A 72,089-nucleotide genomic window follows, 5' to 3' on the forward strand; every position below is an offset into this window, starting at 1 on the left:
ACAAGAGGATTGTCAGATTCAAGACCAATGATGTGATCAAGCGTGTTCCCAGACCTGTGTGATGGTTTATCAACGTACTGATGTAGACCGTAGGTTGACAGTAGTTCCATATATTTCACCGTTTCAGGATCATTTGGAAGGTTGACTTTCACACTGATGTCTCCTATAATAGTCAGAGGCACAGGATCAGTGATGTATGTATCAAGGAGATCCGAGAAGTCACGTCAGAATCCATCGAAAGTAAACTTGTTCGTCCGACGGGGGTGGCCGATAGACTAGTAGGACCTTCATTTTTCCCGAATCCATGGTGACTTCTCTCCATTCGAAAGTCTCCTATTTCACTGACTGTGCAGCCTTAGTGTCAATTGAACTCTTATGGACCACTGCGATACCTCCACCGAATGTTGTAGAAGACCGAGGGAAGTGAAGCAGATCGTAGTTTGGTGGCGTTAGGTCAACAAGTAGCGGATCATCACGTCCATCGCAATGAAACCACGTCTCCGTTATGAAGAGAAAGTCTAGGTGGTGCTCAACAATGAATTCATGAAGCTGAATTGTCTTGTTCCGAGCAGATTGGGCATTTACCATAATGCAATTTGCCACTTTGTCATCTGCTCCATAATTACCACCATCACCCTTATCAAGTGAGATGGTTGTCAAATTTTCCAAGTTCAGATGTGACCCGAAATGTCCAAGTTCTGAAAGGGTTAATGGGTTATTATGAATTAAAATGTCAAAAAATATGGCGGCAGCTCTGATTTTGCTCTGCAAAAATCCGTCTTTTTCTGCCGAATGATAGATGGTAGTATGCTGAGAAACATCGGATACGAATAAGTAATAGCAGTAGACTCGAGTGGTGCATCGTAGTATCGGAGGTTTTATTCCTTCGTCGAGTTATCGAGAAACTTTCTCTGAATAAGAGCTGTTGACTCGTATGTGCATTGTACATGTACAAGTTCGTCAGGGACATACATACATGTACACGCAGCTCTGTTTCGTCACGCATGATCGCATGCCAAAGGTGTGACAATGAGTCAACAAACGTTGGACAACTGCGGTTCACCGGCGTTTAGTGGAGTGACGATTAAAAGAACATTCGATAATCTAACGCCAGATGGCAAGACGAGCCCAGATCATAAGATTTCGAAGGTTGACGGAGATGTTGATGAGGAGGAAAAGGACGTACAGGGCGATGAACTCAATGAGTGCAGTACGGGTGAATACAGTGAATCCGACAGGCAGACGGTGTGTGATCCGCTACTGGCGTATGTTGCATTCGCGATCAACTCGGGGACTTATGACGCGGTAAAAAAGGCGGTATCAACGTTCTTCTCTGGAAATATCATCCTACACGCAAAAAACAAGCTGTGGGAGATTGGTGACTCAAATACATTAGGCAAAAAGGAGAACAGGAAAGCCTCTGTTAATAGAACAGAAGAGGCAGCAAATGCGGCTGATATTGTGATGGCTATTCGTAAGCTAGACGCCGCTGACAAATTACCTAACTTCGTGATTGCAGCGAGCGATCTAGGAAAGATACCCAGAGCTCATCCAGAGGAGCTAAATAACATCTCGTTGGTCAACAGACTGGCCAAGCTTGAGCATAGAATAACTGAAGTTCAGTGTGTTGTGAAGAAGAACTCTCTCGAGATATTGAACTTGGCGACTCGTGGCGAAGATGAAAACAAGGAGACTGTAGAGGAGGAAGCAATGGATACGCTGACGGCAGACAGAGGGGATTCCTCGCAGAGTGTGGTCACGGGATCGAGTGGGCCTCCAACTTCATTCCAGTCAATATACGCATCGACATCGCGCAATACTTCCCCTGTAACGAGGGGGCATAACGGTCGGAGGGGAGGTGCCCGTGGAATGTCCAGGAGTACCACGTCCAACAGATCGGAGGGAACGCTAGATAAAGATATACCTTCGTACGCGGAAGTTACTGAGCAGCCCGCGAAATACAACTCTTTCCTTTCTAAGGAACATCACTCATCAAGAGGAAGGAGGCCACCGGGCCCCCTAATGTCTATTCATAGAAGTGTGTCACGCCTTAAGGGTGCTGATAGCATGCAGTCGCTAGCATCGGACTATGTGGGTTGTGACAGTGACGGTTTCGAACCAGGCATACATGAATTACTGAAAAGAAAGAAACGCGAGGCCAAAAGGCGCAAGGCCATTACTGGCAGCGGAAAATCGCACGACAAATTAAAGGCTGGTCCGGAACCAGCAAGGGACGCTTTCGTCTATAGGATAAACAAGGGAACTCTCGAAGCGGACATAGAGGATTACGTGTCGGAGCAGAATATCAAAGTGCGCGCGGTTAAAATGCTCTCGCACTGTGACGCAGCTTTTTGCTCGTTTAAGCCTGCACCACACGGTGAAAATTTGCGTGATGCAAGTGACACGCGTGCATGTTGCGACAGGCAAATTCTCACTGTGTGGGGTCGTTTTTTGCTGCGTATCTTCCCTCGCGAGTCGAGACGCAGCCGATCTAGCATGTTTGATATTTTCTCGACACGCGAGGAAGTTAATCACCGTGTGGGGGCTACCTGCAGCAATGTTGCGCGAGTTCGACGAATCACAACAAGCAGATCGGTCACATGATTTATAGGTCAGTCACATGATACCAAAATGGCAGCTCTGTGGAACTGGCGATACTTCATGGGGTCCTCCTCCCGCAATTCAGCAATTAGATTTGCATAGGCCCCCTTATCCTCTCTTCTCTGAATCCATGGCCTTGTCCAAAGACTACGGTCCACGCGGCGCCGCCTCCGACGGAGTAACAGCAGGAGAATAAGGGCAATTTGGTCTTCTTGGTCCATAATACTTCTCATAGGATTTGACAGTTCCCGGGCGCTGCCATTTTGGTATCATGTGACTGACCTATAAATCATGTGACCGATCTGCTTGTTGTGATTCGTCGAACTCGCGCAACATTGCTGCAGGTAGCCCCCACACGGTGATTAACTTCCTCGCGTGTCGAGAAAATATCAAACATGCTAGATCGGCTGCGTCTCGACACGCGAGGAAGATACGCAGCAAAAAACGACCCCACACAGTGAGAATTTGCCTGTCGCAACGTGCACGCGTGTCACTTGCATCACGCAAATTTCACCGTGTGGTGCGGGCTTTAGAGTGACGGTGGGGAAGTCGGACTTTCCAAAGCTAATGAGTGAGGACACGTGGCCTGAAGGAGTAATGGTAAGAAAATATATCGTCCCGTCTCGGGATCGCGCCACAAAAGAATCCGTTATATGAACAAGAGCCCTCTAACGTATTACTTCATTCTTACTTGTATCCTATTCCCATCATGGCACAGTCGTTCGGCAATAGACTTCCACTTTCCATCACCAGTTACAACGCTCAGGGACTTGGTACTGGGAGAGTTGAATACCTGACAATCCTTTCTGACAAATACGATTTTATATTTGTGCAAGAACACTGGCTTCACGAGTGCGAACTTTTTGATGTGTTGACCAGTAGATTTCCCGAATGCAATGCCCACGCGGTATCTGGGATGGAGCCTGGCGTTATAACGAGGGGCAGGCCTTATGGTGGCACTGCCATCCTCTGGAAGACTAGTATCAGGCATGTAATCTCGCCAGTTACTTTCAAAACGAACCGGTTTTGCGCCATTGTTGTAGAATTAACTGACTCGGTAAAAATACTTATGTGCAATTAGATATGCCAGGCGTCGATAACCCCACCGAGTACGAAGACACTTTACAAGAATTGAATGCTCTGTTTGCTCAACAAGATATTGACCGAATAATTCTTGGAGGAGATTTTAATGTAGATTGGGTCAGAACGCATCTGAACACGACTCAACAACTTGAGATATTCCTGCAGTCAGAGTCACTGAAGACTATCAGCGATTTTGGTGAGATTGATTTTACATTCGAGAGTAAGATAAACAACAGCAGGTCAGTGTTAGACCATTTCTATATCACAGAGAATCTTCTGGGGGACATATCTGACCATAGAGTGACTCACGATGTCGATAACTTTTCAGATCACTCGCCACTTTCTGTCGAGTTTAACATGCAGATTGAACATGTTTATAATGAAGGGCAGTCAGCCGGTGCCCGAGGAAATGTGCCTAAATGGGACTCACTCGCCCCAGAAGACATTGTGCAATATAAGTTTAATCTAGACAGGGAGGTGAACGCCATTGAAAGAACGGCACGCGACTATTGTAATATATTCAAATGTAATGACCACAAGGAAGGGATCGAGGCTTTACACAATGATATCATTAGTGCATGTTTAACTGCAGGGGAAGAATGTTTTCCTTGTCAGGTCAATGCTCAGGCAAAAGGTCGGAAACCTTTTCCAGGGTGGAACGAAAACATTAGAGAGCTTAGAGAAAGGGTGCTGCTTTGGCACAACATCTGGAAGGCCGGGGGGTCGCAAAGGCAAGGGGTCGTATTCGAGATCCGTAAAACGACTAGGGCGAGATACCAACATGCTGTCAAACTCTCCAAAAAGGAGAATAAGGTAGCTGAGAGTAATAGAATAGCAATGGCATACCTGGAAAAGAATGACAGCGACTTCTGGAAGTTGATCAATAGGGGAAAAAAGAAGAAACAGACCTACGCGGTGAGAATTGATGATGCTATGGATGACAGATCCATCGCAGATAGGTTTGCTGTTAAATATGAGGCTTTATATTCATCGGTTGGTTACGACGAGGATCAGATGAGTGATATAATTAAAGACTTGGACAACGACATAGACTTTAGATGTGAAACTAACAGATGTGGGTGCATTAGCCACACTATCTCAGCAGTTGAAGTTCGATCTGCTATTTTCAAACTGAACAAAGGAAAACATGATGGTGGGAAGACTCTATTTAGTGACCATTTGATACATGGTACAGAGGTACTCGACAAGAAGCTAGCGGAGCTTTTCACGCTCATGTTGTCCCATTCTTACATACCAGAGGCGTTCAAAAGGTCGATTATAATTCCTATCCCCAAGAACAAGAGAAAGTCTATTAACGATTCTGATAACTATAGAGGAATCGCATTAAGTAGTGTCTTATGTAAGGTGTTAGACCACATCATTATGGAAAAATGCCCTCAGGTTTTTTGCACATCTGATCTGCAATTTGGGTTTAAGAAAAAGAGTTCTACCACCCAGTGTACATTTGTGCTCAAAGAAGTTATTGATTATTATCTCTCGCATGGAAGTAATGTTTACGTGACGTTATTAGATGCCAGTCGTGCATTCGACAGGATTGAATACACCAGGCTGTTCAACTTGTTAGTAAAAAAGAAATGTTGTCCACTGATTGTGAAATTTCTGGCAACGCTGTACACGTGTCAATATGTCCAAGTAAAATGGAAGGACACTCTAAGTAGGGTAATTAATGTAAAAAATGGTATAAAGCAGGGTGGAGTAATGTCCCCTATTTTATTCTGCATTTACTCGGATGAAATGCTACTGGACTTGAAACAGTCGAGTTACGGATGTTATATTGGCCAACAATTTGTAGGGGCATTGGCGTACGCCGATGATGTAGTTCTATTGTGCCCCACTAGACATGGCATGCAGGAAATGCTTAAGATTTGTGATAGATATTCCGAGGAGTATAGATTATTGTTCAATGTCATTAAAACACACTTCCTATTGTTTGGAAAAGAAGCAGCCGATACTTTTTTAAGGTGGCAAAACAACAGACTTGAGGTAGAAGATATAGCAAATCACCTGGGCCATATCATAGGCCCCCACGCCGAGCAGACACTTATTGATCAAGCTATTGGAAACATGATTGCCCGAACTAATGCACTTGTCTCTGCATTTAGTCATTGCGACATTGATGTAAAATATCGCCTGTTCAAAACATATGTCATGTGTTTATACGGCAGCGTACTGTGGGATTTTTCTTCTAGGCACATGGATAGACTGCTTACGACCTGGAGGAAATGTGTAAGGAAACTATTCAAATTACCGTATCGGACACACTCAAATTTGTTGCCTACTATATGCCGGGATATCAATCCGGAATTTCAGATGCACAGCAGGTTTTTAAAAATTTTTAAGACTGCTCTGAGAAGTAATAATGAACTGGTTGAACTGTCTGCGAAATTAGTCATTTACGGAAGTAGTTCCTCCGTCGGGGGAAACATCAATGTACTATGTGAGAAGATAGGGACCGATAGGGACAACCTTATTAGAAGGGGTAACAAAGTTGGTGATATCGAAACGAATGACATAGGCAGTGTGATCAGGGATCTTATACTGATGAGAGACAGGGGTGACTATCACCTCTTTGATAGAGATGAGCTGTCAGATACTATTACGCATCTAGCATGCGAATGATAAGTTGACCTTTGCCCCCCCCCCCGCGGCAGAGGATCCATGAGAATTTTTCTTTCATAAATAGACTTTGATACATGTATTTTGTTTTTACGTTCTTGTCTTGTTCAATGCACCTTTTCTTGTAAGCGCACAATGCACAATACTGTAAAATGTACAAGAGTACGATAAATAAACTATATATAACCCTGGAATCAGCTGGGGAATTTCGATCAGTGATCCATGGCTTGATTGTCCTCAATGTTTTTACACCAGCCTTTGAACCACGATGTGTCACTCTTGGCAATGTTGGCAAGTAACATGGGGCAGATCGATTTCCAAAATCAAGAATCCTTAGATTCCTTTCAGTATTAATCCATGATTGACAATGGGCAGGTCGATTTCTCGAGGAAAGTGAGTATAATGCCACCTTGCCAAGCTGTAGGAGCTTGGATCTGCTGTGCACTGGCATTTTATAGACGAAAAGAAGACAACTTTACAAGAGCTTGTTTGGCTCCCTTTCAGCGCACACAACAGTATATCAAGCTACACGTATGAAGTTTGGCAGTGATCATGGGTCGGGGTCCTTTCAGCGCACACAACAGTATATCAAGCTACACGTATGAAGTTTGGCAGTGATCATGGGTCGGGGTCCTATTATTCACAGCCGCGAGTCACAATCTGGTAACTTTTTGTCTCACATATAAAGTTTGGCAGTGGTCATGGGTCGGGGTCCCATTATTCCCAGCCGTAAGTCACATTCTGGTAACTTTTTGTCTCACATATAAAGTTTGGCAGCGATCAGGGGTCGGGGTCCTATCATTCCCAGCCACGAGTCACAATCTGGTAACTTTTTGTCTCAAGTATGAAGTTTGGCAGTGATCATGGGTCGGGGTCCTATCATGCACAGCCACAAGTCACAATCTGGTAACTTTTTGTCTCACGTATAAAGTTTGGCAGTGATCATGGGTCGGGGTCCTATCATTCCCAGCCACGAGTCACAATCTGGTAACTTTTTGTCTCACGTATGAAGTTTGGCAGTGATCATGGGTCGGGGTCCTATCATGCACAGCCACGAGTCACAATCTGGTAACTTTTTGTCTCACATATAAAGTTTGGCAGTGGTCATGGGTCGGGGTCCCATCATTCCCAGCCGTAGGTCACATTCAGGTAACTTTTTGTCTCACATATAAAGTTTGGCAGTGATCAGGGGTCGGGGTCCTATCATTCACAGCCACGAGTCACAATCTGGTAACTTTTTGTCTCACGTATGGGCCCACTCATTGTTGGTTCAAGAAGCGGATAATAGACGGTGAAAGCATCTGGTTTATGTCCCTCCTGCCTCCGTTTCATCAGCTGTTGAAGACGAATCCCACTTTTTATTTGACTGTCCTCTATATGCTGACCTCAGAGTTAACCTTTTATCATCTATACCCACCCAATTATCAGACCAATCAGTTGCGAAAACTAATTTATATTTCTATCTTGTAAACTCCGAGGGTAAACCAATTATTGTTTTAAGTACATTTTTCAAAAGAAAGGTCGATTCTCTGACAATCATAATTTTAATATGTGCATTAGATAATCTGTTTTTAAGGCCAGGCTAGTCAGATGGTGACTTTGCTGAAATATAGCACACCCGGATTTACCAAGTGTCCAGTGTCCAGCTTTTTTAACGTTTAGAATTTTTTTCGATACACTCATTCTTACTCAATTCAGGATACAAACAATTGCATCAGAGTTAATGATCATCAACTTTGATACATGTAAAAGACCTGATGACCCTTTGATATGAAGACTTTAGAACAATGAGGATGTTTAAACCTGGGTACGAGCGGGCTTTGTTTAAAGTCAATGGACCGTGTATTGAACAAGGCTTGAATTACTGCGAGGTAAGACTAGGCAAAATAACGTATTGCACTTAACCGTATACTAACGAAGCAAACCGCAGATATTTTTCAGCGAAATATATCTAAACCATTAAGTGTTCTCATTTTACGAAAAACCTTCACGATGTACATATAACACACTTGTTCAATCTTCACTTAAAAAAATAGAGGAGGTAGCGCTTTGAGCAGGGTGACCTGGAAAGGCGCTTTACAAATTCTACATTTATTTATTTATTTATATTTGTATTGGCGAAAAAGTCGTTAAAGAGGGTTATTAAGACAAAAACTTCGATCACTGCTTGAATGATAATCGCAATTCAAAACTATCAAACGTTGGCAAAAAATACCAAAATCAAGAGACAACGACATTTTGGTATTTTGATAAATAAATAAATAAATATAGAATTTGTAAAGCGCCTTTCCAGGTCACCCTGCTCAAAGCGCTACCTCCTCTGTTTTTTTAAGTGAAGATTGAACAAGTGTGTTTTAAGAAGGGATTTGAATTGGGTGAGGGTCTCAGCAGATGTAATTGCTTTGGGGAGTCGATTCCAGAGATAAGGGGCAGCCACGGAGAAACTGCGATCCCCGTACTTTGATTTTGAGCGAGGTACAAGGAGACACTTTGAACAGGATGACCTGGTAAGGCGCCCACCTTCGTTACGCTGCTGTCAACAGGCCTAACCGGCATGGGCAAATAAACCACTCAATCTCTTGGGTCATTTTGTCTCCGGAACATGGAAGATACAACTTTACATGAAGACGGTACGCATCATTATCATGTAGTTCTCAAACTTGTCAAAGCAGTGTTACTTGCAGAACCCTGCCTCGGTTGCCTTTTCAATTTCTTCTGTAAGAGACTGTGAGCCTTCTTTCTGCAGACAAATGCTGCAAATATAAAAGCGCCTTGTAAGCCATTTACAACAATGAATGCATATTCCATGACAATGTTCCCAGTTGCTATCCAAATGTATGCAAAAATCCAAGTTATGCCCATAATGATGGAGAGTTTGACATAGAGAAGAAAGTTGCACTTGTTTTCCCTCCTGACCATTTTCGCCTCCCTTGAAGCTTTAATAATGTGGTAAATTGTAACGGTGTACATGATGATGCACGACACCAGGAGTAACCCAACTGGGCCAAGGAAGAGAAGGACTAATCCTCTTAGGTTGGTTATCCAACAAAACCCTCGGGCATAACCTGGATTGTATGGGTGTACATCATCTTTGAAAGAGTCCAATAGCAGAGATATGGTCACAATGATTAAGCAAGGGGCAACCCCAACCGTAAACACAGAATTTCAAAAACCGTTTCATCTTTGAGCGCTCGTCTCCGAAGCTTGCTTGGGTTGTACTGAATGTCAAAGTCAGATCGAAGGCTAATGCACTCATCCAAAAGAAGGTAGCAAGAAAACAAAAATGTATTAGCGCTGCAAAGAATATACAGACAGGTAAGGCTTCCGTCCGGTTACTTCGAACCAGGAATAAGGCCGCAACTAGACTCATTATTGTGAGACCTGGAGTGTTCCGCATCTCAGGGAGTATGATGTAAACGATAAACTGGATTGCCAGGCATATGAGAGAAATAATGTTGCATATCAGCGATACAACTGCAGGCCCTTCCACAGATTCCAAACTGATGTGTTGTTCAGACTTCTGCATAATTCTCTTTAGATATTCATCACATATCAGAATGGATGAATTCTCAGGTCGCAGCCACCAAGGGAGGTCTACAACTTCCTTTGAAGAATTCACAAAGACAGTTCCATTTTTTAAAGTTACATACTCATCCTCATTGAACCTTTTCCAAAGGCATCCCTCCGTTTTATCCGATGTGTTCATTTGGACACCACTAAAAACGAATTCTTCAGTAAAAGAAAGTTCAACATCAAAAAGGGCTATATTTTGTTCCACAATCTCCACACAGCTCCCTTCCTGTAGTTGCTTCCCCTTAGGACAAAAGACATCCCTGCAGGTGTAACTAAACACGTCAACGATCTGTTGTTTGCCACACTGGGGTAGCGGGACATCCACGGTTGAACCATCCAAACTGTTCTTTTTCACCATCGCACCAACCCTTGGATCAAAAATCAAAGATAGGGCTGGCGGGATGGCTCCTGCAGAAATACATCAACAATCTGTATATATAAAGTATAAATGCTAACCCGGTGTAAAAGTAAAAAGTGTCCCCCCTGGAAAAGTGTCCGGCCCTATTTTATTCTGCAATATGGTTCTATAGAGACCCTGACAGTCAATAGCTCAGAGATTGAAGCGCATAATAGAATCCTTTGTTCCCGGACATTTTATCCTAGGACATTTTAAACTTCTACACCGGACTGTAAACACCAACATACTAAACATATACCGTACTGTTAGATCAACCGGTAGTCTAAGATCATCCGGTACACAAAAACGTTATCAATATGTTAATCTCCTCTATTGTCAATATCTGACCCCCTGTCTCACTCATTTCAATCAACTCCCTACTTGGGTGGCAACCAGATTTTGCTCAAATCCCCTAACTCCCCGATTTATTTCCCTTAGTATGACACATTCACCTGGTAGTTCATCCCTCTTCCAGTTATACCTTTGTACTAACTCAGTAATACTTTTCCCTAACCGATGATGTGCTCCCGGCAAAGAGTAACCCAACAGTAATCTTCACTAATGAATTTCCTGACTTCCTCAAACCATTGATGAATTTTACTAACCTCCTCTCCAACTGAGTTTGAATACTGCATTCTTTAATTATGTTCGGTAATAAATCGTTATGAGTGCGATAAGGCAAACACAAAACCTGACGAATACATTTGCGCCACGCAATATATAACTCTTGCATGTATGGCTTCGAGACATCTAATAGCTGATAATCGTACAAAGACATGCAAAAACTTTTGAACAACCTATATCTTATTTCAAAGTCGGCGAACCTAAACTGAGCCATTAACATGTTAGTCCGTTTGTAAAGATCATTTACTAAAACATGAACCCTTCTTCGACGAAGATCAGGGCCAATAAGAATGCCCAAATGAATTTCTTCAGTAGAAATTTTAACCCTTGTACCCTCAAAGACAATCTCTCCTGGTGGGTCATCTGACCCGAAAACTAGATATCTGCTCTTTGATGCGTTATCAGATAACCTGAATTCAATAGAAAAATTATGATCTGTATTTAGCATCCTCTTTAACCCATAGCACGATGGTCTAACAGAATCACATCATCAGCATACACAAATATACCACAAAATATGTTGTCAACATGGCAGCCGATTCCGTCAGTTTTTAGACTGTTGATAAGCTCATCAAGATAAATTCTGAATAGAACGGGAGAAAGCACCCCGCCCTGCTTGACGCCATTTGAAACAGTAAACTCACCAGAAATGTTCTTCCCATCACTGAACCTGTACACGTTGTTGGGTATAAATATTGGCTAAGAGCCTAGCTGCTAACGGACACAGCCCTTTCCTAAGATGGAGACGAAATTACTTGACGAAATGAATACGTACAATCAAATGCTTTGCTTGCGTCAAGCATTACGCAATAAACTGCAGTTTTACAACTGTTGTATTAATTGATCACTTCATTTATAGCCGTACTGTACGTCGCTGTGGACAGACCAGACTTGAAGCCGAACTGGGCATCGGATGTCCGTAACTCATTCTCATACTTTTTTTAGGAATACACCCAACCCTGTATTCTTTTTTGCACAATCATTTGTAATTGTAACTGTACGTTTCAATTTGAAAGTACGAATAAACATATACAATAGGGCCGGACACTTTTTCCAGGGGGGCATTTGTTACTGTTACACCGGTCCGATGAACAGGTTAAGATTTCCCTGGTCTCTGTCCCGATAATCCTCTTTTTTCTAAAACTGTCAAGGAATTTCTGAGAATGCACTTACAGGACTAGTATGAATACTTTTTTCTGAGACACCCGGCCTGTTCAGTAGCTCGGACACTGTCACCATGCATCTATCGGGTGGACTCGAATGAATTATCGACTTACTCATTTAAAGAGAAAAAAAACTGACACCATCACAATTATATGTAGTTTACTGATCATGTTGTCATCAAATGGAGATGGTTATAATACAAGTCCATGATAATTACACCTGGCATCGTATTCCATTGTGTAGACGACCATGGCGACAAAGACAATCGAGTGCAGGTGCATCATCTTACACGGAAATACTTCACGCATATAATTTTTTGTTAGTAAGTTGTTGGAAATCAGTCATGATGCATCCGTACATATGTTTTTTACGATATAATACGAAGCCATGTTACGGGATGAAGATTGTCGGCGCCCAAACGCGGGCAGTGGGTAGAAACCCAAATTTAAGCCTGGTGCCCAGCTTCGACGTACGCGGCATATTCTACGTCAAAGCCAGGTGTTTTCAACCATTTTATTGCAGCGTGCTTCTATTAGCATCATAACTACTCCTTGGATACATTGTGTTATGTCATAGCAAGTGACGATTCGTAAGCTCGTTGTTTCTCGTCTCGAAATCCCAAGATCTTTCGAAAAGCATTGCTAATCAACTGAACGGATGCTTCTATGGCAAACATGTCACAAGAGTTTTGAAAACAAGAAAAAATATATAGAATGTTTTTTTGCTTTGTCATATCTTTCTCAGCCGCGTGCATTGTGACAGGTAGTTCGGCAGATGCAGTCGGTACTCCGACTGACTCCTTTTCCGAGACGTCGTCTGCCTCACAAGGAGCCATAACCGAGCCGTCAATACAAAAAAATGGGACAACGGATACCTTGAACTGCGTCAAGGATGTTCGCAATAATGCTGTGTGTAATATTAAGTTGTGGCAGCCAAACTACTGGTCTCAGGTCATTGAGAGCAAGATACAGCTTTACACGGAGAACTGGGGTAAGATGTTACGTATTTTCTTTCTGCCGCTCTGTATCTCCCTCGGATTCACGGGAAACATTTTGTCATTTTCTATCATGGTGTCAGCAAAAATGAAGAAATCATCATACAGCTCATTTCTTGCTACTTTAGCCGTGTATGATAATTTTGCCCTTATAGTCCGCCTTCTCGGTTACGTCAATTTCATGGCAATATTTTACAACGTTGATATTTTCGTTGCATTAACTACTGATATTTCATGTGTTCTTTGCGAGCTTCTTGTGACGCATGTACACATTATATGCGGTTGGCTCATCGTGCTCGTTGCACTGGAAAGATTCGTCATCATCACTTCACCAATCACAGGGAGGAACATCTGTACGAAAAAGGCGGCGAATCTTCAGATCTGTGTCATCCATATTTGTGCAATCTTCTCACAGTGTTACCATGTGTGGCAAACTGAGTATGTTAAAGGCATTGGATGTGCTATGGAGAAACATAATCAATCATCGCACTTTGTTGTGGCGGGAGTATTTGTTGTCACCCCTGTCGGTTTAACTTTACTCCTCAGTATAGCCACGATAGCCTCTATAAACTGTCGCCCAAGGATAGAAAGAAATTCAGGAAAAGACGTGAAGGTCAAGAAGGTCACCAATATGCTCCTATCATTATCTTGCAGTTTTCTCTTTTTATCAGTTCCTAATGCACTTCTAGCTGAAATTATTCAGTTTTTCCCACAGTATTACGTTACTTCTGTTCCCTATATGAACATTTTCGACTTGCTTTGGACCGTTAATTTTTCCATAAACTTTTTTGTTTACATTCTCAGCGGGTCTGATGTCCGGAAGGAATTCGTCCGTCTGGTCTTTTGCCGTTGACGACAGTAGCAATGTCACAGTGCTTAGCGTTACAGGTATTAGGTATTAGGTAAGTTTATTTGGCCAAAATGATTCAAATATGAAGTTTACAAAAGTAGTGAAAATAACGGCCAAGGAACACAGCCAAGATCCACAATTAGATCGCTCACGGCTGCGCCCATGATTAGTGAATGCAGTGACCTTTCCTTTTGTAGCCTATGCGATTCACTGAATACCTTTACAACGAAAGGCGAACCTTACAGAAATTTTCCTGTATCAGCAGTTGAAGGGGATTTCGCATGACCAACGTTTCGGCCTATACTTTTTAATTTTCACGGGCCGTGAAATCAACCTTCTCAATTCTTGTTTATAACTCCGGCGCAGATCAGAAAGCTAGACTCGGCCTGGTGAACATGTGGACAATAGGGCCTGCAATAGGGTTCCATTCAGAACCTGACTGAGGCGGGGTAATTAAGGGCATTGTATTGCTCGTATACGAAATCGCTTTTAAGAACTTTATAGTAACTACTCGGCCTCTGGATGATCATCCATATTTGTAATCACTGGTGGTGTTACTATAGGTCGGGTTAGTTGGATCCGCCCTATTGTGACTGCTCCGTCAGTGTAAAACCAGTTATAAACTCGACATCCTGAACCTCATAGTCTTATACTCCCTTTAAACGTAGTGTCCTTACGTATATGAGTTGCTCTATATCTCAGACGCTCCAGGTCACGTGACATGAAGCAGCTAGCCACGCCTTTAGTCAAGACCTTTAAGCCCGAAGCGTAGCCTTCGTGATATATTTTATATAATTAACACTCCTTACACTTTTGAGATCACGAACACGCTTTATAATTGCATATCAAATAAATTGCTTTCCCAGGACAATCGATTCGCCTCTGTTTGTTTTAACGGGATCAATATTAAGTTATCCCGTCTTGGGTGCGTGTCAAGTAGTTCTCGCCTGGCGGCCGCTGGAATGTGCTCTAGGAGTCAGTCTCGCCTCGATGGCCGCATTCAGTATTCTTATAGGCAACAGCTGTCATCGTGTTGGTGAAGTTTTCTGATCGCATGATATCGTATTTTAGACATTTCTGTTGAAATATGAAGGGACTTCGTCGGATTTCACTTTTAGTGGCTAAAACTTTAGATGCTGATGCCTGAGTTGTTTCTCTTCTCTTCTCTCTCCACGAGCTCTCGTGTGTGTAGCCCAGAAACGAATTGCATTAAAGATAGTTTTATTTATTTTTATGAGGTCTACATCCGATTTCACGTGGCTAAACCGTAAACTAAAGATCTGCCGTTATTCGTATCGTCCTCGTCGACATGCCCATCTGTTCCCTTGTAAGCTCCTCTGCCGATTAATCGGTTTTTGATTGTAAAATGACTAACTTATAGTTGAATAAGAATGAGAGAATTTGGTTGAGCTCACACTGTGTTCGAGTTCCGAGGGACATGAGCCAAAATAGTTCTCATCGGAGGTTCCTATTTATCATATCTATCGTTACGTATTGGGAATCGGCATCCTTTCTTGGGTGCACTGCATGTATTTGTTGCTACCGATTCCTTGCGAAAATAATTTGTATATGTTTGAAAATCTAGCCCGTTAAAGGTTGTATGAATTCAAACCTCATAAAGTTGCATGTGAAAAAATATCATCATACTGTTACGTTAGTTTTACGCATTTGAAATATTTCACTTTCCGTTTCAAAGTCCACTACCTTTCCTTATAGGTGGGATACTGCTAAAGTTCTGAGAATACACATGTGTCTCAGTCCTGTTCCAAGTCAACGATTTGAGAGCAGGCAATTAGAACTGGTGCCCACATGTAGCTAGAGTCTTTCAAATAAAAACATTGATATAGCCAACATCACTGTGCTAGAACCCCTTGCTACGATTTCGTTAAGGCAGGATCAACATCTCAACAAAAGGGGGACGCGGCATCTCCGAGGAAATATTGGAAATGATCACGTCGATTTTACGGTGACCATCAAATTGGCTCGATCTTCGTATAGTCAATTAAATATCTTCTTGATATAAAGATATTTTTCGGACTTGAACTGATCATGACAGTTTCCCTCTGACTTCGTCAAGAACAGAAAAGCTCACAAAATGCTTCTCTGGATTCTGCTTCTTCTGGCTTCGTCGCATCATGGGCAAACGGCAGATGTAAAAGGTAAGGACTTTCTTCCGTGAGTATGTATAATTTACTCTCCCGGGCTATTTGATTGATTCATAACGTTACCTCTAAAATGGAGCTGTTATTTCTGTGTGAGGGCCATGGAAATCTGTTTAAACCCAATAATAAACACTTTCGGATCTGCTTAAAATTGATGATGACATACATGGAAAGGTTTCTGATCTTGTGAAAAACATCGATTTCCCTCAAAAACCTCCATAAGCATAAGGATGTGCACACATGTATCTGTGTCGCTGAAAAACCCTAAAATGCATTTCAGAAGCTCAGAATCATTGATTTTATGAGTATTGGTAGTGTGTACCAATCTCAGTTTAACAATACGCAAATATGCGTCTATGTGGTATTTAAAGGAGTTTTCTCAATTCAGTCACGTTCTCACCATTGTCTTCAGACTGTAAAACGATCTGGCATCGTTCTGAAACCTATCAATCGTTATGTGATAAACTCGTATACTGTTTTCAAGCAAACAAATTTAGCCGATACTTCAAATTAGGAATGATGATGCTTTAACCATAAGATTTACATGCATGTATTGTAAATGTATTTATCGCACCACATTCCTCGAGGGAATCAACTTGTATTGGTTCATCATTGCCTGTGATTCGTAGACACATACATGGCTGTAGTGGTAGAAAGGTCATTGGAAATGTCAGATTTATCACAGGCACTTGTAAATAAGAGTACCGCCCCACTGACGACACACGTAAAAAAAACTAAATCCTTATATGCTGTCAGTGGGAGTGTGTTTGTCAGTCGACTTGGGGGCTATTGAGCTCTTATTTCTATGTGCCTGTGATTCACGGGTCATTTTTCACAGTTACCAAATTTAAATATCGGAGTAGGGATATCGCATATTACATGTATGGCTGTTAATTTTCCATATTCGGGTGGTCGATTTATACATTTTTTGATCGATCACCAATGCTGGTTAGTTTTACGCATGCAGTTTTGCAACATTCACTGTGACCCAGTGGTCTTTTTTGATAATTTCCGTTGAACTAGGTAGTCTGTTTGACGAAGTAAGCTGTCATCAGCAAAGGATACAAACTGTGTTTGTACAACTTTGCATTCTAAACACCCGGGTTCAGTCGCAAGCTAATATAAATAGTCTTCATTTACTCTTGGCATTATGGATGTCACCAGAAAACTTTGTCCTGATTTCTGCTGCACTCTGAGCTTGTTGGAAAATAACAAGAAATGGTTAAAATGCATTGGACGATTGCATCGTGGTATGAGCATGTACATGTAACATGTAGGAAACATGTCGCTCTTTCTTCTTGGTGGTAAGAAAGTGTTTCAATGAGATGTGACTCGCCCTCAGGTGATTTCTTCGCAGAGTTCATCCTCCATATCAAGGGCCTATTAAAGGAAACCTATACCGAAGCGCTTATAAAAATGGGGAGTTTTGAACGGCCCGGTTAAAACCGAAGGCGGGAATAAGCTTCCATTGATAAATGTCAGCAGTTTCGAGTTCCCCTGAGGTAGTTGATTATGTAGCAAATGAGATGCATGAGAAGTTATCACCAATCATATGGTTAGAATTCAGTGCTTTAGAACATTTATTGATAACTATTGATGTTAGCTCTTTCACTAAACACCGCTCGATAGGAGGCGTCCCCGCGGCGTGTATGGTGAGAAAACTGAAAATAATCCACTTCATTATCAACTATTCATGTGAACTCATTATCCTCTCATGATTTTAAACACACTCATTGCAATGTTTCTTGGGGCAAATTATATTGATGGCGTACATCTCCGGGCGGGTATGTCCGAACCAAACCCAAGATGATAAAAGATATCACGCCTCGACCCCTGGCAAATTATTTGGAATGGTCAGGACACTTTCGATAGTTATCTTCTTCATGCAATGACCATGGGCAAAGCTCCTGTCCTTTCACGCCTGGGTAGTTTAAACTGTAAATGATAGTCTACACAGCTGTCTGCAGCTTATTCTTTTTTCCTAGAAATGTCGTTGGCATATCATGAAATTAGTTGTCTCACTAACCGCCATTTGGCATGGAGACGTCCCTTCGCCCAACTTTACCCTCGCGGCGTACGGTGATAAACTTAAAGGTTTTCAAAAATCTATAATATTTGTCCGATTACAAAGAATTCGTGATTGTAATTCTAGAGCAATGGGAGCGGTTGAGAACAGCGACTTACCAAGGATACTCGTGCGTATAAGGATAAAACTCTGTAGAAACAGGACGAATTTTGTGCACATTTCTATCCGTGTACTAGGTAAATGATCCGTTATACGTCTCTTATCTCAACCTCCCTAATGTCTTGGTCATCGAACTGATGAAAACAATCGAAGACTATTCATTATTGCGTTGTCGAATAAGATACGGACGAATGATACCTTTTTGTCCGAATAACGCCGTTTTGTTCTGTGCATGCAGTCGAACTATATTGACGTCCTCGCCATGTTTACTCATTTTGTTATTAATGAGGAAATTGATCTGACGAGAGTTGCACCTTAATTGGATTTTTGCGTACTTGCGACAGCTTTTAGTCAGCATGATTGTGACAGATCTCGACACTTTATGACAGTTGAACCTCTTTACATCTTTAGCGTCGACCTTGGGGTTAAAGCAATGGGCGGCTTTTTACTGCAGTTTTTTCTTCTGGTTCATTAGTAAACTATTTTTCTCAACGTGTTTGATGCTTTTTCAATTTTTTTCCAGCTCTTAGATTGGTGGAAAACACGTTATTCGTTATTTTTAGTACGCGCAAGTCCTGGTGCGAAAGACCTTTCACGGGTCCATTGCCCCAGGAAGCACCTAACTAGTTCATCATTCCACATGACAAGTATCGACACATGATGAGCTTACTCGGGTCAAATCGGAGTCAATATCGGAAAAGCGTGATAATTCAGTCAGAATAAAGTGTCCGGGGTTTAAAGGTCTGTATTATGCGCTGTTAATCTCTGAGGTACTGATGGCCATGGCCTCTATAGGACCATATATGTACCTTAATCCGTCACCATACAACAGGGACGGACCGCTAGGCCAACCAGTCAGATTCCCCGGCGAACGACAGCAACACGAACCCGCTGACCGAGAGCCGTTGGCCGTATTCTGACGACAAGTAGCACCCTTGTAGGTCAATAACCTGCGGAAAAACAGCTAATTACCAAATTAAACTCCACATGTTAGGTGAAAGTGTTTCTCATCGTTCTTATCCTGAAGGATAATTATCTTCGATTTGACTGTCGTCCCTGGTTCAACACGCATTTTCCAAGGCAATGATTACCATTGGGTATTTGGTCTCTAATGGATATAACCAAGAGACAGTTATGAAAAAAAAGCAACTCATATCGACCAAAGAGTAATTATTCAAATATTTATCTGGATTTTAGATAAACGGATAATTACATGACATTGATTTGTTTAACCGCCAGGGTATTTTGCTAAGGTCAAATCATACTGAATTCGATATGAAAAATATCAAGGGATAGTTAGTTTACCAAGCTCGCCCCAGTGCCGATATTAAAAAAAATTCAGACAATTTGATCAATTGCCGCCATCTTGGATGTCAGCATCCTGAGATTCAGGGTTTTGCCAATCCTACGTCGAAACTGTTTCGCCAGTTCAGACTGTAAATCATTTTCAGGCCGAATTAGTGAATAAAACGTTTTATCTTATTAATGTAAAAAAGAAGAAGATCTTTATCAATAAAATTCGACACTACTAGTGGGTTTTAAGATGATTGTACGAAGAACTAAGAAAGATTCTTTCCTGATCTATATCCGCTTTTCAAGATGGTGGCAACTTGCTAGTTCTAGAGGCGTTGTAAGGAACGAAATCAGCGCCCTTAGTGTCAAGATTGTTAAATTACTCTCACGCCAGCGGCAGAATACACGATAACATTTGATTGACTGAAGTGTTACATCAGTCCCTCGCCAGGTGGTGCTCAATGGTATAAGTTGACAGACAAGTCGTTTAGGGCCTAGCTGGCCATTCTCCTCCACATTGAGATGTTAGGGTTTCATTTGCTACAACGGCTTAATTTCTTATACACAGTAGGCCTATATTTAAATTCATATCTGTTCTAGGAAACTGCACGAATATAGAGAGTGCATGGAACTGCGCTCTTTGGACTTGGGAAGAGCAATGTGTGAAAAATCGAGACTGGATGTCGTGGAGCTGCGCCCAAGACTGTAACACATGTCCTGTGCCGGACGCAAGTGAGTAGCCAAGTAGTCAATTTGAAATAATTTGTGAATTATATCTGTGATAGATAGAGCCTATGTCAGTCCAGGTTTTGCTTTGGTTAAGAATCATAATGAATATGGCACGGGGGGCGGGGGAGGGCGGGGGGGGGGGGTAAAGGTATTTGTTTACCTTTGCAACACAATAGAAACCAGGCCCTCCCATCACAGTGTTGGAGGGGTACAGTCGGATAAACATGATAAATGCGGGCCTTACGCCCCTCAAAATGAACTTATCTTTTGAAATTTTCTTTTGTGTCGTCATTTCCTCTCCAGGTAAGCACGTATTTTTCTTAGGCAAACCAATGCCGTTAACGACCGCGTATACTGTGTCGACGCTATAGTGACTCCATTTTGCCAATCTAGGGAACACCAGAACTAATTCAAACATTAAAAATATTGAGAAAGTATTGTTCGGAGGGCATGCAGACCAGTGATACATTTGCCATTTTGTAAATTTTGGATGAGTCTTTCTTAGATTGGCAAAGTCTCACCTTAACCGGTTTGGCGCGTCTGTTACACATGCATGTAGCCCCATTAAACGTCCAATAGGCCTTTTGTGCATTCGCCCGTATGACATTCCTCGGCTTCCCGGCAACGCGCGCCGGCTGAGGCCGCTGGAAGGTCAGTATTCCTTTAACCGGCTATAGCGTCTACAAAGTATATTGTGTAGTTACTAGGGCTACCATATTATTGTATGAAATTGGGAAATTAATTTCGAAATAATTATATCTACAACCTCTGCTTTTTACTCTTTACTAAAGATGGCTGCGAAAATAAACTCAAGCCGGATATGCAGTGTTACTCACTCGCATCACAATGGGGTGATCTGTGTAAGACACGAGCCTCGATGAACGTCGACTGTGCCAAGGCGTGTAAACAGTGTGAAGAAGGTGAGCGTGTTATCACATGCATTTTCATTTTTTGACAATTATTTATCGAAGAGTCATACGCAGCTGTCTTGAGGAATTCCCGAGGAATTTTTTTGTGGAGATACATGGATCAAGTTTGAATGATTCCTGGCCACATGCTACTTGCGGGAAGTCTGATATGAATGCTGACCGACTGACGAACTTCCTTCGAGAAAGAGCAAGTTACAGCAAATTACGAAGCCAGGCCCTCCTCGCATAATATGACGTGCATGTATGTATGAGTCGATTTAACAATCCAGAATACGTCACACGTACAATTGATACGGATACTTCATATCGCATACATTATCAATTTTTATTTGTTGACGTAGTTGTCTTGAATTCCCTCCCCCTTCGAAAATGTTCATGATAAATTACTTTGCTCACAGACAATTTATCCCAGAACATTTCAAACTGTTACTCCTGACCTCGCTCTTAATGATAGAAAGATAGGTGAAATTCTCACTAATTTTGAAGAAGAACTTATGAAAGTATGCATACAGTCAACATGCGAGTTTAAGCCAGTTCAGACACAATATATGTCGATCAACTGAGACAGATTAGGAAATTTCATTTTGGGAAGGTCGCTTTTTTTCCACCTTATATTTTTACTTTCAGCTGAATGCAGCCCAGAGGTTTATAACCCTGGGAATTGGGATATATCCCCATCGGAAAACGGCACCCTGCCGACATGGAGAAAAACCCGTTCAGACATTCTTACAACTTCACAACCATTATGGGACACAGAAAACCATCGTACGTCCATCTAGCGAGGTCTTATATCATGCTTTTGCTATTAGTCAATTTCACAAGAAATAATTTAAAAGAATGCACGCGGATTGTTTGCCGATGTCACACAGAAAATTAATAGATGAACAAAATGCGTTTTTTTTTCATGTGAAACGTCTTAGTCGGAAATATCTAGGAATACACACTTTCCCAAAATTGAAAAACGTATTACCAACCAAACGACGAGAATTTGAAGCGAAAAATTCTGGTACACTTTCCTGGAGTGCCCATTATGTCATGATGTTAGGCTTTTTTGAGTGCGGTGTCGACCATCCATGAAATGAACTATCGGAATTTATATTGAACTCGACGCAGTGAGACCACTTTCTCCTCCCGTTCTAAAGAAATAAAGGCGATAGAGGGGGCATGTTTCCATACTGTTATTGAAATCATATGCGGTATTTATCCAAAAGAGAGAATTTTTGACATGAAGGGACTTAACCTTTTGCCCCCTATAGCTTTTGTCTATAATCCTGATCACAGCCTTCGAAGTTTTCAGAGGAAGGTGGTATCCATATGGATTATACATTGTCCACCTCCTTGAAAGCAATAATTCTGTTCTTCAGAAAAAGGATGCTACCTCCTTGCAACTACTGGTCACGCCGGTGGTTATGCGAAGATGTCTAAACAAGTGACGGCAACTATCGGACAGGATTTTTGTGTCCAATTTTACTATTGGATGTACGGACCAGGGCCTGATTTTCCATCCAATCTGCACTTGAATGTATCCGTATCCATTGGCAACGTGACAAACATCATTTGGGCTGACAACCAAAATCGCGGACGGTCTTGGACATTCGTGCAGGTTGCTTTGAAAGCAAAATATGAAAGTTTTGTGGTAGGTATACATTGGTGTTGTTTAATATGAAATTATTGCGAATAAATACAAATAACGTCAAGAATATTATTAAAGACTAGTCTTTATTAATTTTTGATAACGTACATGTATATTTGATTGAGATTTGCGCTTGTTATTTTGATTGAAACAATTGAGCTACATCTAAAAGAGTATACTCGTCGAATAGAATTCTTGGTCTCCACGTAAAGACTACACTGCGCTAAGTTTTATATCTTTGCTACACGGTGCCAGCCCTTTACATGATCGCATTGTCTTCAACATTTGCCTTTCTTTTGGGCATTCGCCAAAAACGATTGCGAGCAATTACAAGCCTGAAGTGTAAACAGTTCAAACTGTTATCACTGTTCTTTATTTTGTTGACGACAGGTCGCTATTGGTGGGAGCCGCGATATCAATCTTTTTGGAGATGTAGCAGTTGATAAAGTCAAGTTAATTGAAGGAGTATGCCCAGAGAGAAAGGAAGGTTAGTTCAGTCTTATAAACTGATTTGAAATAGCACCACTTTGATTACAACGATTACCTTGTAATGCACAATAATGCTAATTGCGAGGGATTTTATTCTGAAAATTAATGATATATGCCATTAGATTTTTATCAACAGAACCATGTCTTCATTTTGTATTAAAATCAATATACTCACCCTGTAATAGTGCTATCGTCTATCAGTGTTACTTTCGCCACATTTTTATACACTATCACAGCGCTATTTTCAGGAATGACCAATGCATGTCTTATGTTTTTTTCGATCCGCCAATCACGGTGCATTTGGCGATTTGTAATGTTACGTAGGCGTTACGTTGAAATAATTGATGGGATAGAGCTGTTTACTTTCGGCCTGGCGAATGAAACGCCACAATTCGAGGCCAATTTCCATCCCATGCACTTGTAGTGGGAAAGGGTCAGTCGTGTCTAGATCAAAAGCTCCTAACAATTGTTATTTTTAAGGCACCCGGAAAGCATCATTCGGAGAATCGGTCTACATCGAGCATGACCACACTACTTACGGTCTCTACTTGAACCTAACAGCAAGCCATGGCCAGTGTCAAGAGTTCTGTCAGAGGAGACAGATGAATATCTCACCACTTGGGAGTGCGAAAGCACTTTGGGAATCCCAACAGGAATATGGTAACAATGTTCCCAGATCTTGGTCTCTATCAGCAGAGTCACTCTTTCTATCACGTATAAATAAACAATATTTCAGGCAGACTAACTGGCGGTGAACATCAATTCTAAAGTCTCCTCCTTTCAAAGGATGATAACTCACAACAACGGCAGATCGGCATGACAATTATTTAGGTTGAGATCAATTTCACGACTCCGACTCACCTTTGAGAATGATTAATACTCAAATAGTTTCATCGTGAATTTCACTTTAAAGCTTTTCACATTATTGGATGAATCGCCTTTTCAACACCCATTTCATTTGAAGTGTGCATAAAAACCGAAAATAACGAAGTCGCACTCGGCATACGTTTAGATCTTCATTATTTACCCCTTATGCACAGGTCCGGACTCGAATGTTAAATCTCCTAAAAAGCCTAAAGAAGAGTCGTCTTAGCATAATGATTTTGTCGATTTTATTGGGAGCATCTAAATATTGTTTAACCCCACTTCACACAGACTTATCAAGTAATCCAAACCTTTGTCCATACAACAACATTTTTGAAATTACATACTTCCTGTTGCACTGTTTACTTCAGTACATTTTGGTTTGCGACGCAAAATCTTCGTGACAGCAAGAGCGAAACGCCCATCTGGTCGGTCAATATTGAAGTATCTTATATTTTGTAAACACACTCTGTCTTCTTGTTTGACAAACTTCAACAGCCATTGTTGGGATGATTGCTGGACTGTCAATTTAGATGTAGGCCTACTGTTTGTTTTATCAACATCTGCCTTGTCTTCGTTGAGAGACACTGTCAGTTCCATATGCATTCAACTCCCAAACATATTTTCCTAGGATATGTATACCCCTTTGCCGATAATGTATAACAACAAAAGGGCTGTTTACACCGGACAAAACCAGACTGGATCAAATCACATCGCTCACGACGTCATGACTGACATATAAAGTATCGTAATGACGTAAGTATGTACATTACATCGAGCCAGACCAGACCAGACCAGATCGCATTCGTGCACGTAATCGGTTTGCTCCCGTGTATAAAATAAGTGGCCATATTATTTCTCTCACAAGAGCCATTTCTTACCCTTTAGCCGACAACTGTTTTGATCTAACTAGATGGGAGTGTGACAGGAACGCTCCAAATGGCGGATGTGAAAACTTACAACAGAAAGATAGGCCACTAGGCTGGATCCTCAGAAACTGCTCCCTATCATGTAATGTGTGCGGTAAGTCGTGTAAGTCGGTAGGCCTACCAGTATGCTACAAAACACTATAGCATGCAGTGCCAGCTACAATCCAGGTGGTTGTGATCCATGAGTCACAATCCATTAAATCCAGCATTCCAGCGATCCAGCTTTTTCGAATACCCAATGCAAACAGGTGCAAGTAATGAGATGTCGATGCCTGACCTTAAGGCCAACGACGCTCGTTGGATATATGGAATTTGAAATTGAATTTGAAAATTTATAATTTCGTAAATGCGTATATATATGAATTTCAGCACCGGGTTTGCCCGTTGTGTGGGCAGGCATTCAAAAACTATAAGTACCAAGTTTCAGCAAATTCGTACGCATAATAATCTTGGCCGGGTCTATTTGGCAAGCCGCTCGCCGAACAGGCATCTTTTTTTGTCCTGTTTGGAGAGCCGCTTGCCAAACAGCACTAAAAAGCCACCCTGTTCGGCAAGCCGGGCTTGCCAAACAGGTAAAAAATCTACCCTGTTTGGCGAGCTGGAGACTTTACTCTAATGTTAATGAGTTCGGCTCTCCATTCAGGACAAGAAAAAGTCGCTGTTTGGTAAGCCGGGCTTGCCAAATAGTCACTTCCAATAAATCTTAGCACTAACGGCATGATGTATTATTGCATTTCTAGATCTATTTTCCTGCACCACCAGTAATTACGAACGGGGTACCCCTTCTTGAGGCATTTCTAAAAATTCGTTTAAGAAGGAGCATAACACAAATTGATCATATCTTACTTACAATATATAATTACATGTTTTTGTGAGTATACTCAATTTATGTATGTATTCTGTATATTTCAGACAACAAAAGAGGAAACTGCTATGACTTTTCCAGCCGGTGTCTTGAGAAGTCGCGATATGGCCAGTGCGAATCGGCCCCGTTGGATGGCCTGAAGCATTGTTCAAGAACATGTGGTACCTGTCGTCATAAAGGGCCGGCTTCCCGAATATTCAGTTAGTATACATTACTTCTGAGATACAGTCTAGAATGGATGATATTGAAATTCCACATTTAAGTACCAGTGGCAGAACGCAACGCTATACATGTAACTCGATTGCATTTTTTATCCACAAGTGACCCAATAAAAACGCGTCAAATTTAAGGACCAAATAATCATAAAGTGCTCAACCAGTGGAATTATAATTTTGCATGCATCTTGATAATTATATCATCTAAAGTGGTGCAGTTTCGAAGAATTTCTTAGACTGCCCAGAATCATTTTTTATGACTCGGCCGTCCAAAGAGAATTTGGATGGACGGTGTGAAGCAGTGGACTGGAAGAAAGACCAGTGACCTGATCCGCTTTGCCAAGGACAGAACCGAATGGTGCCGCATCGTTGAATGATAGCACAGGGTCGTCCCAATGGGCGCGCGGCTGCGGGACATGATGATGGTGATGATGATGATGATGATGATGATGATGATGACGATAGAGAAAATATCAAACCCATTTGCATTATTTTCCATTTCTCAGCTGTATCGATGTGGGTCGGCAAAGACAGCGTAGAACCTAATATAACTCTTGACAATCTGCAAGATCTAAATGCCTCATGGACCGGCCTCTGCCCCGCTTGGAACGTGAGCATCCTCAAATTTGTTCGGGTGCCATGCAATGTCGTCCTGCCATGTCTCTGCGAGGATTACAAAGGTACTGACGAATACTAGCTGGATGGTACGCGAAGGAGCCCGCGTGGGTGATCAGCGGATCCCTTTATAATTCACATCCGTCCGGATGCTCGAGCACGCGGATCTGATCAGCTAAATGTAGGCAGCTAGCTTGCGACAGTCCTGAAGAAGACACGGTAGTATCGTAGCTTTACACACTCATTAAAACCAAATTTGATAGAAAGAACTGGTGTCATGTTCCTCTTTCCAATTAGCCTTCATTCTGATCAACACGGCAACACCATCTATTTCGATCAATACATATATGAACGCAATGTTTCTTTCAATTTCGTATTTATTAACATAGTTCCAGTGTATACCAATATCCTGTCTACCAAGCCAGTCATTGGTCCCAATGTGGGTAACATTACCAATCTTCCGAAGAACGCACATGGATGTCGTGAGATGGGGAAGAGTGGAAATTTCACCCTTGAGTTGGGAACCAAGCACAGGGTGTCGTCGGTTTTGCTGACTATGAATTCAGGTGAAATCCCTTTTTTTGTAGCAAGCCGAAATCATCGCGACAAAGGAATTTACCATTGATTGTGCAATCAGCAATCCGATACGCAAAATAGCGATTCCAGTCGCTGCCACCTGCGACGTGGACATGACAACATGACGATTCATTTCGATTTTTATGTGACCGATAGGCAGCCGCTGCACTTTCCAGTCGCAATTGTCATGTCATCACAACAACGAAGGTCGCGGTGATTAAAATCGCTTGTTTGCGTAGAGTTTTTTTTAACGAGAATTTCCTGGTTTACAGGATTGCATTGAACTGCAAACCGACAGCCTTAGTTGGACCCAAGAAGATTTTCAAATTTCATTATGGAAGTGACTACTTGGCAAGCCCGGCTTACCAAACAGGGAGGCTTTTTCTTGTCCTGAATGGAGAGCCGAACTCATTAATATTAAAGTAAAGTCTCCAGCTCGCCAAACAGGGTAGATTTTTTACCTGTTTGGCAAGCCCGGCTGGCCGAACAGGGTGGCTTTTTAGTGCTGTTTGGCAAGCGGCTCTCCAAACAGGACAAAAAAAGATGCCTGTTCGGCGAGCGGCTTGCCAAATAGACCCGGCCTTTCATTATTCCGTTACGAAATGATGTATCTTCGTGTGTACATTGACGAAATGCATTGATTGTTTACACTGAATTCAAACAGTACTTCAAATCTGCAGAATCGATTTGTTTTTAAATTTCAGGTACATCGCCACCTCTTGGGTACCATCGACCACCCGATAAGATCCCCGAGTCGCCTATAGCACGAAGACCATGTAAGCGAGCCAATAAGTGCACTTACGCGTAACAATAAGGATGTCATTGTGGTTTGGAATGTAACATGAAAAAAAGGGGGAAAAAAGAAAGAAAAAATGCTGGGCAGGATTGGATCACTCAACGCCAACACCATAAAAAAAGATTTAACGCACTTGACCTCTGAGCTATGGAGGCACCCACAGATCCGTGGAGTTTTCTTCACTTGTAAGAATTCCATGTCCCGCCGTACCACATGATCATGACCTCTCAACCTTGGCCGGTTTGAAGAGTTTTTATTCGGTGACAGAAAACCCTCTGAGAGCTTGCATGGCATCCTCAACGCCCATTGCCTGATCATCGAACAACAAGCATTCGCGCCATTTGGCGCAGTCCATGAAGGAAAGGCGATCGGGATGATGAAATGGACTGCATACATACATCTAGAAGTCTAATAACACTTGAAAAAACGTTTTATCATTACTACTACAGATTTTAATCTTGCGGCTGGCAGACCATCCGTCGTAAGTTCCATCGTTGATGATAACTGGGGTGGAGCCGCTTCCAGCGCTAACGATGGGAAACGAAACAACAACCATGCGGAGAACTGGCTAGTTTGTACCTGGACGGCTGTTGGGAGCGCTGGCGCCTACCACTGGTGGTATGTCGATCTGCAAGGCATATATAATGTCCATGGCGTCACCGTGGTCAGAAGGGGAAATTGCTGTAAGTGTTCAAATGTCAGAATTCTGATATTGTGAGGTTGTCATGCGGCTCCTCCCTCACACAGGTCCGAAGCCCAAGGGCTGATTCCACCACAGCGGGAAACTGTCGCGGTTCTGCCGCCTTCTCAGACTGGCTTTCTGGTCGGTTTCAGTTTCAGGCCAGTAACTTACAACAAAATAATCTAACGCCTATGAAAGCTGTACGGTTTCTTGCGTTCGCCGCGGTTGCAAGTTGTAGTGGAAACTAAGCTTAGTTGGAAATAGATATAGGGCTTCGCCTTCAATACGGCACCAAAGCAGGGGTCTTAAGAATACAGGAAACCTTAATATTTTCGCGCGATTTCCGTCTTCGCGAATCAATGTTACTCCCGAAATCCGCCAAAAATAAAACCCTAGCGAAAATTTATCGGTTAGAGTAAAGTACACAAGTGTTAAACGAAATTTAGTCACAATATATGAGCATGTATGTGACATGCAAACCTGTCTTGTTGTTGTGCAAGATGATCGCACGTTCAAACGAACTTTCCAAAAGTATTGGTAGCATTACATGTAGTGACAACATACATTAGTTGATTGCAGGCTGAGCTAATTTTTTCTCTTGACCGCGACAGTAACCTATCACAATATATATGATTTATTGCGCTCTTCACTTAGGTGGCCCCCTCGACGATAACTTCATCGATTTCAAAATCTTTGTGACTCACTCTGTGCCTAAGGACCAGCCCGCGATGGACGACTACTGGCAAAATAACACCAAGGCTATGTGTTACAAAGGCGATAGACTCGACGTGGGCAATCCAATTGCAACATACGAGTGCCGGAACGGTTCGGTCGGCAGATATGTCATCCTCATGAAGAGTATGCTAGGCGTGCGCCAGATAGCATTGAACCTATGTGAATTAGAAGTGTTTGGGGAACCGGTCAATTTAAAGGAAGGTGAGATAGCGTTTTATCAGCTTTTGGGACTCGGGACTGAAGAAGCAGTGAATAACTTTTTTTGTACACCTGTTTAGATCACCAGCAGACACAAAGATGCGCCCCTCCAGTTTTATCGATCTTGACGTTGTTTTGCCCCTTGGCTGTGCCCAACCCTCGGTCTATAATTGTCTCAGCCCGTTCGCACCTAGGCCAAAATTCCCAGTTTCCACTGTCTTAATATCAAATCCATCGACCCACGAAATTACTCCAACGGGGGGGGGGGGGGGCGGGGGGGCGGTCGATTTTGCCCTAACCAGGCAAAGGAAAATACACTAGAACCTCTCTATTAAGGACATCCTCGGGACTACCAAGTGCTGTCCTTAATAGAGAGGACAAACTGAATGGATGCAACCAATTTGGAACCAAACCTAGTCTCCTTAATTGAGAGGTTGTCCTTAACAGAGAGGTGTCCGCTAACAGAGGTTCCACTGTAAACGTTCTAAGAAATCGTACCCTCTGCCGGGAATCTAATATAAGTGTTCATACTCAGAGGGGATGTTTCCGATGAATTTGAAAAGTTTAATCCATAAAGTGTTTTCAATTGTACACAATCACCAAGAGTAAACCGAGTGTAATTGTTGAAGGTATAGACCGATACCCATACCGGCATCGACTTTTTGTACCGGCGCCGACGAAGCTATGCTTAATTAGAATAAGTTAATATTTCGCTTTTAGATTCTGTGCCCAAGTTACCCTATTGTGCTGATGTCGACGCTCGTGCGATCGGCGGTTATTGCTACCGGTTTATCGGAGAACCGGCACCATCAGACCAGCAGGAAATCACATGCAGGAGATGGAACCCACCGACATCGGAAAGTGTCCCTCTCGAGGATCTATCAGCTGCCGAAAGAGACGCCGTCCGGAATTGGCTTTACATTGAATACAGCGCCGAAAAGGTCTGGGGAAAACGTATAGGTATGATCAAGAACGACTGGTCTTTATTAATTCTTGTTACATGTGTGATTATTGCGATTCAGATCCACCGATTATAGAATGGAGAGATCCTTCGTTCGGTAAAGTAAAACATGGTAAAGTAAAAAATACTATTTACTTTGCAGGCACCGAATGTTCAGTTTTCATCGTTGGCGTTAAAGAGAAATATTCTTCACTTGGAAGGACCAAACTATGCTTCGAGAAGCTCCCCAGTGTGTGTAGGAGCCGCGCATCTGGTAAGAATGCGGCCCCAGTGTTTGTTTACCAAAGCAACCTGAAATGACTGTCCTGAAAGTACACGCTTACGCCTAAGCCCGGTGTTACATCAGTTATTGTCCCCGATATTTCAGTGTTTCGATACAATAGACAGCTATCGACATCATGACTTTTCAACAGAGGGAACTACAGAATAACGTGTCACTCTATCTTTAAGCGTTCCCAAGTAAAGAGGGGGAACACTTAGAAATGACAACTCTCAAAAACGTTCCCAATACGTGTAACCACGGAATGATGTTCTATACTTCCGTAATAGCGGATTTCGGCACGAGCATCGTATTATTGCCAATCCCGTGGACCACCTTCTTGGCCTGCGTGATACAGATATTGACCCCTTCGCAGTACATTATACATGTAGATGACGTCACATAAATGAAAGCCAATCAGCGATCATCAAGGTTTACTCATTTTAAACGATGTTTTTGACAATTATTCCTCCTTCAAGTTTAAAGAAACACCCTGTGTTACATTTGTGTCCCTTTTCCTTGCTACACAGATGTCTACCCATTCCCAATGATCAACCTACCGGAACCGCCTGTAGCCCCCGTGAACGTCGGAGCCGTCAATGACATGGCCGTATTCGCTCTTCCTGAGCTGATGGTGGATTCCTACTTGATTCAGTGGGAGATTTTCATTCAGAAACGTCCACAGTGGAGCATGTATTTATACATTCTCGAGAAGAACGCGGATGGCTCACTGAAAGAAACGAAAAAACAGAGAATGTCCTTCTGGCAGAGAGGCATCAATTTCGGTGGTTATATGCTAAATAGAGAAGGGATGATAACACTGAAAAAGGGAAACCTTATTGGCCTCAGAACCAATACGGAGAATATTTCTGACATATTACAACTTTCTGAACAGAAATCAAGTAATCAGCTGACAGCTGATCTCTATGAGTATGCGCTCGGGGATTTCAAACCAGTAACCTCAAACATGAGTCTCGTTTTGCCGTTTCGCATTTGGACACTTCCCAAAACAGTCGGTAGGTTTAATTTTTATACATGAGGTTATGTATTTCTCTCCTATAAAATCGGACGGTCTTATGCTATCTAACAATTTGAGAAAAAAATATAATTGACTTTCTTCGTTAGTCTTCAAGTCTGTTTAAGGAATGATGCTACAATTCGCCATAAATAGTCGATTGGTTTTGAGAGAAAACAAAATGCCTCATCATGTACATGTAGACCTAGGCAACAATCTTCCTCGTTGCGGCAAAATGCACGTCAAGCTATCCTTGATCACAATTACGGCACCTGTCCAATTTTCTTATCTCCAGGTTTCATTCCCCATCGCTGCTTTATCACCCGGTCAGCCACACCAGCCGAATTCATGGGAGCGAAATCCGTTCCATACGGCGCGTACTATTCGCCTTTCTGGCGGCAGGCCAGCTTTCACCACACAAACTGTGGCCAGAGATGCACTATTGACGACATGTGTTCTTGGGCCTACACCTGGGGTCCGGACTGCCAACTGAATGCCGGTTTTTATTTTGTTAAAGCTCTGAATTGGTTTTCTCCACAATCCTGGTTGAAATTATGCAACCCGTATGAAAAATACCGTAAGTACAGTTTGAAATGCCCGGGCAAAAGCATTAGTCGTGGTCAGCTGTTTCGACCTACTCCCCCTGAATTGCACCTCCAAAAATATTCCTGGGCTGTTCAATTAGTTCTTCGCTGAAAACTGACTGAACTGATATGTTTGCGTGAGGTTGAGGAGCAATCTCCCATACTTCATACTGTAACTGTAGACCGTGTTTTTGGATGGCATCAGACTGTATAACATGTATTCATTAGGCAAATGCTATTAAAGAGAATCATATTTTTGAGTTAACAACTTTTCCGAGCAATTTGCTCCCTCTCAGTAAAGGACGAACACCAGTGGTACATGGAATACAGGGCCGGATTAGAGCAAGCAGACTCAGATTTTACGTTCCAGTTCGTGCTTAGGAGAAACCCATCTCCTCAATTCCTTATGCTGCATGATCTACATAAAGTTTACGATTTTTTTTAGTCATATTTCCCTTGAACCAGACTGAGAAATCTGCCGTGCATGTTTCCGCTGGCGGCGCGCCCTGTCACCGAGTGACGTCATTCATGGATGGTTATAGCGCCTCCTTGTTCCAATGTGATAAACTAACGACATCAGTCGCCATCTCTCGGTCAGACCACGTAAATATCTGCGATGTGAAGGTCTTTGCAGCCAAAGGTAGGAATTCTTTCAAGTTTCAACGACATCTCATTTTCATTGTATCGCGATTGACATTCTTCCATTACAATGGTCAATTCAGCAATACTTGAAAGTATCTTGACGCTACACAATCATGGAAGAAGGTTGTGCTCGCTTTTTAAACACAATTAAAATACGAGACCTTCAAATTGAGTTCACGTCATTCGAACGAAGGTATGAATGTTTAATTCTCACAAAACACCGAAGTCTGCTGGAAAGCCGGTTCGTTTATACCCGCTCAAACCTTTTCAAAACTCGGACACTGTTAGCTCATGTGAATTAAACGCGACAAGCATTGTTTTATAAACGATCGACAATTTGACTAGGATAACGTAGTTGCAGATCAGACTAAAAACCCTGTAAGATTGGCTTCTTCTGCATGCGTGTCTCCTTCTGCCTGCTCAGCCGTTGCTGGCCATCCAGAGCCCCGAGCCCGCGAGCTATTTGTCCAGATAGCGACGTGTAAGTCTATGATTAATTGGCACCATGTATCAATATCAAGCGCCAAAGCCAACTCACTCTGTCGACAAATTGCGTATTGACATGCCAATGAGGTCAGACAAGCGCAAAGTTTAACCATCTAATCCCATTGTTTGGCGAAATTATTCCCGTTAGTTTTGTTTTCAGTCTCCGAATCGCCATCAACAACCCCGATCCCGGCGTCATCGACCCGAGTGCGAGGGCTGCCCTGGAAGCAGAATGGACCATGTGTTGCTATTGGCGCCGCCCGTGAGAGCGTTCAATGGCTGCAGATAGATCTCTTGGTCACATATGACAGTGTGACAGGTATTGGAAAATTGCCCCCAGGCATTCTAGCTGTGGTTACCGAGCATTTCTGAGGAATCCGCCCTAGGAATATTTGAAATTGTCTCAGAATAATCAGAATAAAATGAAGTTCTTTAATCATTAGATGTGTACATGATTCTTACTGGAACGTTTGTACAGAATGTAATGAGAGTGTCATTATTAAAAAGGAAGTGACTATTTGGCAAGCCCGGCTTACCAAACAGCGACTTTTTCTTGTCCTGAATGGAGAGCCGAACTCATTAATATTTGTAGTTTTCGAAGAGCTCGCCAAACAGGGTAGATTTTTTACCTGCTTGGCAAGCCCGGCTGGCCGAACAGGGTGGCTTTTTAGTGCTGTTTGGCAAGCGGCTCTCCAAACAGGACAAAAAAAGATGCCTGTTCGGCGAGCGGCTTGCCAAATAGACCCGGCCTTAATATTAATGAGTTCGGCTCTCCATTCAGGACAAGAAAAAGTCGCTGTTTGGTGATCTGGGCTTGCCAAGTAGTCACTTCCATTAAAAATACTCATGTACTCATTCTATGACTTGGAACGAGAATCTCATGCTTTTTTCAATAATTTCTACACAGGGCAATCGTTCAGAAAGATTCTTCGAACGAGGTTTCCCTCATCTAATTAAGTTATCTACACGGTGCTTTAAGCACATAGTCTCGTCGAATAACTTGTTCGAATTAAATCACGTAATATTATGGGTGGAAATGATGGAAAGACTATTATCTTCTTTTCGAGAATGATTAATGTGATTTCACTTCCTTTTCAGCCAAAATCATCGTTACAAAAGAGAAAGATAGGCCAAGAAACCCAAAATTTCAACTCATTGTTACTGCGGAAAACACATGGTCCAATGCGGATCCGCTTTACGTCGGCAAGATTGACAACTTGAATCGAACTGAGACAAAGCAGAATACCTTTGTGACCTTCCCTTGTACAGTGTGCTACAGCGGGCGCTTCGTCACCCTACTGGAAGTCGGTGATGCCCTAGGGATGGAGATATGCGACGTTGAAGTATTCGGTGATCGTAAGTTTATGGGCCGGGTCTATTTGGCAAGCCGCTCGCCGAACAGGCATCTTCTTTTGTCCTGTTTGGAGAGCCGCTTGCCAAACGGCACTAAAAAGCCACCCTGTTCGGCCAGCCGGGCTTGCCAAACAGGTAAAAAATCTACCCTGTTTGGCGAGCTGGAGACTTTGCTTTAATATTAATGAGTTCGGCTCTCCATTCAGGACAAGAAAAAGTCGCTGTTTGGTAAGCCGGGCTTGCCAAGTAGTCACTTCCAAGTTTATGAACAAAACAACGTCCTATACATGACATTGTGGAGTTAAGAAATGGCTAGTAGTGCGGACGTTTTCTAGTGCCACCACGCCGGATAAACTGCTGAAGGGAGTAGTTTCTAAAAACTTTCCATGATTCGTTTTTAATGTGAATATGTGTTCGGTGTGACGTTCGTTAAAGGGACAATGCCAGAACTTCCTCAAAAGGCCAATGAGTCGTATTAGCAGCGAGGTGCAGCATCAATATCAACTCGTCAAAATTATCAGTAGAGCAGTTCTGCAATGTTCTACGGGGGACGAACGAATTTTGAGAATACACAAAGCTCGGTTTTTCTGCTCGAGCTTCCCGTGGTGTACTTCGTTTCTGTACACACGATTGTCCGTATTAAAGTGACATTATCGTTAGATTAAGCGGACTGATTTTGATTACTCTTTTAGGTGAGGGAGATGCACGACTGGGTATTGCAAGTGGTTACATCTTAGACGAACAGTTCACAGCCAGCAGTTCCCTGAACGGATATGAACCTCACAAAGCACGGTTAGACTCCAGTGGCGCCTGGTGTACTGACTTCGATGTGATAGAGAAACATTACTTGCAAGTGAGTAACTAACTAATAATAACCACTGTCAATATTTTGTAATAGAAAACAATCCATCTACCGTACCACGCCAACAAACAGCTCCCCGCTCAGCTCACTGTGGGGGATAACAAGGACATCCCTAAAGAACGCCAGCTGGTCACGATGTGCCTATGGCTATCGTGTATAGTTTGGGCTAGGATTGACGCCATATCGCGTATACATTTGTACTTCGTGTAACATGACCGGCATGGGTATTTTAAGCAAGTTGCATCCATTTCGCAACCAGTCAATCCACATCCTTATTTTGCCTAATATATAGATCGGATTTTCTGGAGAGTTAACTAATAGGGACTTGAGCCCAGCGTCAAATAGGACATGTTTTCCTTTTTCCATACATGCTCCCCTATTACGTGGGCATCCGGTTCTGATCGTAGTCTAAACCGTTTGACTGTTCCGCAGTCAAGCTATTCGACAGTCAAGCTGTTTCTTAAAATTCTTACATGTCATTAATTGAAACCGTTTGGCAGACTATCCCTAGAGATACAATATGTTATAAGGTGTTTTCTCAAAGAGTTGCCTTATCGGTATTTTTTGGCCTGAAACATATGGTTACTCTTTTTTCTGAACACCGCAGGTCGATTTGAGGTCGGAATACCACATCACTGGTCTGGAAACACAGGGAAGAAAGAAGGATGGTGTTACTGGGTTCCGACTAAAATATGGAACGGATCAAAATGCGTTAAGATGGTATCTCGACGAAACGAAGCAGCCAATGGTAGGTTAAGTGAAGTAAGAGGACTTAGTTCAGTTGTTCTCTGAAGTTTTTTAAACTTCAGTGTTTCGCTGATTTAGTCTCTGTTGGCCTCTGCTGACCAGGATTTGATGTCGACTAATGCATTCCGCGAAACAACCGTACACTTTGTGGTCTACTTCGATGTAATTGTGATCATGTGATATTGAACCTTTCATTCTATTCCTGACGAAGGTATTCTTTACTGAGAGATTGGGACAAACCAGCAACATCTTCCAACTGGTGACACAGATACGATGTCGCTTTCTTCAAATTCACGTCGAAAGCTTCAATCAAGCAGCATGTCTGAGATTTGAACTACTTGGCTACCAAAAACAAGGTAGGTTTGACAAGGCAACATGTCCGAGATATTGGACATTTTTAACACCAAGATAGCGGTCGCAGTGGTAGCTTGGTTCACTTCGTGGGCTTCCACCGATTAGTGGCTGGTGATGCTGATGTTTTATCAAACATCGTTTTTGTGTTTCATTCATATTACTTATCAAGATGTAAGACTTTAGCATCCTTTCCTCTGTTTCTCATAATATTTCTCTCCTCGTCGACGTTAAATTTTAGGCCCCCGGCCAACTGAATCACATGCAGGAGGTAACATTGGTAGCTCTTGTGTTAGTGCTGTTCTACAAGAAAAAGGATTTGCATTTGTAGATAAAACCATCTTGACCCTCAATGTATTGACATTGCTCAGCTTCCAGACAGGCGAAGGCTACGGGGGCAATACCGCTGGAAGTTCAGTATGGATAAAACTTGTGCTAAGCCTACCGCATTTAGATACACACGATTAATACGTCTTGAAAATAGCATAGTGCTTGAGCTGAATTATCGCAAAGGCCAATGAGGACCTAATGCTTGTATTTTACTTCAGGTTACGCCGACCCAGAATTCAAAATAACCCAACCAACGACCATCTACAGCCCTAATAAGCCAAACTACTATGGGACAGATCGCACAATCTCTTGGACGATAACTCCACCTACCGGCCAATTCGTCAGGATCTACAATGTAACGCTGAACTCAACTCTTAAGAATAGATTAGAGGAGGTACGATGCCTTTGCTTTTAATATGAAGCTGCACTTTTTATGTACTGCAAATTTTTAAATTCTGATAGCTACATGTAGCTAGCTCTGAGACGTTGATTGGAATGCTATGTAACATGCTAGCATAAAGGGATAAACATTGAGACAGCGGCTTGTCCAAGGTGGTGATGGTATAAGGTATTATGCTGCATGTACACGTACGTGTAACTTGCTCTTATTTTTCTCCAGATGAACATCGATGACTGGCGACAAGCCTCTGACACCTTGTGTCAGGATGTATACCTTGCTCTTATTTTTCTCCAGATGAACATCGATGACTGGTGACAAGCCTCTGACACCTTGTGTCAGGATGTATACCTTGCTCTTATTTTTCTCCAGATGAACATCGATGACTGGTGACAAGCCTCTGACACCTTGTGTCAGGATGTATACCTTGCTCTTATTTTTCTCCAGATGAACATCGGTGACTGGCGACAAGCCTCTGACACCTTGTGTCAGGATGTATACCTTGCTCTTATTTTTCTCCAGATGAACATTGGTGACTGGCGACAAGCCTCTGACACCTTGTGTCAGGATGTATACACTCTGTATAAAAATGGCCAGCCGATTGTCTCAGATTTTGGGTACTACATCCACGATGACAGCGGACCCGTGACACTGAAATTGTTTGCATGTCAGCAGTCTGCCTATCATCCTCTGGGATGGTTCCAGGCCCATGTCGACTTCGTCGGTTTGTAGTTTTTTAATTTCCTCTAAGCATGTTACCCCAAGGTTCCTTGGATCACCGGCTCGAACTCAAGCTTAGTTAACGTGTGACACTTGATGACTGTCCTGAATACAACATACGAATTTCTCATGATCCGTTTGTTCCGGTGATGAAAACATTGCACCAGTCGCAATCGGGAGTGCCGGGATGGAAATTTTTTAAAGAGTAGGGCAGTTGAGGAAAATTGATTGACCATTGAATGTAAGCAGCTATCTGCGAGCTTATAAGCTGAACAACCCTTGGCAGTATGGTGGTAAAAACATATTAACACTTTCTCTCCAGATTGCCCTGGTTTCGGTTTCAACAAGAAGAATTGCAAAGGCGCAGTCTCTGTTGACTTGAACGCCACTCAGCAGGCATGTGGTTACATCGGTTCACCCCTCTTCCCTAACGTCTACCCGATCGCTGGAACCTGTGCCTGGGACGTCGCTGGGCGCTGGACATCTTTCATCCAACTCGAGTTTCTGAACTTGGATGTTGCCGGCGACGGTGCTGCCTGCACCGGTGACCAGGTGGCCGTCCTGCTGTCCGGCCTGGGTGACAACGCGAATTCACCTAGAAAGATCGTGTGCAATGGGGACAAGACGTTCACAACTATGAACTCCAACTGGAACAAAATCTCTGTGAGGTACCAACGAGTTAGACCAGAGGCTGGCGCTGGCAAAGGGTTTATCATCAAATTAACTGAAGTCAACATCGATCAGAAGTTATTCAATGAAACGTATGGTAAGATACATAATTGCATAATATTTCTGCCTGTCAGTAAAGAAAATGATCGTTACTGACAACGGTTGGCGGTTGACGAAACTACCTGCTCAGCGTCAGGTTAAGGCAACATTGTCTAAAAACAGAGGCCTACACACAGCAACTTAAAGTTACCGTGCAAGATTGAACACTGTGTTTCTGATCGGTATCATCCGGTATAGATTAATCCATACTTAGTGCTATGCAGGTTCGCAATCTCATGATAAGCTTTTAACGTCGAAGTACAAGGATATCAAAGTACCTGTCGGCGTCGATTATTAAGATGCCGCCGAGTCATCGATATCAAAGCTGATTTCCGTGTGTCGCTAAATGTGTGCAGGGCATGTATCCACAACAGACTTTCGTACTTCGAACTTCGTCCTTCGTAGAGCAGGTTGCAGAACCTGTCTATAGAACCAACATTTTGCTAAACTCAGGCTTACTTTCCGATTTACAGGGGTGTGTCCAAAAGGGTGGTTGCAGCACCTGGGAGCCTGTTACTTCTTCTCCAAGGCCGATAGATTGATCACTTGGACGGAGGCAGACGGGAAATGTAAAGACATGTACGCACATCTGGCAAGTGTTCAAGACCATGACCAACATGACTTTATCACCTATAATTTGCTTACCAACTGGGAATGGGATTGGCAGAACCCGGGCGTTTATATCGGTAAGAGTCAAAACGATCGTTCTACTTTTCTCTTTAACTCAAAACTAGAAAACAGTTCTAAATGAAGTAATATTTTATTTTTCCCTGTAGGATTTTAGAGAATACCGAGCAGTAATAGTGCGTCGAATACAGGATTATGGAGATTGCTGTTCAGAAGCCCCTCGGTAATAGCCCTGAAATGCTGTATGCACCCGGAAACCTTCAAAGATATCATTGAGATCATCCCTGTCGTGGCGCCAGATTCATTCCGGCCAAGGACCAACTCCAGGACAGTCGTTGTCCAAATAATAGGCCATTTCGTTTGCTTTTTTAGGATTGACGGACCAAGAAAGGGATGGACGCTATACTTGGACTGACGGATCTCCCGTCAGCTTCACAAACTGGTAGGCTAACTGAACAACAATTCATTCTCCACACAGTCATAATACAATATACTAGTATAGTCTCTGACTTTATTGGCGTCAATTGCACGTGTTTGTACGCCCTGAAAGTTCGCCCCCACGTAATAGGGGAGCATGTATGGAAAAAGGAAAACATGTCCCATTGTGCTCTCGACAAGATTTAAACATGAAAAAGACATTTATGAAGTAAACTAATATTTGCTACTTTAAACCATCCAAGCGCAGTTTAGACTAGTTAGGAAGCATGAAAATAGCTCGCGGGTCGGGCTCTTACTGTAACCGTGCATTCTCAGTTCTGCAACATTAATTGAATTTGTTGAAATACACTTTGGTTTCCAATTGACAAAGCTTATTGGCAGAGGGTGGAGAGGATTGCTTACCATTAGTTATAGCACAAATGTTTGGTATTGCCTCAAAGTGACTTTAACTCAAAATGGTTCTATCCTTACTTGCAAAATATCAACAGGCGACCAGGACAGCCAGATGGTAGCACTTTGGAGGGCTGTAGCATCATTGAGATCAACAGCCTGAGCTCTGGGAGATATTGGCAGGACATTCCGTGCGCCATCAGGAAGACGAAACAATTCATCTGTAAGAAGTCTGCAGTTGGTGGTAAGACATTTTCCATCAATTAATCAAGCGGCAAAGCTTTTACTAGCTGTGGAGTGGGAGGTAACTGGGCAGCCGACTGCTTGGTATTAATGCCTTTTGATTAATAACTACGTTGGTCCTTTAAATCTTGAATCATGTCTTATTGCCAACCATAATTGCCTAGCTGCAATAAAGACGAGTTGAGAATCAGGTTTTGAATTGTGATTAAAACTTCATTCAAATCTTTCTCTCGTATTTCAAGTCAAAGTAAAGGAAGCTATCAGCAGCAAGGATATCATCAAATCTTGGAACGGGAAGTGTAATCCAAAACGTCAGTTCACGTGCAGCAATGGTGACTGTATCCAGAATCTGTTCGTGTGCGACGGGAATAAGAACTGTCGGAATGGCAGGGACGAAATGAACTGCAATCAAACTCATTACCAAGGTAAACAAACCGAAATATACGCATCTGATGACTTTGTTTTCTGCTGAAACAGCACACTAACTAACTCAAGTTGCTATGCTATCAGAGGTGAAATGGCGCGATTCATAGTTGCTCGTACTATCCAAGCTTCGCGATTGGTAACCGTTGCTAAACGCAGACTATCTCGGTTGTCGGCGGACAATCCACTGTAACAGACTCGCAGTGAATACTCTCCGTCTACTTATTGATTGTAAATGGGGCTGCTCCGTGAAATCTTTAGATTTCAGAAATGCTGCAGCACCATGAGAAAGGAGTCACCAGATGAAATATACTACTCTTCCACTCGTTGCTACACTTACAACAAAAAGTTAATAGCTGTATTACCATATTCAGAATACACCAACGCTAAATATGGTGGATGCACACTCCACATTATCATACAGTAATGACTCTGATGACCAGGTACATCGAATAAAAAATTTGGAAGTGACTACTTGGCAAGCCCGGCTTACCAAACAGCGACTTTTTCTTGTCCTGAATGAAGAGCCGAACTCATTAATATTTGTAGTTTTCGAAGAGCTCGCCAAACAGGGTAGATTTTTTACCTGTTTGGCAAGCCCGGCTGGCCGAACAGGGTGGCTTTTTAGTGCTGTTTGGCAAGCGGCTCTCCAAACAGGACAAAAAAAGATGCCTGTTCGGCGAGCGGCTTGCCAAATAGACCCGGCCTAAAATTTTTACAAGTGATGCCAACAGTATAGTATTTATAGACCCCACATACAACAAATGCGCGGTCTATATTGAGATTATAGGAGAAGGTACTAGGCTTCCGCATTCTTCCCAGGTTATATTATGGAGGTAGTCCAGCAAAACTGCTATTTCAACTGAAAAACTGTCACCCCTGTCCCATCAAACTAAACTCGATCTAGTGCACCTGGCAAAGCTTTTTTCGAAATTCGGATAATTTTGATGACTTTGAAGCGTTTTTATGCGCCGATTTTCTGATTTGCCTTCAAATCTCCGACGTGATTCTGTCAATCACACGTACATCAGCATATAAGCTCCGCCCCGTAATGGTGACGTCATATCCTCATGCATCATGGCGGCGGTATCTCTTTGCCGAAGTGGCGAGCTGCTGTCGAGTATTTTGAGCAAAGAACGACGGTTGAATGTAGGAATAAAATAAAGGAATAGCCTTAAATGCTTATCGATGATCCATCCTGCCCATCTGAAAAGGTTAGGGTGCTGTTTAAATGTTATTGAGCGTGTGATTTTGAGAAAGGGCGAGCGTGTTTGTCCGGAAATAGATCATCCGCGAAACGGAATAGACTTCACTCCTCCATACGTGTACTGTGTTGGGCCCGTGGGGGCTATCAAATTTGCTGACAAGCAAATTTCAAATTTCTAGTTAAATTTTGTTTCTTAAAAATCTTTGGGAATCGAGCATTCTCAGTTAATCCTCATTTATGACGACTTCAGCTCATCTTTTTTTCCCTTATTTCTCCAGGCAGTTGTGGCTTCAATCAATTCCGATGTGAAAGTGGCAGTTGTATTTCCGCATCAGGCTACTGTAACTTTAAAGATGACTGCAATGACAAGACAGATGAAAGTAGATGCGGTAAGCTTAGTACCAACCGGTGCGGCCTAAACACAGTATAGTCTGTATCAAAATAAACGTACCGGTTGGCCTAACAGAAATACAATACAGTATGCTCCGATACGCAGTCTGCTACAAGCTTTTGCCTTCTCCAGACTCGTGCCCATCCGCTTACTCTTATGTAATAAGGAAGCGTTGGATGGTTATTTGGGATGAGTTCATTAGCATGTGTTCATGAGTCGGATACAAGTGTTGGTAAGCCAGAAATTGCTTTCCATTTTACCCAGCACGTGTGTATACATGTACAGGCTGTTATATGACACTTTCATACGAGTGAGTTCACCTGTATAAACAAGCAGTGCTTGATAAAGAACTTCGCCAAATGAAACTAAATTTATTTTTTCCCGTTTTAGTTTGGCCTGAATGCAAAACACACGAGTTCCTTTGTATGAACAAGCAGTGCCTATCCAACACATCAATGGTAAAGAACTTTGTGAAAGACTGCGTCGATGGCTCGGATGAAACTGTTCGAGGTAATTATTGGTTCCAAAGCTCATGAAGTGACCGATATATACGTCTCTGCTACTTCATTATTTACATCCATAAATTTCACGCTTCGACGATGACTCGCAGTTTCCAAAAGGGCGGCGCACTCGGCGATCGCCGGACCACTTAAAAACTAGCCTGAAGACAAAACGTTTAGGCGAGACTTTTGGTAGAAGAAAAGATTTTCAGTCGTCGCCACGTCCTCTCTCGAAACGATAGCCTATGTGCGCCCGTTATTAAAGATACCAATAAATTGTTCTCTTTCTAGGATGCAATGGGTTCGAATGTTTTAATGGCAAGTGCATCCCACACGAGCTTCACTGCGACGGTGTCAAAGATTGTCCGGGGACCTACTCTGAGGACGAAACCGACTGTACTAATATTGGCAACAAACCTGTGGGTATGTACAAGTATCAACCTCCTTGCGCACGACCGGAACTATTTATATCGACGTCGTTCCGTCCCTGCTTGAATTGGCCGCCATTGCTGAATCTGAATGTGGTGATTCAGCCCTAATTAACTTTTCGATGATACATGTAGATAAAGTTGCATGCCAATAGAGGTCATTCACATACATGTATGTGGTTATTTTATGTCGTCTTTTAGACTTGGTGGCGAGGCAAATATAAAAAGGCTGTGTCAATATAATGGCAAAACAGGAACATCTGCAAAGGTCGGACTCAATCGGATGCTGAAATATAAGGGAGCAGTCTTTAAGTCTAGGTTTAAAGTCTGTTCGAATAACCAACAGATAACGTTTGTCCAATCGAGTCAGATATGTGCAAGTTTTCTGAGCCGTGGTTTCTGTAGAGCCTGGCGCCAGTCTTTTGTTCGATTTATAAGTAGTCCAGTGAGAGGTCGCCTAACCCGAACACTACACACTGAAGTGCTTTCTGATTCCAGGCGTTCGAGGCGGGTCACTGCGGATGATAGTTCGAATCGGCGCCTGGCTTTCCAGATAAGGGTTTCAGTGTCATCATTATGTCATTGCATTACCAGACAATCAGATTTGACATACTAGAGTTGGCGAATTTGTTATTTCTTCCTGTTTTCAGGTGAGGGCTACTTGAACTGCAGCACCAACTTCATGCCTTACCCTGCAACACAGCATTGCATATACGATAATGATTTCCTTGGATATACGACTGGCTGCAGGGACTTCTCTCATCTTAAGAAGTGCGGTAAGAATTTATCCATTTTAACTAAAGAGACAAGGAAAGCTTGATCTGGGCTTCTTAAACATGTTAAAATCTGTTTTATGTAAGCCGGGGCACCACCCTAAATGTTGTTCAAAACAAAGATCGCTGCCAAAATTGAAAGAGGTCGCCAGCTAACACAAAAATAGAATATCTGAAGTTTCCTTTTCCAAAGTGATATTTACAATAGGGTGGTTCAGATTTTAATTCGAGAACGAGAAGGAGGTGGAATAATTTCTTTATTTTCAATAGAATGTTAATTTATGTATATTACCTGCCGTTGAGCCTAAAATTTTCAGGAATGAAAATCATTTGGTTGTTTGGATATAGCGGTATTGGCAATGTTTTTCAGAGTCTTTTAAGTGCCCGCCATATTATCTCAAATGTCCTGGAAGTTACTGTATACCCCTGAGGATGATATGTGATGGCACACGAGACTGTGCCAGTGGCGAGGACGAACTGAATTGCGGTAGGTTGGTCGTTTATGTCTTTGCATTGCCAGTCGTTAGATTCGAATATCACATCTAAATCATTTTTAAAGTAATGCCATCCGATGATCCGAAAATTGCTGAAGACGCATTGTGACTTTCTGAAATTATCTTTGGGATAGAACAGATAAAACAATAGCTATCTATTTACTAACCATTCTGATTTGTCCTTGTATACACTTTCAGAATCATTTGCATGCCCTGGCATGTTCCAGTGCAAGGACAGAAAGAATTGCATCATTCAAGAAAAGGTGTGCGATGGAATTGAACACTGCCGCGATGGTGATGACGAGCTATCATGTTCATTTTGTCCGGATAGTTGCACATGCATCGGTGATGCTTACCAGTGCTCCGAGAAATCGCTTCAGTCAATCCCAAATCTACCTGGAGATGCTCGGGCCGTGGACCTGACAAACAACAGTCTCGGAGATAACTCGTTACGTGAGATGGTTTATCCATTTCTCGGGAAACTGACTCTCAGTAAAAATGACATTACCTCTCTTGAAGGAGGTGTGTTCAGGAATCTTGTAAACCTGTATCATTTGGACTTGAGGTCAAACAAGCTTGTTAACCTATCGTCAAATGCCTTCATGGGGCTGCAGAATCTCAGAGAACTGTTACTTACGGAAAATAACTTAACTACCATTTCGCCAAGTGCATTTGTTGTCAAGAATGTCTCAGGCATTGCACGGGATCTCGGCGTTAAAGTGATGAATCTCTCTGGCACCTCTCTACGAGAACTCAACGAAGGATCCTTCGGAGGGCTTGGTAACGTGACGAGCCTTGACCTATCAAACAACCACCTAAACATGATACCACTGGGCACATTCAGGTATACAAGCAAGGTACAACACCTTAACCTCACTGGTAACACCCTGGGGGACTTCACTGGTAAAGAAGACTTCAAGGATCTGCCAGAGCTAAAGGAACTCCGGTCGAATCATTTTAGATTTTGTTGTATGGCCCCACAGGTCCCCGAAGAGAATTGTTTTCCAAAGATGGACCCGTTTTCTTCCTGCACTGATCTCATCCGCATAGGCGCCTTGCGGATCTTTCTGTGGATACTTGGGACCATTGCTGTAGGCGGGAATATCCTCGTACTCCTCCTGAGGATATTGACAAAGGAACCAACGACGGCGAACACCACGATCATCACAAGCCTCGCCGTGTCCGACCTCCTCATGGGCGTGTACTTGTACATCATCGCGGCAGCGGACACCACATTCAGGGGGTACTACATCGAGGTTGACTGGAGCTGGAGGAAGGGCATCGGATGTAAGATTGCAGGATTCCTCTCCGTCTTATCAAGCGAGGTGTCCGTCTTCACTTTGACTATCATGTCAGTGGATCGTTTCCTGGTTGTGGTGTTCCCGTTCAGTAAGCAAAAGATCAACTTCAAGAAGGCGAAGATATTAGTGGCATCAATATGGATCTTTGGGGTCATATTAGCCGGTGCACCGTTCTGTGTTGACTACTTGCGACATTCGTACTATTCAAGATCTGGCGTCTGCCTCTCGCTCCACCTGACATCAGAACCCGCCCCAGGCTGGGAGTACTCGGTCGCCATCTTTTTAGGACTCAACCTCGTTGCGTTCATGATCATCGCTGTACTATACACTTGGATGTACGTCATCATCAAACGCTCTGTCGATATGATGAAACACAAGACCAGTCGGAAGAAGGGAGAAAACAAGGAACTAGTCGTTGCCCGCAAAATGGCGCTGATCATCCTGACTGACTTTGCTTGCTGGATGCCCATAATAATTCTAGGTGAGTAAATATTGGCACATTCGTGTTGAACAGGTTTCAAGCAGAACAACTACACTTGGATACCACTGTACAAACCCTCTCTGGAATCCATGCATGTAGGTGCTGACCTCAAACAGGGGCTACTCCTGGGCCCTTTCGGTCGTATAACATTTACGACAACATGGTACGATACGAAATCGACTCAAGCTTGTGAGTGTAAACATGATTTTATTTTAGAGTATCGTAAAAAAATAGATGTGGCTGTTCAGTTCGTAATGCCAAGTTGAGGGAGGAATCATGATAATTCAGTTTCGCGTTTCGCTTTCAGGTTTGGCTGCGATCTCCGGGAAAGTCACGATCCCTGGTGATGTCTACGCCTGGATTGCAGTATTTGTGCTGCCGATCAACAGCGCTATGAACCCAATACTCTACACACTGTCGTCTCTCGATCTCATCAAGTAGGTGACTTGATATTTCTTTTGGATGACTCTTACCTTGAATTATGGGTGCTCTAGATGAGCTATGGACGGATTTTATTATGATTTACGGAATAAATCAAGCATTTAAAACCGTGCTTGTGATGTTTAAGGTTACTGTTTCCTGGCTATTCCTGTGGGTTGCTATAACCTCTGTTAGAACCAAAAAGCGACTATCAGTGCCATTGTATAAGACGTTAATGGCTTCCTCATCCACAGTAGACAACTACAATAAACATACTCGTCATTTCATATTTGCTCCTCAAAAGATTGAGACTCGTATATACGGCTCTTAATCTTCGACCAGCCCTACCAAGTATTTCCAATTGAAATGACCATCGGCTGATATAACGTTTTTCTTTTAGACTGATATGTGGAAAGAAAGAACCACAGTTGGATTACTCTGGAAGCACTAGGACGAATGTGTCTACCCGTAAGTAAAAAGGCTTTTAAAAATAAGTACTTATATCAGATATTGACTTGCGGCTGATCCTCCTCTTCGCTGTCCCCCAAATGATGCAGGGTAAGAGTGAATCTAGCCCAGCGATGCAGCTGATCTCACTCACTTCCTACGAGTTGATATTTCTATGTCAACTGTAGGATTACGATCCTGAGTCGTCTGTATTGCAGCACCACTCATGCACTCCAGCGCTCTGTGCATCGCGGGATACAATATCCGCGCAGCGCGTACGGCATCCCGCGTCCTCTCTGTCGTTTCCCTTCAACAACCTTAGGTTGTCATTCCATCAGTATCTGGGGAAGTTTTGCTAGTTCAGTTCAAGACACGTGTCCAAACCAATTACGCTATTGGGTTGTTATTCCGTATATTATTTTGGTCACGATTCCTTGGGCCAGGGCAAAATTCTACCCTCATGTTTTCCAAAGATCCAAAACAGTTCGAAACTATTTTGTGGACTAACCGACTGATATCGTGGTAACAATGTCATTTGGAGCTTTTCTTGTTTCTTGACTTTCAGTTGACGAAGATGATGAGGACGGTTCTCCTAAGGTAGTCAACTGTTACCCAGAGGGCAGTCATCTCCTGCCTTACGTGGTGGAGGAGTCCAATATGCTGAACCTCGCCCACGCCATGAAGACCGAAACGCCCTCACTGCCGCTGCGGGACATGCGCAGCGTGCTAAAGGATGTGGCCAAAGCCATGGCATCGCTGCATGAAAGAGGCCTGATTGCGAGCAGTGTGACTGTAAATGACGTTGGGATAATTGTCAGCAACGGAAATGAGGTAAGACAAGTTGATTTCGGCTACTCTATGAGGATTCATTTTACGAAAGATATTGTCCTTGTGAGCAACAGTTTCTGACACAATGTGCTCTTGCTGTCTCTCTTGACAGCCTTGCTGTGACCCACTGGACTGGCCATCACTTGACTTCTTAAAGGGTAACTACCGGCAAACGCAAGGTAGGTCAGGATAAGTTATGATACACGAAGTTGTCGGTATGGCCGTTTCAGTCTCACTATCGAAACTTTAGACCTACCGCTGAATCAAACATGTCTTTTTAGACTTCAAATTTACCTCCTAGTTTCTGCCTATAGTCTTCCTTTAAATGACGCATTTCATGATGCAGTGGCACAAGAGTGCAGGCATCTTAAAATCGAGTGTTTCCTTGAATTGTGATACGCCGCAATCAGTTCGTTTCCCCAAGTCGAAATGTTGGATACTGAAGAATGGATCTTCCACCGATCTGGCCGGCGCGGGCGGCTAGCGGTGTGACAGGAAAATTACTGTTGAACTAAGGTTGCATAGTAACAATGCATTTTAAAGCAAGTGGCCAACTTTAGCTGTACAATAATCAAACTAGACCATATTATCCTATTTCAGAAAGTAACGATGACTTGCAACGTCCAATCGGCATTCCTATGTTCAGGTGTGAAACAAGCCCTGATTCCGCGAGATTTAAAAGATAATATCCAGGATTTCGGCAACCTATGCAAGCGACTCTTACGTCACCACACCATGAATAAAAATCAGCATTGAAGGTGTTATATGGGATCAGTTTTTGTTCACTGTGATAGGATATACCAATTGAGTGCGTCGTTTTAAAAGCTGTTTGAGACTTGCTTTCGACGAGTAATTTCATGTTAGGTTATCGACTTGACTCGATGTTGCACCACTAGATTCTATAGGCTCTCTAAATTGTATTGGCTCGATATCTTAATTTCACTTTTACATGTTCGTGTATTCGTGTAGATAGGACAGAATTATATGGCTTTTAAGATGTACGACAATTGATTTGCTTGTTCAACATAGTGTGGCGTTTGAACTTTATACGAAGCGTCACGATGAAAACGACCACACACCGATGCGTTACTATGGAAAGGACAACAAACCGAGCGTCACTATGGAAAGGACAACAAACCGAGCGTCACTATGGAAAAGAAAACAAACCGAGCATCACTATTGAAAGGACAACAAACCGATCGTCACTATGGAAAGGAAAACGAACTGAACATCACTATTGAAAGGACAACAAACCGAGCGTCACTATGCAAAGGACAATAAACCGAATAAGAATTGGCGTTATGATGCTAACCTTACCGACACGTTTTTGCTATAAGCATGCTGTAACTTGATAATTTCCAATACAATATCTATGCGCAACACATAGTTCTTTCTAACAGGAGAACCCGGCTTACACACGATATATGAGATGATATTCATAGGGCACATCTTCCTCAGTTTTATTAATGTATGTACTGAAAATAAAGATCCAGAGGTTTCGTTATCCACCAAAAAAACAAAACTCGTGAAAATTCTATTTTCCTGAAATCTTCGCGTATCACAAAAACGAAGAGGCGTGAAAATTCCTTGACGGTTTACAATTATTATTTCACATTCTCCAAACAGACACAACACAATACAGTAGAACCGCCTTGTCACGCTACTATTACATGTACTGCGCGGAGTATGTTTACTTCATTGTCTAGACGCGTAAATTGGTTCTGCAAGAGCAGGTTGTGTGGTCAGGGTCTTTATGGCCAAGTATAAGTGACAGAGCCTTGTGGAGGTATCATAACTAAATCCGTTGAACGTGGAATGGTTGATACAGGCTTGCAAACACACCATCTTTCTGCTGCACGTCTCCAATTGCATGAGTCGGGTCGCGGTGGTAGTTGGGTTGAAAAGTTTCAAGAAGTATTGTTGGCAACCGCGAACTGAAAGTAAGATAAGACGTGCAGTTTACAAACGACTACTCCATATTAGTACTGCAAACTCGGCTGTATCTGGTATGTCGCGTTGCACATTTGAACCAACACATCTTTCCCGAAACTGAAGGACTATACACCTTCAACCACATCTCCGTTTTCGTAGTTTTTAGCCCAATTCTCCTGCACTGAACAGGTATATTGTTTAACCACATGCATTGGCATGGGCCACGTTGCTCAATATTATAGGCGACATCATTGCCGTTGCCGGTTTAGGTCCTAACCTTTCATGCCTTTCCCTCGAACGTCTTTAACTACAATCGCCCTCAGGGCTACCTTCCTGCCATCAAAATGACCTCCAATGTATATCCTTTTTGTTGAGAGAAAATAGCTATTGTACTTCTGTATTCCAATCACCCGCCAATCGTTCCTGGAGAGGCCAAGCTGAGTTGCCAACCCGTAATGCGTAGCTTTATCACTGTGATAACCAGTGAGATCACCAGCTTGGACCTGTAAAGACATAACAGCTTCACGTAGTACAAACACGAGTAGGCAGGGCTGAAAAAGAGGTAAGTCAACACACACACGGCACACAGGGCGACTGGATCGCCATTAAAAGTTGACATTGATATTGCTGATTTGCTCACAATGTCATGCGATTGGATTTTGTCTCTAGCCCTGCATCTTCTATGTTGTTTTTTCAACTCTATACTCTTCTTGTTAGTAACCAACGCCAAGCCTTTTACTATTGTTTTAGTATGAGTGCGGGTCGCTTGCAGAGGGTGTATTAAAATCAAAGGAAAATTTATGGCGAGAGAGACCAATTACACGAAACCGTGATTGGTCGTAGCCAGCGGACACAAAAGAAGCAGGCAAAGAATTTCTTTATTTTATTTGGCGTTAAGCCATGCGAGAGACTTACCCCCCCCCCCCCCCCCCCCCCCACCAGCACTACGATATAAGGGCCTTATTATCTTTTTGATTAATGAAGTACCAATACATGATGTACACCGTGTTGGTGTCATTCCCAGCATATGTTTTCTTGGCTAATATTTGTTACTTCTTTTTTAGGTGTAAAGGAATAATCCACTTTCATGGATAAACATCTCAAATATGTCAAATCGTAAATCAAAGTACATTGTATTTACATGTAGTTTCAATAGACAATCGTTTTTGACTCCTGACCGATCAAGCAATAGCTTGATATAGAATTCATGAGTGACAGGGCTTCCTGCTGCAGTGGAAAACAAGTCATGGCGTCGATGCGACAGGCAGACTACTAAGTATTCAGAAACAAGCAGATAGTAACCTTGAAGGGTATCGAAAACAATGTCTTATTTCCGATCGTAGAGTCTGTAACCTCTGTTGAGTGGACCAGGTCGAACGTCCTGGAAACGCCAGGGACGGGTCTGAATATATCCACATAGTACGTTTCGCTGTTGAATCCGTTGTACAGTTGTCATCCCATAACATATCCTTCTTCTTTGAACATGTACGGAGCAGCCAAATGGACGATAACCCTACCTTTGTAGCTGCCGGGGAGAGCAGTCGGTTCCTGTCCCTGAAGATACACATCCTTGCAATTTGGGACGACAGCGACAGTTGGAAATATATCGATAAGCAGGAAACACAATGAGGTAATAAAAACTATTGGGTCAATTGCGATTCCACTCTGGCAGCTTGACAAACTCGTGATTTCTTCATTAGCATGCCACATCTCTGCTAAAATATACATATGTATAATGCGGTAAAATGGTTCCCTCTCCAAATTGTACTTCGATTAATGGATCTTGTATTTCAGAACAAATCTATTCCGGTAAAAAAAGTGATTAATTTAATCCGGTCACAGGTGCAGCGATCCCGTTCCAATCGGTCATATAAAAAGGAAGCGTTGATACAATTACTAGTACGGAAACTCTCAAAAGGCACAGTGCACTACAGACGAGCAGAATGAGTAATTCGCTCGCGATCGACTCTTTAGTGCGAGAGGTTCTATGACCAGTTTCAAGCCAGGACTGAAGACGCTGCTCTTCTGTGAAAGCGCCCGTGAGCAGGACTCTTGGGAGTGGGCGCTATACATTGTACAAGACACTAATACTAGTGTCTTTCAGCACCGACAAAACGTATCAAGTATCCGCATGGAAAATACGTATGGCGCCTACGGGTAAGTGACACGTAAGTAGGACATAAAATTGAGCTTCACCATCGATTTCATCCGTGTGCAATTTGTAAACAGCTGAAGAGATACCTGGCAATGCAAAACCTCTAATTTCTCCAAAAAAAACACATCAACGTGATCTACAATATTTCTCAAATCATGATATCATAGAGATAGAAGATGGAAGAGTCTCAATTTAGCTGCAAATGCAAGTTAAATTGTTCAATTTCATACGTACTGCTTCCCGCATGGAATACAGTTCTTGCGTTTTTCCGTATACTTATACGGTAGCACTTGTCGTGTAAACTACACAAACCAATGACGTCGTTCAGAAGGCGTCACTGCGGATGCATTCGCAAGAATGACACTAGGATTATGCTGTATGTATCCCTGTACTCCTTTCTGTTACAGGATCCCGTTTAAGAAAACTTCAGCTTCTTCACAGTTTTCGCAGCTGCCCATTTTGGTCTGCGCCTGGTGGGCAAACATTCTTTATCAACTATTTGAAAACTATATATTGAGAAAAGATCACACAAATATCAAAAAGTGAGATAATTTTGAGGAGAACTACTTTGGCCGATTCACTCTGCCACTCGCGCGACCTCGTCATAATCGTCACGTGGTGACGACGAGGATTGATTTTTCAATAAGGCGACCTGGAATGGTATTCGAGGGACTACGTCCGTACCCTAGCCTCGTTGTCCAAGTAGCCCAACTGATATAAGTTGAAAATTATACCGCAGATCTGGAGAATAAAGACGTTCCTGAGAATTGTCGAGCTAGTTACTTCGGAAGATCTGACCTACAAAGAGATTTGTTCTATTGAACGTTGTTGGTATAGTCGAAAGGATGACTTCACGGCGAGGATCATCGTAATAATGCGAATAATGCGTAATAATGGTGTGATACTGACTAGTCGGATACTGATGTTATCAATCCCTTATCCTAGGTTCATTTGCTGGCTGCAACGCGAGTTGATCAATAGATGATAGTTATGAATATATAAATGGATGTCGTTTGGAAAGAACGATAATTGCTTCTAAAAAGACCATACAGTTAATCAATTATCGGTAAAACTATCTATTGAATTCTAAATTTCTATTTCAGTTCAGGTGATCAGGAGGTTCCAGATTCAGACCAAGTTGTTTCTCGCCACAACTGGGACAAAGACACTCTAATATTCTTTGTAGTCCTCTTGATCAATGAGCAAAGAAAAAATACACTACACCCATACCACTAAAATGTGAAGACGACATTAATACATGTACAATGTAGTTGTAGAGATATGAAAAGGTATATTTTCACAAATCAACCCCTCAATGAATGCAACTGAGTTGGTCAGTATAAACCCACCAGCACAGTAGCCAGAATGCAGTATGGCGGTATATGATAATGAAAAGCCTATGTAACATTATGGTTATGAAGATACAACCCACAGGGATGTTTCATTAAACATAATTATAATAAAAATGTCGCACAAGAGAAAGACCGTTGTCACTCAACCTCGTTTACCCAGGGGTCATTGCGCGCTCCTGAATGCTAATCAAGTAGACCCCGGATGTAGAGGTTGCAGCTTGGTGCCACGCTGGCCTGTGGCTGCTGCCGTGATAAATATCATCTGACCCGGAATCATTGCCCTGACCAATCATGGTTGTTATGCTGAAATGGACATCATTTTGGTACCAGGCCATAATTACCAAATTTCCGACGACTGCTTTTTTATGGCGGATTGTTGTCAAACTCTAATCATTTGTTCTAACTGGATTCTTTGCCTGCTTCAAATAAAGCAGCATTGAACCATGTTGGTACAGAGGCCCTGGTCATATCAACACCACTGCTGAGGAAATATCTGAATTCGTTTTGGTCATTATTTGGAAGGGATACGGAACAATTCAGTAGAGTGTTATTTCTATTCTCCGTGCAAAAATGACGTGTAATTTCTTTTATATCAAACAACCACCTAAACATGAAACCATGGGCACATTCAGGTATACAATTCAATTCAATTCAAATAAGACTTATATAGCGCAATTATCCAATAACGTTTGATTGCTCGGCTGCGCTTTGAAAACAAAGTCACCATAATCTCGACTTCAGCACCTTTTTGAAGGTGCTCACAGTTGGAGCATTTCGCACATTCATGTCTAGTCTGTTCCAGAGTTGTGTAGCATACACCACAAAACTTCTGCCACCATATGATGCCAGGCGGTACCTGGGTACTTGGAGCAAACCTAAGTTCTGGGACCTCAGGGATCGGCTGGGTTCATACAGTGGCACAATATCTGATAGATAGCATGGGGCAAGGTCAGCTTTGCACTTAAACAAAAGGAGTGACACCTTGAAGTCAATTCTTTGAGGAATAGGAAGCCAGTGTAGCCTACTGAGCACGGGTGTAATGTGCTGGTCACGACGAGTTCGAGTTATTATCCTGGCTGCATGATTTTGTGTAAGTTGGAGTTTGTGCATTAGGTTCTTGGTAATGCCGGCAAGGAGGCTGTTGCAATATTCCAGTCTTGTTAACACAAGGGATTGGATAAGGAGTTTAGCTGCGCTTTCGGTAAGACAATTGCGTATCCGGCCAATGTTCCGAAGATGGTACGTTGCAGATTTTACAACACTATTCACTTGATTTTCCATTGACATTTTTTGATCAAAAAGAACTCCCAGGTTTCTCACTGGTCCTGTTGTCACTTGGACGTCAATCCCCGCTACTGAGAGGGACTCTATATTGAGACGGTTCAAAGCTTGCTGAGAGCCAGACAACTTTAGTTCAGTTTTCGTTGGGTTCCCCTTGAGCATGTTCTTGGCTAACCAGTCCTGAATCTTGAGCAGGCAATCCTCTAACTGAACAATTTTCTGCTGTGCTTGCCTATTGGCAATGCAACATAGACTTGAGTGTCGTCAGCGAAGCCATGACGTGGGGTAGATAAACTGTCAATCAGGTCGCCAAGTGGTAGGATATAGATAAGGAAAAGAATAGGCCCAAGTACAAGCAAGGTACAACACCTTAACCTCACTGGTAACACCCTGGGGGACTTCACTGGTAAAGAAGACTTCAAGGATCTGCCAGAGCTAAAGGAACTCCGGTCGAATCATTTTTAGATTTCGTTGTATGGCCCCACAGGTCCCCGAAGAGAACTGTTTTCCAAAGATGGACCCTTTTTCTTCCTGCACTGATCTCATCCGCATAGGCGCCTTGCAGATCTTTCTGTGGATACTTGGGACCATTGCTGTGGGCGGGAATATCCTCGTACTCCTCCTGAGGATATTGACAAAGGAACCAACGACGGCGAACACCACGATCATCACAAGCCTCGCCGTGTCCGACCTCCTCATGGGCGTGTACTTGTACATCATCGCGGCTGCGGGCACCACATTCAGGGGGTACTACATCGAGGTTGACTGGACCTGGAGGGAGGGCATCGGATGTAAGATTGCCGGATTCCTCTCCGTCTTATCAAGCGAGGTGTCCGTCTTCACTTTGACTATCATGTCAGTGGATCGTTTCCTGGTTGTGGTGTTCCCGTTCAGTAAGCAAAAGATCAACTTCAAGAAGGCGAGGATATTGGTGGCATCAATATGGATCGTTGGGGTCATTTTAGCCGGTGCAACGTTCTGTGTTGACTACTTGCGACATTCGTACTATTCAAGATCTGGCGTCTGCCTCTCGCTCCACCTGACATCAGAACCCGCCCCAGGATGGGAGTACTCGGTCGCCATCTTTTTAGGACTCAACCTCGTTGCGTTCATGATCATCGCTGTACTATACACTTGGATGTACGTCATCATCAAAGGCTCTGTCGATATGATGAAACACAAGACCAGTCGGAAGAAGGGAGAAAACAAGGAACTAGTCGTTGCCCGCAAGATGGCGCTGATCATCCTGACTGACTTTGCTTGCTGGATGCCCATCATAATTCTAGACGCAAGGGCCCAATGCGCCGCGTAGCGGCAAAAAAGCGAAGCTGGCGAAACATTTATAACGGGTCACCGTCACTTATTAGGGTGTTTTCGCACCGATACGCGAAACGCCTACGTGAACGTCTACTCACTGAAAATTGTGTACCTGTGACGTATACACATACGCGAGTGAAAGTCGTTTCACGGATAACGTGCGGGCCTTCGTTAAAGCTCTATTATTCAGACGTGCGTTTTTGCTTATAAATGGCCTTTCATCGTGAATCGAATCCCGAAACTGTTACGTCAGTAGTTTATGCGCACTGTATGACGTAAACCACAGGCCTATAAAGGATGCGCGTCCTATTCGACCGTCCATTTCGCTGGATAGAGGTGCGTTCTGCACTTGTACGCCCATGGCCTATGGCCCATGGGTATTTCAAAGATGTGTCTGCCACGTTGTCTCTGTGTTGTCCGAATTTCCCCCCTTTCTTTCGTGTACACCGGCACCGTGGTGGCCCCGGGAAAATCTTCGTTTCTTGCCTATCCTTTCGGTGTTTATATTTCAAGCTCTTCAACCTAACAGGGGTGTATGGGTGCCCTGATTTATATGCACCGCGACTCAAGCAATCTGGATATTAGGTAGACAGACTACATGCTATTAGTTTAGATACTTCATCCACACATGAGATGCCTGCAACCTTTATTTTGCTTTGTTTTCATTTCAGGAGCAATTATGAGTAAAAAATTCGTCCGTTTTTTTCCTGCGCTGGATATCGCAATGTTGCGGGAAGCTGTGGCGGTAGATGGTGATGCAAATAGATGGGAAACAATAGCAGCAGCTCTTAACACTTGGGTGAAAGAGAAAAAGAAGACCAAAGAAGTGGTGGACCATTTCGGTATGCTCACAGCAAGATGTGTAAAAGAGCGATGTGAGCGCCTGGTAAAGATGTTTAAAAAAGAGGAGCTAGACTCCATAAAATCGTAAGTATTTCCACTTTTTTAAAATGTTTGAACGCAAGGTTATTTTTCTGTCCATGCCTTGTCCAAAAATTAACTTGAAGATTAGACTTGGAGTTTACGTTCCCATAGCCCAACCTTCTAAGATCAGTTTCCGCCCCAATGGAACTTCTAACCAATTGCGTTGAGGAAAGATAATCAGTATTCACAGTGGTCATCATTCATAACGGATGGTCTAAACTTCGGGCCTATCGAGAGGAGGTTACTTGCCTGCGGTATTACAAAACCAGATCACATTTCACATTCTCCGCATAATGCGATGACTTTATGGTTAGGCCTACAAATTATGGCGTGTCCCAAAATATGTCCGCGCATGCTATTCTCTCCTACAGTATGATGTCCATGGTATTTTGGGCCAACATCTATTGTAAATTATCTCCTAACCAAAAAACTGTCAATTTGAAGTACTCGCCAACTTCAAACTAAAACAAGTTTCTGCTTTCTGTCAATATTCTATGCGCATGGAAGTGTTTTGTTGGGCCAAGTCATTAGTCCCAAAAAGCGGAGGCTCCTGACCAATCGGGTCGACTTTATTGATATGTTCAAGCTTCATTCGCCTTTTAGCTCTGGTACAGCTGAAGAGTACGATGAAAGAAAACAACTCCTGGGTGAAATGGTAACCATGGCTGATGAGCGGGAAGCGGCTAAAGCGTTACAAGCCGTAACGGATGCGCCATCAAAGGATGAAAAAGAAAAACAGTTGGAGGAAGCCGGAAAAGCGATTCGGCAAGCTGCAACAGAGGGCAAAACCAAAGGTATGTCTACGCTTGTATTTTATGTATGTATTGAGAGAAAGCAGAATACAAAACAAGGCCGCAAAACAGTTCCACAAATCTTGTGGTGTCAAGAAGTTAGTGAACCCTAAGTACTGCCGTGGACGATGTTTGTCATGTTTTAGCAGAGCGAATCTTCCAACCTCGTTCCAAGGGTATTTCCCGCTCGACGGGGTTGATGGTCGTTTACAATATGGCGAACTACCTGCCCATCTCGCCCCTTAAGCCCAGGGGACGAGGTGGCGAGCCTTCACGATCTTGTCAGTGTAAGAAAACTGAATGTTGAACGGGGGTAATAGCAGACTTCCAAAACGTTTACCCAACTTTTGGTCTCACCTCAAATACGGATGTCCTACCCCTCAAATAACTGGCCAAATATTAGTTATAAATACCAGGTTTAATCCTTATCAGGTTTAATCCTTATTTCAGGTGCGAAAAGGAGATCAACAACGTCTTTGACAGACTACCTCGCCGAAAAACTAGGCCAGGATGCAGAGATTAAAAATGAGGAAACTAAGTTAAAGAAAGAGGAATTGGAACTAAAGAAGGAGGAGCTGAAATTGCAGGCAGCCAAGTTCGAAATGGAACGAAAGGAACGGGAGCAAAGATTGGAAATGGAGAAAGAAGAAAAACAAGTATATATGCAGATGATGCGTGACTGCCTGGCGAAAAAGTGACTCAAGAGATCTATACATACATGTAGAATGAAATGAAATTACATGCTTGCAACTAACAACGTTCATTGATTTTTTATTCTTTTTTAAGGGCTTACATGTATTTTACATATAATATATATTTACAAATCCAATGGCTTCCAGCAGCATTCTGGTGTTAAAGTATTCTTGACAATTCACATTACAATGTACATGTAGAAGTGGAGCCGGTGTAATAGAATCAGATGCCCCCTGATATTAAATGCCCTCAACAATAGAACACGGCACCACTCAATAGGCCTCCAGAGAGGCCAAGACCCTTAATCCGAAGACGAACAATACAGGCGGGCATCAGGAAAGGGAGGGCATTTGATTCTATCACACCGGTCGCAAATACTCCTCGAGTGACGGTGGATTACACTGGAAGAACATGGATGTGGTGTTGCCATAAATATAGGTGTGGCAGTTTGTCAGGAGCGCTCCAACCAAATACATGTTTGCGACCGGCTGCAAAAAGACCTTTAAGTTTTTTTTAAAATCTAAAAAAGCAAATTCTTGCACTATGTTCCCGAATCCCCACTCTACACATTCCCTAACGCTCGACATGCCTCTGTTGAATTCAACTTGTTCCTCCGTCAAATTCGCTCCCTTGAACGGCTTTATCAGGCAGCGCCGAATAGGGTAGGCTGTGTCGCCATACAAGTAGTATGGATTTCCGTCCTGATCGGTAAAATCCAAGGCCTGCAACTGCGGCAAAAGCCCGCTCATTCGGAGCAAGGCACAATCATGTCTTCTTCCTTCAACTGGCCCAAACAAATTGCCAATCAGTCCATTGGGCAGCATGATCGATTGAAATTTGAGTGCATGAACTCTCTTATGGCCGTTGTAGCACACTCTCTGAAACTGTACCGGCCGACAGATGGGACGGACGGTTCCATCCAGGAATCCCCAGCAATGACTGAGTGGAGCACCCTTCGCCTCCACCGCCTCCGCATATGTCTGGATGTGCTGTGCATCAAGCCAAGGCTGGTTGAGGTTCTACAGGAGATGACCAAATGTTGTGCACAAGTGGTCAACCTGAAAATAAAACACCGGACAAGTTTTAGATATTTTTAACGCGGCTTGGGGTTGTATGGCCCATACAGTGTAAAATCCGTCGGTCATGCTAAATACATACACTAAGAATGAAAAAGGTTGACCTGGTGTTGTACGTGCTCTCGTGTCAGTCTCTTTTATATCGGCCACGAGGTGTCTTATATTATGTATATAGGAAGCATCTGTTAGACTAACAAGTTGGCAACATCAAAACATACCATGTAAGTAAAAATCAGCGATAGTGTACTTGCAGGCCTTCCGAACACCCCCTCCAGGTCACACAGACGGTTTGGATAAGCCAGCCGCCTCAGAAGAACACATGTAGCTTCAACACCCTAAAAAAGCAAATAATTGGTTAGAAGCCATTCCGACCTTTTCGATGTCCCTGTCCCTATGATAGCTTTGTTAGTGGTCATTCAGTAATGATACTCTTTAAGTGAAAACAGACTACAAAAGACGGCATTGCTCCACTGATGGCTTTGCCGCTCTCATTCCTGAATGTGTGTCATGTTTAACAGCCAACTGAGTGTATGTTTGTCTAAGAACAGTGTCGGAAAATAGGCATGAAAGTACCGACTTACATTCGTTACTCCACGATTGCGGAGTACTATCTTGTCTGGAACTCTAAGAGCTTCGGCAAGTCTAAAGATCTCTTCCTTGGAAAACCGAAACATTACCTTGTTTTCTCCGTCTGTTTGGTTTTCCAGGTCAAACAGCAGGGTTTCCGAGTTGTAGGTTGATCTCGACTTCTTGTTCTAAGCTGCTGCCAAAAGTAGCCCGTCGTCCTCAAGCACAACGGCAAGTTGCAGCACGTTTTCTATCGGCATGTTATACACAGCCATTTTCTTGCTACCAGTATGTCATGTATAATACATGAATGGCAATTTCTCCTTGGGTCCGAGAATCGGACATCGTTATCAAAGAGTGCACGCCTTAATTGCGTAAGATGTTTAACATGAATGCCTATTCCCCACAAAAGAGCATACCGTTCAACTTTCACGTAAAGTACACGTACACGTACACGAGCGCTAGTGCGAAAACAAATAAACAGAACCTACGTGAACGCCTACGTGCGTGAACATAGGCGTTCACGTAGGCGTTTCGCGTGAGGTTGCGAAAACACCCTATTATTGGACTTATAGCGCATTTACGGGGTTGCAACTATTTTGCTTTATAGTGTCACCAGGAAAGAAAAGCATGCGACCTAACGCCGATCTATTTGTATAAAGTGATAATTGGAAGGTATATAGTAGGAAATATCAATAAAATAATCATTCCATGTCGTCTTTTGAGGGCATTTTTGATTGTAAAAAATATATGTGTACGTCACCGTAGTCTCTGCAATGATAATTTTATCAGAGCAGTCTCGCGCAAGTAGAAGTTCTTTACCTATTAGTTCTTCACTTATTAGTCTCAACGTCTGGTACAAAGCCAGACGTTTTCCATTACGATTTCACTACGATGTTTGACAAGAAGGAGCAGTGCGCGAGATATGCTAATGAGCAGACTTCCCTCGCTTGAGTTTCTGAAGAATGTTCCATATCGCGCTAAGCTCATCACTGCTGATTATGACATGCGTGCAACGGTAGGTATCTGCTCCCCAACTTCCACCCTAATACCGCCCATACGGTACAATAAGTTACCATTTGATGGGAATGGGACAATGCCCTCACTGTGTATGGAGTCATAGGGATAAGAAGACATTATTCATTAGTGTTGGTACAAGTGATTTTGCCTAAAAAGCATGCGCATTCAAAAACAAAATATGCAATGTATCACGTACATGACCATGACGACGTGCAGAAAGTGCACTGGCCAGTGCATACCCTATGGCTATGTGCTAGTAAACATGGTAAACATGAACAACGTCATTATTCATCGGCAGTTCATTTTACTCCGAGCTTTTTCTGAAACATATAGCCATGATGATTAGGCCTACCATGTACCATGACCAATAACAGCACTAGATCATGTAGATGTCAACAAGTTCACATGAACCGTTTAATCCCGCATGGCGCATGTGGCGCATGCGTCTAAACCAAAGCCCCAAAATCACTTGTTTTGGTCTATTTCACTTGTGTTTACAACTGTTCAATGGATTTATAGTTGAATGCGATCAAACTACGTCTTTTCAATCGTGGATTGTAAATTTAACCCCATGGGCCTAGGGAAGGCCCTATAACAATACTTTCGACACCGTGCTCACTGCTGATTCTAAAATGCACCACCTAGTCAAAACAGGACATATGTTCTTCTAGGAATAGATCTCTTTCCAATATTTCGTCATTCCACTATCGTCATCACCTCATGATACTTTCATTGACATTACAGGCACACATCCACAGAGCACTCTTCAAATCATCTACACAGTGGTTATCCAACTAGGATTATAAAGGTAATTTCTTAGCCCCGCACAGTGGGTTTCACTCTTGATAAAGGGGCACTATTGCTAGCAGCTAGGTAGGCAGGATAAAGTTAGACGAAGTAGCCGATAGGGGTCTCTTACCCCTCAAAGTCCGTCACAACTATTCAAGCTTGTACAAGGAATACATGCAGCGCTGACTCTAACAAGACCCAATGGGAATGTCGCACAGTCATCTGTCAAAAACAAGACCTATGTTGTAGTATGATCTCTTGCCAATATTTAATAATTGCACTATCGTCATCACCTCATCATACTTCATTGATTTTACAGGCACACATTGACATCGACCACTGTTGCAATCAACGACACAGTCGCTATCCAAGTAGCATTATAGAGGTAATTATCATTTTCATACCTCATTAGCATGTGAACCAATCGCGTCGCGTCCTTTGCGATCACGGCAAAGCCTCATGGAATAATGTCTTTCACCGTTGAATAATTTTTCATATTCCATGCCAGCAACTTCAATTTCTTCATATTCCATGGCTAGAAGTTCAATACTAATATAATATCCAAGATAAAGTTACAAGAAGTAGTCAATAGGGGTATCTCACCTCTCACTGTATGTCCACACTATTCACGCTTGTACGAGGAATACATTCAATGCTGAATCTAACAACACCCAGTGCCCTTACTCTGTATATTAGTCACTGGAAGATGGCCCATTTCACTCCTTGCTTCTACTTCACCTATAGTCTCATTGCAAACGCCTCAGTTCTATGATATCACATTCACTTTCAGCTGTCATGCAACGCAACAACTGTGCTATCTGCCATCGCACATCAACGAAGAAGTGCAGCCGCCCACATTCCACCTCACGTCTGTCCGACCAGCTGCAATCCTCGAGAACGCCCCACTGTACCACGATTTCACTACGATGTTTGACAAGAAGGAGCAGTGCGCGAGATAGGCTAATGAGCAGACTTCCCTCGCTTGAGTTTCGGAAGAATGTTCCATATCGCGCTAAGCTGACCACTGCTGACCATGACAGGCGTGCATTGGACTGGTACAGGTTGGAACTGAACATTGAATATGCTGGTGGTGACGCTTTCTGATGAGAAGTTGGTCGTGACTGATGCAGTATCCTTGGACTTGTCCACAGCATCGTTCAATCATTGCTCTCTGAGCTGCCTTGATTCTGTACTTACCCAAATACTAAGACCAAATGCCTGTTGACTGTGCTTTAAGAGAGACTGGCGCCATGCCTAGAGATATGACTGACCCCTATTGGCAAATTTGTATGACTTTATCTTGCCTACCTAGCTGCTGCCTATAGTCTCCCTTTAACTGCAGAACACTTCAAAGTCGATAAAATGCCATGTTCCACCTTTTAATGTGTTCAGACCGCCATTTTCAAAATAATCAAATCAGGACACTGCCTTCTAGTCTCATAATAAATTTTGCTTTCCTCAATAATAACATTTCTTCTTCTTCAATGCTTTCATCATTCCAAACTTCTCCTCCTCTGACTTTTACAGGGGTACAGTCATGGCAATCAAAACCCAAATACTGAGACCAAATGCCTGTTGACTGTCTGTTTTAAGAGAGACTGGCGCCATGCCTAGTCTCTCTTAAAGCACAGTCAACAGACACCAACCCCCTCAGACTCAGAAACCACAAACGCCCAACCCTTCCTGCTACCTTAATACTTCTGGGTGAGTAAATATTGGCACATTCGTGTTGAACAGGTTTCAAGCAGAACAACTACACGTCCACTGGTGTTTGACACTCCCGACTCAAACACAATATGTTAATGATAGTGCTCATGTAGAACAAACAGTATCGTTTGAGGAGTAAACCAAATCATTGGAGCATATTTCACGATTAATTGGACACCATCGCCACGACTTGGATGCCTCTGTACAAACCCTCTCTGGAATCCATGCATGTAGGTGCTGACCTCAAACAGGGGCTACCCTGGGGCCCTTTCGGTCGTATAACATTTGCGACAACATGGTACGATACGAAATCGACTCAAGCTTGTGAGTGTAAACTTGATTTTATTTTAGAGTATTGTAAAATAGATGTGGCTGATCAGTTCGTAATGCCAAGTTGAGGGAGGAATCATGATAATTCAGTTTCGCGTTTCGCTTTCAGGTTTGGCTGCGATCTCCGGGAAAGTCACGATCCCTGGTGATGTCTACGCCTGGATTGCAGTATTTGTGCTGCCGATCAACAGCGCTATGAACCCAATACTCTACACATTGTCGTCTCTCGATCTCATCAAGTAGGTGACTTGATATTTCCTTTGGATGACTCTTACCTTGAATTATGGGTGCTCTAGATGAGCTATGGACGGATTTCATTATGATTTACACAATAAATCAAGCATTTAAAACCGTGCCAATATCCGCGCAGCGCGTACGGCATCCTGCGTCCTCTCTGTCGTTTCCCTTCAACAACCTTAGGTTGTCATTCCATCAGTATCTGGGGAAGTTTTGCTAGTTCAGTTCAAGACACGTGTCCAAACCAATTACGCTATTGGGTTGTTATTCCGTATATTATTTGGTCACGATTCTATGTGCCAGGGCAAAATTCTACCCTCATGTTTTCCAAAGATCCAAAACAGTTTGAAACTATTTTGTGGACTAACCGACTCATATCGTGGTAACAATGTCATTTGGAGCTTTTCTTGTTTCTTGACTTTCAGTTGACGAAGATGATGAGGACGGTTCCCCTAAGGTAGTCAACTGTTACCCAGAGGGCAGTCATCTCCTGCCTTACGTGGTGGAGGAGTCCAATATGCTGAACCTCGCCCACGCCATGAAGACCGAAACGCCCTCACTGCCGCTGCGGGACATGCACAGCGTGCTAAGGATGTGGCCAAAGCCATGGCATCGCTGCATGAAAGAGGCCTGATTGCGAGCAGTGTGACTGTAAATGACGTTGGGATAATTGTCAGCAACGGAAATCAGGTAAGACAAGTTGATTTCGGCTACTCTATGAGGATTCATTTTACGAAAGATATTGTCCTTGTGAGCAACAGTTTCTGACAAAATGTGCTCTTGCTGTCTCTCTTGACAGCCGTGCTCTGACCCACTGGACTGGCCATCACTTGAATTCTTAAAGGGTAACTACCGGCAAACGCAAGGTAGGTCAGGATAAGTTACGATACACGAAGTTGTCGGTATGGCCGTTTCAGTCTCACTATCGAAACTTTAGACCTACCGCTGAATCAAACATGTCTTTTCAGACTTCAAATTTACCTCCTAGTTTCTGCCTATAGTCTTCCTTTAAGTGACGCATTTCATGATGCAGTGGCACAAGAGTGCAGGCATATTAAAATCGAGTGTTTCCTTGAATTGTAATACGCCGCGATCAGTTCGTTTCCCCAAGTCGAAATGTTGGATACTGAAGAATGGATCTTCCACCGATCTAGCCGGTGCGGGCGGCTATCGGTGTGACTGGAAAATTACTGTTGCACTAAGGTTGCCTGGCAACAATGCATTTTAAAGCAAGTGGCCAACTTGAGCTGTAATAATCAAACTAGACCATATTATCCTATTTCAGAAATTAACGATGACTTGCAACGTCAAATCGGCATTCCTATGTTCAGGTGTGAAACAAGCCCTGATTCCGCGAGATTTGAAAGATAATATCCAGGATTTCGGCAACCTATGCAAGCGACTCTTACGTCACCACACCATGAACAAAAATCAGCATTGAAGGTGTTATATGGGATCAGTTTTTGTTCACTGTGATAGGATATACCAATTGACTGCGTCGTTTTAAAAGCTGTTTGAGACTTGCTTTCGACGAGTAATTTCATGTTAGGTTATCGATTTGACTCGATGTTGCACCACTAGATTCTATAGGCTCTCTTAATTGTATTGGCTCGATTTCTTAATTTCACTTTTACATGTTCGTGTATTCGTGTAGATAGGACAGAATTATATGGCTTTTAAGATGTACGACAATTGATTTGCTTGTTCAACATAGACGGTGTGGCGTTTGAACTTTATACGAAGCGTCACGATGAAAACGACCACACGCCGATGCGTTATTATGGAAAGGACAACAAACCGAGCATCACTATGGAAAGGACAACAAACCGAGCGTCACTATGGAAAGGACAACAAACCGATAGTCACTATGGAAAGGAAAACAAACCGATCGTCACTATGGAAGGGAAAACGAATTGAACATCACTATTGAAAGGACAACAAACCGAGCGTCACTATGCAAACCGAATAAGAATTGGCGTTATGATGCTAACCTTATCGACACGTTCTCGCTATAAGCATGCTGTAACTTCATAATTTCCAATACAATATCTATGCGTAACACATATTTCTTTCTAACAGGAGAAACCGGCTTACACACGATTATGAGATGATATTCATAGGGCACATCTTCCTCAGTTTTATTAATGTATGTACTGAAAATAAAGATCCAGAGGTTTCGCAATCCACCAAAGAAACAAAACCCGTGAAAATTCCATTTTCCTGAAATCTTCGCGTATCACAAAAACGAAGAGGCGTGAAAATTCCTTGACGGTTTACAATTATTATTTCACATTCTCCAAACAGACACAACACAATATAGTAGAACCGCCTTGTCACGCTACTATTGCATGTACTGCGCGGAGTATGTTTACTTCATTGTCTGGACGCGTAAACTGGTCTTGCAAGAGCAGGTTGTGTGGTCAGGGTCTTTATGGCCAAGTATAAGTGACAGAGCCTTGTGGAGGTATCATAACTAAATCCGTTGAACGTGGAATGGTTGATACAGGCTTGCAAACACACCAACTTTCTGCTGCACGTCTCCGATTGCATGAGTCGAGTCGCGGTGGTAGTTGGGTTGAAAAGTTTCAAGAAGTATTGTTGGCAACCGCGAACTGAAAGTAAGATAAGACGTGCAGTTTACAAACGACTAAGCTGTGCGTAGATTTACCAGTACGCACTCCATGTTAGTACTGCAAACTTGGTTGTATCTGGTATGTCGCGTTGCACATTTGAACCAACACATCTTTCCCGAAACTGAAGGACTATACAATATCAGCCAGATCTCCGTTTTCGTAGTTTTTAGCCCAATTCTCCTGCACTAAACAGGTCTATTGTATAACCACATGCATTGGCATGGGCCACGTTGTTCAATATTATAGGCGACAGCATTACCGTTGCCGGTTTAGGTCCTAACCTTTCATGTCTTTCCCTCGAACGTCTTTAACTACAATCGCCCTCAGGGCTACCTTCCTGCCATCAAAATGACCTCCAATGTATATCCTTTTTGTTGAGAGAAAATAGCTACTGTGCTTCGTTGCTCCAATCACCTGCCAATCGTTCCTGGAGAGGCCAAATAGAATTGCCAAACCGTAACGCGTACTTTTATCACTGTGATAACCAGTGAGATCACCAGCTTGGACCTGTAAAGACATAACAGCTTCACGTAGTACAAACACTAGTAGGCAGGGCTGAAAAAGAGGTAAGTCAACACACACACGGCGCACATGGCGACTGGATCGCCATTAAAAGTTGACATTGATATTGCTGATTTGCTCACAATGTCATGCGATTGGATTTTGTCTCTAGCCCTGCATCTTCTATATTGTTTTTTTAACTCTATACTCTACTTGTTAGTAACCAACGACAAGCCTTTTACTATTGTTTTAGTATGAGTGCGGGTCACTTGCAGAGGGTGTATTAAAATCAAAGGAAAATTTATGGCGAGAGAGACCAATTACACGAAACCGTGATTGGTCGTAGCAAGCGGACACAAAAGAAGCAGGCAAAGAATTTCTTTATTTTATTGGACGTTAAGCCATGCGAGCACTACGATATAAGGGCCTTATTATCTTTTTGACTAATGAAGTACCCATACATGATGTACACCGTGTTGGTGTCTTTCCCAGCATGCCCAGCAGATGTTTTCTTGGCTAATATTTGTTACTTCTTTGTTAGGTGTAAAGGAATAATCCACTTTAATGGATAAACATCTCAAATATGTCATATCGTAAATCAAAGTACATTGTAATTAGTTTCAATAGACAATAGTACTTGACTTATGACCGATCAAGCACTACTTGTTATAGAATTCGTGAGTGACAGGGATTCCTGCTGCAGTGGAAAACAAGTCATGGCGTCGATGCGACACGCAGACTACTAAGTATTCAGAAACAAGCAGACAGTAACCTTGAAGGGTATCGAAAACAATGTCTTATTTCCGATCGTAGAGTTTGTAACCTCTGTTGAGTGGACCAGGTCGAACGTCCTGGAAACGTCAGGGACGGGTCTGAATATATCCACATAGTACGTTTCGCTGTTGATTTTGTTGTATAGTTGCCATCCGATAACATATCCTTCTGCTTTGAACATGTGCGGAGCGGCCAAATGGATGATCACCCAACCGGCGTAGCTGCCGGGGAGAGCAGTCGGTTCCTGTCCCTGAAGATACACATCCTTGCAGTTTGGGACGACAGCGACAGTTGGAAAAATATCGAAAAACAGGAAACACAATGAGGTAATAAAAACTATTGGGTCAATTGCGATTCCACTCTGGCAGCTTGACAAACTCGTGATTTCTTCATTAGCATTCCACATCCCTGCTAAAAAATATATAATGCGGTAAAATGGTTCCCTCTCCAAATTGTACTTCGATTAATGGATCTTGTATTTCAGAACAAATCTATTCCGGTAAGAAAAGTGATTAATTTAATCCGGTCACAGGTTCAGCGATCCCGTTCCAATCGGTCATATAAAAAGGAAGCGTTGATACAATTACTAGTACGGAAACTCTCAAAAGGCACAGTGCACTACAGACGAGCAGAATGAGTAATTCGCTCGCGATCGACTCTTTAGTGCGAGAGGTTCTATGACCAGTTTCAAGCCAGGACTGAAGACGCTGCTCTTCTGTGAAAGCGCCCGTAGGCAGGACTCTTGGGAGTCGGCGCTATACATTGTACAAGACACTAATACTTGTGACTGTCAGCACCGTCAAAACGTATCCAGAAGTATTAAGGTAGCAGGAAGGATAGGGCGTTTGTGGTTTCATACATACTGCTTCCCGCATGGAATACAGTTCTTGCGTTTTTCCGTATACTTATACGGTAGTACTTGTCGTGTAAACTACACAAACTAATGACGTCGTTCAGAAGGCGTCACTGCGGATGCATTTGCAAGAATAACACCAGGATTATGCTGTATGTATCCCTGTACTCCTTTCTGTTACAGGATCCCGTTTGAGAAAACTTCAGCTTCTTCACAGTTTTCGCAGCTGCCCATTTTGGTCTGCGCCTGGTGGGCAAACATTCTTTATCAACTACTTGATAACTATATATTGAGAAAAGATCACACAAATATCAAAATGTGAGATAATTTTGAGGAGAACTACTTTGGCCGATTCACTCTGCCACTCGCGCGACCTCGTCATAATCGTCACGATGTGACGACGAGGATTGATTTTTCAATATGGCGACCTAGAATGGTATTCGAGAGACTACGTCCGTTCCCTAGCCTCGTTGTCCCAAGTAGCCCAACTGATATTAGTTGAAAATTATACCGCAGATCTGGAGAATAAAGACGTTCCTGAGAATTGTCGAGCTAGTTACTTCGGAAGATCTGGTGAAAACGGATTGTTTTATTGAACGTTGTTGGTATAGTCGAAAGGATGATTTCATGACGAGGATCATCGTAATAATGCGAACTGTTGGTGTGATACTGACCAGTCGGATACTGCTGTTATCAATCCCTTATCCTAGGTTCATTTGCTGGCTGCAACGCGAGTTGGTCAATAGATGATAGTGATAAATATATAGATGGATGTCGTTTGGAAAGAACGATAATTGCTTCTAAAAAGACCATACAGTTAATCAATTATCGGTAAAACTATCTATTGAATTCTAAATTTCTATTTCACTTCAGGTGATCAGGACGCTCCAGATTCAGACCGAGTTGTTTCTCGCCACAACTGGGACAAAGACACTCTAATATTCTTTGTAGTCCTCTTGATCAATGAGCAACGAAAAAATACACTACATCCATACCACTAAAATGTGAAGACGACATTAATACATGTACAATGTAGTTATAGAGATATGAAAAGGTATATTTTCACAAATCAACCCCTCAATGAATGCAACTGAGTTGGTCAGTAACCCACCAGCACAGTAGCCAGAATGCAGTATGGCGGTATATGATAATGAAGAGCCTATGTAACATTATGGTTATGAAGATACAACCCACAGGGATGTTTCATTAAACATAATTATGATAAAAATGTCGCACAAGAGCAAGGAGGATACCGCGGTGACGTCACATCACGTGATCCCGACCCATATTAGTGATCGCTATGGCCAATCAGATTCAGTCTACTGACAGCACCAGCACTGAACACATCTCCACGTCTCACTGTCTGGAGCGCTCCTGTACACAAAAACACCAATAGACATGAAATATTGCAATACCTAGTATGGATTCTTCCTGTGTAAAATAAAATTTACAGAGCAGATTAACTTCCACGAATAAAAAAGACGTTTGGCGTGGCCAAAGTGCGGAAATAATGTCTCCGCTAAAATACACTACGAAATACACTAATCAATGCACTACGCAATATACAGTAGAGATGCAGTTGAGTTTGTTATTGTTTTGACTTAGAAGCTCGCCCATATCATAATATATTCATGTATTCATGAAGTATGAACTCATTTCTGTCACATACAACTCTAAGAACAGTCAATTTCTCCTTAAATCATCACCGAAACCGCGATATCCGCAGGAAGATTTCGTTCTAGTGTCCGAAAATGCATGATCTTACAGGGGCGCTAACTCGACAAATAGAGGGGATCTATGGGGATCTATGCGAGTTTTAGGTATTACAGGTCTCGAACTTGTAAAATCTGTAAACATGACTCCAAATCCCATTATGATAATGAAGAGATTGCCCCATATCTGGGAGACTGTTTTGAAACCATCGCTAATTTTGGAAGATCGGTGCCCGGCTATTTGGTTTAAAAAACCCTATTTTTCCCCATCAAAACAGCACTTTTCATTATTCAAATGATAGCTTATTGTCTGAAGACTTATTTCATAGCAGAAAAGTACTAATAACTCTGATTTGATGCGAAAAATCTAACTTTTTTGATGACTTGATTTTCCCTTGGCCGTGGATCGAGTTTGTTTACAATATGCAGCGCCATCTTGGAAAAAGCCGTGACGTCACCGCGGTATCCTCCTTGGCACAAGAGAAAGACCGTTGTCACTCAACCTCGTTTACCCAGGGGTCATTGCGCGCTCCTGAATGCTAATCAAGTAGACCCCGGATGTAGAGGTTGCAGCTTGGTGCCTCGCTGGCATGTGGCTGCTGCCGTAATAAATATCATGTGACCCGGAACCATCGCCCTGACCAATCATGGTTGTTATGCTGAAATGGACATCATTTTGGTACCAGGCCATAATTACCAAATTTCCGACGACTGCTTTTTTATGGCGGATTGCGGTCAAACCCTAATCATTTGTTCTAACT

General features: G+C 42.8%; 2 protein-coding genes and 1 long non-coding RNA gene across 3 annotated transcripts; all 3 read left to right on the forward strand.

Annotated features, from left to right (window-relative positions):
• The first annotated feature begins 12,439 nt into the window (after nt 1-12,439).
• Nucleotides 12,440-48,178, forward strand: LOC135489423 (uncharacterized). Its single transcript, XM_064774775.1, has 41 exons — nt 12,440-13,069; nt 13,878-16,082; nt 20,164-20,295; nt 21,084-21,212; nt 21,849-21,986; nt 22,586-22,857; nt 23,245-23,341; nt 23,824-24,003; nt 25,096-25,230; nt 26,049-26,201; nt 26,723-26,896; nt 27,221-27,397; nt 28,112-28,183; nt 28,653-28,886; nt 29,540-29,821; nt 30,539-30,778; nt 30,922-31,032; nt 31,569-32,054; nt 32,571-32,630; nt 33,083-33,277; nt 33,926-34,084; nt 34,864-35,121; nt 35,811-35,971; nt 36,588-36,728; nt 36,939-37,083; nt 37,627-37,802; nt 38,328-38,529; nt 38,848-39,291; nt 39,767-39,979; nt 40,293-40,362; nt 40,847-40,992; nt 41,234-41,416; nt 42,900-43,010; nt 43,403-43,522; nt 43,804-43,935; nt 44,591-44,716; nt 45,084-45,200; nt 45,406-46,989; nt 47,297-47,426; nt 47,810-47,877; nt 48,075-48,178. The coding sequence occupies exons 2-41, from the start codon at nt 16,019-16,021 to the stop codon at nt 48,176-48,178; spliced, it is 8,121 nt and encodes a 2,706-aa protein (XP_064630845.1). The 5' UTR covers nt 12,440-13,069; nt 13,878-16,018.
• A 9,267-nt stretch (nt 48,179-57,445) lies between these two features.
• Nucleotides 57,446-59,134, forward strand: LOC135489425 (uncharacterized). Its single transcript, XM_064774777.1, has 3 exons — nt 57,446-57,648; nt 58,249-58,439; nt 58,887-59,134. The coding sequence occupies exons 1-3, from the start codon at nt 57,446-57,448 to the stop codon at nt 59,132-59,134; spliced, it is 642 nt and encodes a 213-aa protein (XP_064630847.1).
• A 3,103-nt stretch (nt 59,135-62,237) lies between these two features.
• Nucleotides 62,238-64,049, forward strand: LOC135489757 (uncharacterized). The gene is made up of 3 exons (XR_010447216.1): nt 62,238-62,600; nt 62,901-62,966; nt 63,372-64,049. It is a non-coding gene; the product is annotated as an uncharacterized LOC135489757 (long non-coding RNA).
• Nucleotides 64,050-72,089: the final 8,040 nt, after the last annotated feature.

Source organism: Lineus longissimus, chromosome 6, assembly GCF_910592395.1.
Source record: "Lineus longissimus chromosome 6, tnLinLong1.2, whole genome shotgun sequence".
NCBI lineage: Eukaryota > Metazoa > Nemertea > Pilidiophora > Heteronemertea > Lineidae > Lineus > Lineus longissimus.

Coding starts and splice junctions, on each gene's coding strand:
- LOC135489423 (XM_064774775.1), top strand. CDS start 16,019: ATGCTTCTCTGGATTCTGCTTCTTCTGGCTTCGTCGCATCATGGGCAA. Junction 31,033..31,568: donor GTGTAGGAGCCGCGCATCTG/GTAAGAATGCGG, acceptor CTTGCTACACAG/ATGTCTACCCATTCCCAATG. Junction 34,085..34,863: donor CACATATGACAGTGTGACAG/GTATTGGAAAAT, acceptor CTTCCTTTTCAG/CCAAAATCATCGTTACAAAA.
- LOC135489425 (XM_064774777.1), top strand. CDS start 57,446: ATGTTGCGGGAAGCTGTGGCGGTAGATGGTGATGCAAATAGATGGGAA. Junction 57,649..58,248: donor GAGCTAGACTCCATAAAATC/GTAAGTATTTCC, acceptor TTCGCCTTTTAG/CTCTGGTACAGCTGAAGAGT. Junction 58,440..58,886: donor AACAGAGGGCAAAACCAAAG/GTATGTCTACGC, acceptor TCCTTATTTCAG/GTGCGAAAAGGAGATCAACA.